Here is a 72,089-nt window from a genome sequence, read left to right as displayed (position 1 = left end):
CTGGAAATGTCCAGCTAGATTCGGGGACCTATGAGTCCTAGTCACAGCCATCTTTTTTTCTTCTCTCCTATGCACAAAAGCAATTTTCAAGGATTTTTATCTGACAATAATACATTAATACCTGAAATGTCAAGATTATTTTTCCCTGCAGGGAAGGATCTGTTTTGTCATTGGCTTGTTGGGCTGCTGGCTATCGCAGAAAAATACACTTTTTGAAAACAAGTCAATATTTTTAAATAAAACTGGTTAAAAATTACGCTGTGCACCCAATGGTAATGAAATTATAAATTAAGTAAAGAAGTAGTATAATATGAAGCAAATGGGAAAGATGTGCACAATATGTAGGAAATTCGTCTTTATTAGCATGAATAATAAATGATTATAAATTACATGATTGACTATAAGGCGTAATTTATAAATGGCCCACAATGAAGCGAAACTAAATATGCATAGAGAAAAAGGCGATATAAAAATAAAAAATTATATATGAATACATAAGAAGCAGTGACTTTTTCTAAAATGGTTTGCTCTATTCGGAAAATTAAGAGCATCAAAATATTTGTCAAAAGCAATACAAAGCACAATCTTTGTTAACATGGGTCATGAAGCTCGAGGTTTTTGAAGCTAATAACCGAATGTCGAGATGTATTGAGATGACTGTCTTTGAACGAAAGTTAGATCTGGACATATAATATGAATTCCTTCTGATGATTTGCGGATTTTTAAGGGATTTTGCTCTCACCATAAAAATGAGTTCAGTAGCTTTCAACCGTCTAGTTATTCAGAACAATCCATATCAAGCAGGAATATATTTTTCCTTCTTCAAAAGTATAAATTAAAGTAGAACTTCTGTCATGTTTTTAGATAACTTGGCACATCTGGAATGAAGAGTTTCATCTCTTTAGCCGTTATTTTGTAAATTAATTTTCTGTTTCTTTTTCACCAGAATTTAATATTCTGTAGAAATCAATTTTTAACGTGCTTTAAAATTTTGATGGTCTTGTGTTTGTTTATAATTAACTTTAAAGATATTTGTATTTACTGTCTGAACTTGTGGAAGTTTGATACATTATTATTGAAGGATATCTACATTTTCTTACTAGGTCATATAAAGAAGTCATGACTACATAAGTTTAATCTAATCCACAATTATTTTCAATGAAGCAGCTGCTACATTTTTTTTTTTTATTGTTTAATGTTAGCTTATATTTAGTTCTTTGTTTATTAATCTTTCATATCTCTGTTTTATTTTCATCATAGAGGAAAGCGTGAAAAAATAATCATGATGCTGTTTTTGCTAGAGATCGGTTGATGGCATGAATGCTTTTACTTCCCTATTGCTGTTTTCAATTGAGCATATTTAAAAATATTTTTGCAGTAAATATTATGATAGGATCCAGCATCTATTATTTTCTTAATAATTCATGACATTTATTTAACATTATCCCAATTTCTTCTTCCAACTTCCCAAGGTTGTGTGCAGAAAGATTTTCTGAATTTCTATTTTTCTATTATTTTTTATCAGTGATTTTTAAATGTATGGTTTTGTTCATCGGAACATTGTTTTGTCAGGATTTTTCGAGGCTTTCTTGCACTCTACTGCAAAAGTGATGTTCCATTCACCTGTAAAAATTATAAACATATTCTCTATTATGAATTCGTATTTGTGTTATTTAGTATTCATTTTGCTTTGACTTGCTGCTTTTCTGCACTCTATTTTCCCAATATAACTCTGATTTTTATTTATATTTTCCGCATCTCTTTTAGGGCGTACATATGTGTTTAGTTATGCTTTAGTTGTTTTCTTGTTTCTTGTTAGAGCTTTAATTTTTTTTTATTTAAAAATAATGTAACATTTTTCTTATAATTTAAAGAAATTCGAAGTATATTTTCTAATTGATAAAATTATCTAAGGCTGTATGGCTTATTTTTAGTTGTTTGGTGGTATTTGCTTTTATCATTTATATTCACATGTAAATTGTTTAGATAAAGTATTTGCCTTTGAAATAATAAATGAGTAAATTTTTGTACTAATCAATCTGAGGGCATCTGTTTTTGATAGATTTAAAACGAATTATTTTAGGTCACATATTATTCAGTCATCTCAGGACCGGGGATGGTAAATAGCTGGTAATGTTAGTTTGCTATAGTTCATAATTCATATGAATCATAGTACCATAGAGGTACTCATTTTATTTTGCTTATTGTCAGAATCTTTTATATTGAGAAGTTTTTCTTCTTTATGTTGTCCCAGAAATTTATGTGAAATGATACTTTGTTATATTATTTTTAAATTTAATTGATAATCTTACAGTAAATAAACGGACAAAAGAAAAATGCTATACCATAATTCAAAATTAATTTTGGATACAAGCTAAGCTAAAAAAGATAAATGGCAAATAAAGTTTTAAGAATTTTGAGCACACAAATTCAAATCAGAGTGTCACTAAAGCTTAAAAGTGCTCACCAGCATGGGCTGGGACAAGGATTTACAGAGCAGATGCACCTGAAGCAAAGGGAAGGAAAATATTTGATTGGCTATAAGAAGCATGTGGTTGCCTTATTTGGGAAGCCTGGATTGGCTATGTTTCCAAGATTTGTTGTTCTTAATTTCAATTTTAACTTAGGAAGTGCATTGCAGTCGGACTCCTGAAGCCACAGTTTCTGTTACATATGTAAGCTTCTAAGACTCTGAGACACCACATTTTAATCGGCTTCATGTCCTAATTAACATTACGAGTCAAAGTGCTAATGTGCCTTATATTTTTAGTCACAGCTCTCATGCAGAGTTTTATAAGCGTGATTTTTCCCCCCAACAACGTGCAAAACACATTGGTTATCCCCCTCCACCTAGTTTTTTCATTTTTATTCAGATATGAATAAACCCAATCTTAACACTTCTGAAGCCTATAATATCTTTAGGTCTTCGAATTCAAACAGTGGTTTGGGAACAAATATATCCTTTCAAGTTTGATTTATTTCCTCAAGCTTAGAAAGTATTATTCCTTTTCTTTTTTTTCACTACTTGCTAGAAGTTCTTTGATAAAAGTCTGGCCTGAATATTAAAGGAGTTGCGTAATAGTATGACATTCTGTTTGCATTGAGTGTAAGGTATTCTATCTCTAGAACCCAGTCTGTTGAATTTTCAAATCTCACTCCTGGGTTTTCTGTGTGTGGCTTTCCAGGGCCAAACCATAATAAGTACGGAAGAATTTGGTGTGATAAGATTGATTAAAATAAGCAAAGAGGTGGAATAATTAGTGAACATTCAACATCCAGGTGATTTAAAAGCTAATTGTCCGATACATAATTGGAATATTCCACAGTGATCCTTGTAAGGAGGCAGCATTAAAAATACATCACTCCTTTATTGTTTTGAGATCGATATAGGAGACCAAAATGAACAGATGAGGGAATTCAATACTGAAACTTAAAGATATATTAATCATTGATAGAAATATTTTCCTCCATTCAAGGAATTTAATTGATTTTAAAATGGCTCCTAATACATATAAAGAAAATTAATATTTAATCAAATAAAAACGAAAATAAAATATCTTTTAAAAATTAAAATAGAAGCATCTCCAAAGCATAGGCATAAAAAGAATAAAAAAACATGTCGTATAAAAATAACAGCCACGCACATATAACTCAAAGATACAGAAGGTATATAAATTTATCGAAACATGAATTAATAACAAAAATATAACCAATTAATAGGAAAAGAAAAGAAATAAATTTTCATCACAAAGAAATGAAAATAATAAAAATAAACCAAAAATAGTCCAAATTAAACCACAGAAAAATAGATTATCAAAAATAATAAATATACTTGACCAAAATGCATTAATTTAAAATATCCGAAAAAATTGACAAGCCAAAAGCAGAAATAATAAAATATCAATTCATTTCAGAAAGTGAAAAATAAACAAATAAGCATTAGAAAACAAAACCAACCAAGTAGTCAGAAGGTCATAAATAATCCATCAATGCTCTTTAATGTCTTATCATATAATAAAACAGCTATAATGAGTATCGTGTAAGGTGAATACTGTGGAAATGAAATAAAATTATCATATATTGCAAATGACTAAATGAATACAGAGTATCTTAGAAAACTAGCTGTTAGTCTTGCTCTCTCTTTCTCCTCATATCATACGGCATGGGAGTATCATGTTAATATAGAAATGTTATTACTAAATGTGATCAAAAAGATATGTGTGCCTTAATGAGTATTGAAAGAATTTTTATTCATGTCAATAAAAATTTAAACTAAGTGCATATAAATATAAAGCAAGGAGCCAGCTGCTAAGTATTTAAAAATACATTAAAAGTACAAAGAAGTTATAAGGACCCATCTTGGCCTCTACCTTTTAATCATTTATTAAATTAGGTAATAACAGCTTAAGAGAAGAATCGAAAAGGTATTTGGGGGCACCTGGGTGATTCAGTCAGTTAGCGTCTGCCTTCAGCTCGGAGTCATGACCTCATGCCCACACTCATGTGGGAAGCCTGATCAGTAGGGGACCCTCTTATACTACCTTCTACTTTCAACATGGCACGTGTTCTTTAGCTATATGTCAAATAAATAAATAAAATCTTTAAAAATTGTTTGTATATAAAGCATTCACTTTAAAATAACTTAAAAGTAGTTGAAGAAAACTCAAGGAAATAAGATAAAAATAGGAGAAAGCAATGCTTATCAAAACCTGTAAACTAAGATTAAAAGCAATAATTAAAAGGGAAGTTTATAGAAATAAATCAGTAATAGAAAAGAAAAAAAGAAAGGTTTAAAATCAGTAAGCTAAGCATCAGCAGCAAAAGCTTCAAAAAATAGAAATGAACCAAACTTGGTAAAAGAATGAAATAATCAGACAGCAGAAATCATCAGAAATAGAAAATGGAGCAAATAATCAAGAAAATCTATTAAATGAAAACTGTTTTTCTATTTCCATTTTATTATATAATAAAACACATAACAATTTTACATTTTAATCTAATTATAAAAATTGTACGTTCGCTGTATTAAGCATATCTGTGCTGTTATGGCGCAAGCATGCACAAGCATATCAGGAACTTTTTCTTCTGGCAAGCCAAACTATATCATTCATAGCAATTCCCCGTCTTCCTCTTCCTGGATTATAATCGCTACCCACTCTACTTTCTGATAAGGTGTTACTAAGTATCTCACATCTAAAAATATGCGTATATATGTTTTAATGATTAAGCCTTATTCATAAGCATAATATCACAAAGGTTTATACATGTTGTAGCATGTGTCGAAATTTCCTTCGCTGGGCAATATTTTACAATTAAATGTATATCCATTTTATATTCATTATTAGTATTTGCTTATCTGTGATCTGATGATGGACACTCAGATTGCTTCCATAAATGCTGCAGCTATGGTTATAAGTGCAAACATGCATTGTTGCCCGTTTTTAAAGTTGTGCAGTATGTGCCAGAATTAAATTGCTATAACGCATGATAATTCTATTTTTTTTTTTTTAGGGAATTCATGGCACTTTGGCAGCTCTTGCCATTGCTTGCATGCCGACAAAGCTGCAAGGTTTAATTCTCACATCCTCAGCACTTGGTATTTTTCATAATTTGGTTTGTTTTTTGTTTTGTTTAATATTATCCTGATGGGTGCAAGGTTAGGTATCTTATTGCAGTTTGATTTGCATTGCTTGTGATTAGAAATGCGATAATCTTTTAATCGACAATGTAAATTCATACATTTTCTGTGGAAAATTACTTTCTCTTCAAAATTCCTTTGCCCTTATTTTTTTGTGTTAGCTGTTTGTTTTTCTTGTTTGCTTAGTCTTAGGAAGGTCTCTATATTCTAAATATCTTATAACTCTAAAGATACTTCTGTTTTGTGGGTTGCCTTTTTGCTGTATTCATAGATGTTCTTGATACAAAGGTGCAAAAATCATGAAATCCGGGTGTGTCATCTGTATTTATGTGCTTATTAGCAGCTAGTAATCATATTCCGAAATCATTGCCCAAATGCGGTGTTGTAAATTTTGCCCTATCTTTTCTTCTCGGAGCTTTATGGTTTGAGGTCTTAAATTTGACTAAATGAATCCATTTGAGATAATTTTTGTGTATATAATTTTGAAGTCTAACTTCGTACCATATTTACATAGTGCACCTGGTTTGTCGGCACTATTAAGAAAATCTCAGCACATTGAATGAATTAATCTAGAACCGTGTCCCAAAAATCATTTGACCATTTATGTCGGAGACTTGTTCTCGTTCTTACTCCACTCTGTTGGTCTATCATGTCTTGTATGTAAGTGCCACTGTTTGATGCTCTTGGCTTTGTGAAGTGCATGTTTTGAAATCAGGAGGATTAGGAGTCCTCGAGATTTTCTTTTCGAATGTTTTATGGCTGTTGGAAGTCATTTGAGTATAATTTTAGTTTTTTTATTCTTTGCAAAAATGTCGAGTGGGAATTATAATCGACAGCACTTTAATCAAAAAAGAGTAGGATGCTTACTAGTTGATGTTGACATAATGTGTATTAAGAAGTTTCTAATCTATGGACATATGTCTTTTTAAGCATTATGTGTTCGTAATTTTTCTCTCCCAAGAGTGTTTTGTTCGGTTTCATTTTTTGTTTGTTTTTGTTTGTTTAAAAGATTTTCAATTTTGCAAAGTAATCTCTGTCCAGCATCAGGTCAAATTACAGCCCAAGATCAGTCATATCTTGTAGGCCTAGGGCCAGCCAGAAATGTTTGTATTTTAAAGTATAAAAGTCTTTTCACCTTTTGGTTAAGCTTTAATTTCTAAAATATTACAATAATAAATTATCATCAGGATTATTTTTAATAATTTTCTTTTCAAGATTGTTCATTTTAATAATATCATGCAACTGAGTTTTGATGTATTGACTTTGTATCATGCTGCTATGAATTAAATAACTAGTCTAGAGATTTTTGCATTTGATGGAATCTTTAAAATTTTCTGCATGAAATATGTATTCCCCACTATGCGAGTAAAGATAATTTTACTTTTTTTTCAAATCGATTTGTTTTCATTGTTTAATTTATATGTCTATGAAGCTTTTGGTACTATATTGAATCATTCGTAGAGCAGGCATCCTTGCACTCAATCCTGGTCTTGAAATAGCTTTTGAGTATTTCACCATTAAGTATTATTTTCTATATTCCTCATATATGGCTTTTATTAATATTGAAGATGGTTTCCTTTTATTTACCGTTATCATGAAAGGATGTTGAATTTTTTTCAAATGACTTTCTGCATCAGTTGAGAGATGGTCGTGTGCTTTTTGTTTTGTTTTGTTTTTCACTTTATTCTTGGTAATGTGGTATATTACTTTGACTGTATTCTTAACCACCCTTAAATTCAGAAATGTTCTTCCCGCTGCATCATCTTTGGCTAACCTTAGTATGCCTGGTCTCATTCAATTTCATTGAATTTTCTTTTCTGCAGAGATCAGTGTGCCATGCATGCTCTATGTATGATAACACCTTTGTATCATCCTTGATACATAAATTACTTTCATATAGCTCTCTTCCTTCAAGACTGAAAGTTGAGGATCTAGAGATGATGTCTCTCATTAAATCTAAGATATAAAGTGCATCATGGTTCATAATAATGCAGTAGTTTTAAAAATAATCATTAACAAAGATACGCAATGGGCGCTCAAAGGTGAAGAAAATGTATAAGAAATAGACAGCAAAAGAGATTGGCAACCTGCTTCGATGTTTTGGAAACTGGATCCAAAAGCTCTGATTTATGATTTTCACCCAAGAATAATATATTTTTATTAGTTTTTCATATTAGACTTAAAAATTGCGAGAATATATAGCATTTTCAGATTTCCTCATGATAGCAGAAATTCACTCACAAGATAAACGCATCAAGGGATTAAAGATGATAAAAATCTTAGAGTCTTAATTCTCATTTTAGCAATATTTTCGATGAAGATTTTCGCATTATATTCATCTAGAATGGACTATAATTCTCTTTTTCTTTATAGTAATCCTTCTCTGGCTTTAGTATCGTAATCAATCTGCAAGCCAAGAATTAATATCATATTAAAATGATCATGCATCATCGATAAGTGATATTTATCCCTGCAATGCGAAAATGGTTTAATTAACGGAAATCAATAAATCATGATATACCACATTAACAAAATAAGATAAAAATCGCATAAGCTGTCTCCAGCTTGGAGTGCGAAAAAGCATTTACAATCAAAAATTAAAAGTAGTCGTGATTAAAACTCGGCAAGATTAGGTATCGAAAGATGTAACTCAGCATAATAAAGGGGCATGTGAAGCGGGCATAAACAGCATCATGCTCGAAATGTAATCAAAACCTAAAGCTTTTCTTCTATGGTCAGATAAAATGCCACTCTACTTCTATTCAGCAAGTAATCAGATGTTAGTCAAAAGCAATTAGGCAAGAAAAATCAAATCATCAGAAAGATAAAACTGCACTCTGTTAGCAAAAATGGCATGGTATACATATAGGAGGCTTTATAAAAAGACCACCAATAAACTATAAGAACTAATAAAAACAAATTCAGAAAAGTGCAGAATACCAAAAGAACATATAACTTTATCAGTTGCATTTCTAAAGCATTAATGAACTATCTGAAAAGAAAAGGGGTGAATAACAGCCATTTATAATGGCATCAAAAAACTGCAAAAATCAGCAAAGAATATGTGGCAAGGGAGGTTAAGATATATGTACTGAAAATTATAAAACACCTGATAAGAAGAAGTTAAAGGACACAAATACATGGAAAGATTTCATAATGTTATTGGATTGAGAGAATTAATATTGTTAAAGAAATGCCCATACTTTACCCAAAGTGATCTACAGATTCATTGCAATCCTTATAGAAAATTATATGAAGGTGTTTTTTCAGAAATGAGAAGAGATACTTCAAAAGAGCTGACGCATGGAACCAAGCCTGTATGGCCAAAAATAATCTAAAGAAAGAGCAAAGCTCGTCACGCTTTCTGATTCTTTTTTAATTTGTTGTTATTTTAGAAGAGGGGACATGGTCGGGGGGAAGTAAAGAGAAAGGAAGAAAAAGAATCCTCCAGCGGACTCTGCTGAGTGTGGAAGTCGGCCTAAGATCATCGGCCTAAGCCAAAATCAAAAAGTCAGATCTTAATCAAATCGAGCCACCGAGACGGCTACCCCACATTCTCGATTTCAGAATTATGTGCAAAACCATAATAATCAAAAAACAATATCAAGTAATGTCATAAAAGCAGACACACAGCAGTGAAACAGAATGAGAGGCTGAAAGAATATGGCATATATATGTATATATTCGAAATAATTCAAAACCCGGGAAGCCTAAAAGAATGGCAGTGGGGAGAAAGAGACCGAGGTCTTCCAAGACATGGTGCTCAGAGATAACTGAATAAGCTGCATGCAAAAAAAAGAAATCGAAACCTCTGGATCCCCATTTATGCCATACACTAAAAATCAGCTCAAAAACAGTCAGATAGACATCGGGACCTGCAGATATAGAAGTCTAGAAGAAATTTACGTGTTAAGCCGTGAATGTAGCACATGATTTTTCGTTGGCGCGAAAATCAATACAAACGAAATAAATCACAAACTAAAAAAGCTGTAAATCTAAAGGAAATCATCCGAAAGAAATGAAAACTAATAACCTATCTGGAATGAAAGTCAAAATGTTCATGAAGCCGCATGTTCATCTGAAGGGTCGTATCCAAAAATATGCAAACAGCTCAAAATAGCTCAAAAGCAAAAAACAACCTGGTAAAAATGGACAGGGGAGCCTGAATAGACATTTTCCCGGGCAATATAAATGTCAGCAGAAGAGGATGTCAGGTTAGCACAGCACTCGGAAACTTTTCTTAGAATCACGAACAGTGTAATTAAGTGCATAAGCGCAGTAGAGTTAAAGAAACTGTGCAAAACTCTTCTATGAAAACTTAAAGCAAAAACTCTTCTATATTTAGAGACTTTGATATTAAATCACATATAATGTAATACACACACACATACATATATATTATATATAATATATAAATGTATACATATACATTACATATATAATACTACGGGCACTCATTGCACCACTAGTACCATGAGCTTTATCCTTTCAAGTGGCGGGGTGGTATGAATATTCGTCATTTGTTATAAGGTAATCTAAACCAAAGAAGATAATGCCAGTTTTATGGTATATTTAGAAATCAGTGACTAAGCTCAAAAGTCATCAAGTGTGTTGTTTCATTAATAAAACTTTAGTTATTTTTTTCTCTGCTATAATTCGAATGGTACCATAAGATAATCAGAAAAAGACATTTTATATTTAAAGAAGTTGGGTTTGTTCCCATGGGAACATTTTGGCAGTTTTTTTGCGAAAGAAAATGACTAAAATTCAGATTCTAATGCTCTTTCTCATTGTTGTGTTTTTCTTTTTCCTAGTGTTCAGAAGTGTGAAGGCAATTTAAATGTTTAAATTTCTACTCTTAGTTAAAAATCTTAACGAAACTGCATTTTTGTAAAAAATCATAAAGAAAAACGCTTTTCTGGAGATTCATGCCACTTCCATTTTGCACAGTTGAAAGAAGAGTTAATTCTACGAATTTATATGTATATGTCTAGGTATGATATCATATACATTTTTCCTTTTTCAGCTAATTGTATTTATGAACATTATCTTTTTAGTATTTTATGATTGCTTTAATTCAGTATATTTTTGTTTTTGCAATTTAAAAGCAGAAAATAAATACTGTAATGATGGCTTGATATCACATAAAATGATTTCTTAAAAATAATTTTCATTAGAAAAATCTCAATTGTGTGTGTTTTCCAACTGAAATCGATGTTACTTTACTAAAAATAAAACAAAAGGGCAAAAACAAAAAGTCACACTTCACAATCTTTTTGATTTGTAATGGTATTAATTAATAATTTGTTGCTCTTTTCATTTAAGATAATTATTTGAAACTTCACTCTGTCTGTTTCTTTCTTTTAGTATGGCTGGTCTTGTCAATTTATTATTCAAAAGTAAGCTTCACTTTGATGATTTTTCTATTTTTCGCATTCTCGAATTTATTAATTTCTGATTTTATCATTATTATTCTCTTCTTTAGCCAATAATGAATTAATAATAATGTTAAATGCTTTTTATCATTCGCTTAATATCTAAAGATTGGGTGATTGTTTACATTTGAGATTGTTGTTGTACAAATGTGGGGAGTGTTGTGTTATGAACTCTTATGCTTTATAAATCTGTGTTTGTCATGTTGTGTTGCATTTTCATTTTAAGCACATCCAAAAATGTTTCTGGTTCGCCTGATTTTTTTGGCTGTTTGAACAACACATGTTATTAATTTTCCATTTTGTTTCTTTTTATTAATGAACACTGATTTCAGTTTCATATCTTCAATGGTTCTGGAAAACGTATTAGAGTATAATTTCATTGTAAAAGTGGTCCCGCTTAAGAATGGATGGCCTAGAAGAAATGAATAAATTCAGAAACATATGAAACACCACCGAAGTTTAGACGTAAGAAGAAATAGAATATTGAACGGGCTAATAATCAAAGTAAAGAATTAGATAAGTAATCAAAAATCTCTAAAAAAAGCGCACTCAGGATCCGAATCAAGCTATATAGTGAATATTGCCAGGCATAGGAGAAGAATTAACGGCAAGTCGCTTTTCAAGTGTGAAATTTTTAAGAAAGAGGAATTCTTCAGCTCGCTATGAGGAGGCCAATATTGCGGAGCAGTAAAACCGAAATAAAGACATCACAAGAAAAGAAAATTATGGAGCCGTATTCATATAGACATCGGTCTGAGAAGTGTCATCAACTTAAAATATGCAAACCAAAATTCGGCAGCCTGATAAAAGGACCATATACCATGAACAGCGCTGAATTTATTTTTTGGGATGCAAGATCGTTCAACTTCTAAGAAGTATCAATAAATGTGATACGGCATATTATCGAAAAAGAAGGATAAAAATAATATGATTATCTCAATTGACGAGAAAAATTTCAGCATCCTTTCATGAATAACTCAGCAAGCTAAGTATAGAAAGAATGTGCCTCAACATAATGTCATATATGACCGAAGTCCCCGCTAACATCATGTTCGGCAGTAAAAACTTTGATATATAAATATATATTTTTTTTTCGAGTCACAAAAGACTAATACCAGAGATCTTCACTCTTGCCACTTTTATTTAACATGCTACTGGAAGTGTAGCCCGAGCAGTGGGCAAGAAAAGAAGTAAACGTAAATTCAAATTAAAGGAAGAAGTAAAATTATCTTTAGTGCCGAATATCAGTCTAATATATATAAAAAGCGATAAACAATCCGCAAGAAACAAGTGGAGACGTAAACCAAATTAAAGTATCGTTTCAGGATATAAAATCAGCAATGACAAATCAGTTGCATATCTATGCCCTAACACTGAACTATCTGAAAGAGCAGAAGTGGGAAAATTCAGTTTACAATAACATTGAAAAAATAAATATAGAGTAAGCTACGGAAGTAAAAACATGTACTAGAAAACTTTACAAGTGTAAATGAAAGAAAATCATTAATATGTATATAAATGGAAAGGCATCTCATGTTCGTGGATGGAAGGCTTAATATTAGTAAATCTTATGTCACCCAAAACAATCTGCAGATTCTAAAATCATCTTATTTAAATATGTGCGAAAAAATCTTAAAAGTAAGTGTGGAAACTTGCAAAGAATCAGAATAGCCAAAAACGATCTTGGAAAGAAAAACTGAAGCCATCATGTGTCATGATTGTAAATCTTGTGCAAAAGTATCTTAGCTTTAATACACGGTATGAAAATAAAGATGGGTGTCTGGAACAAGAATAGATGGCCCGGCGAAAAGTATTGTAATGCCAAGGGATGTTAAATAAACTTCCTCACGAATCTTAAATCTATAATATAAATGGCTATAGTTAAAGGACACGTGTACGCCAAAATTTTGTTAAGGGAAGTAGATTTCGTATTAAGAGTTCTTACACTGCACGCACAAATAAAAAAGAACACCAAATAAACTGTCATGTATAAAGATATGTTAATACTTTATTAATTGATGCTGTCATGGGCGTAATGCCTATGTCCGTCATCGAGATTGTAGCATGGGGCTAAGCGTGTCTGGAAGCTTTTTGTATATCAGTATGCCTCAATAAAAGCTGTTTGTAAGGACTGCCCTCGGTGAAACCGGTGTAAAGAGATGTCTTACGCCTTTGGCTCGAGGTCATGATCCCGGGTCCTGAGATCGGGCCACATCAGGCTCCATGCTCAGGGTGAAACATAAGCCACCACTCCCCCCTCTCTCCCTCTGCCTGCTCCCCTGTTTGTGTTCTCTCTCTCTCTCTGTCAAATAAATAAAAATAAAAGCTTTACCAAAAACTTAGAGAAGAAAATAAAAGCTTAATAGCAAAGAAAGATGTAATTTGTAAGCAGATGTGAGCATTTGCTTATCACTTCTTAAAGGCTTTCCTCAGAAAATTAAATTATAGAACTATAAAGTATATGGAGATGTCTGAAAATTAGGCTCTGCTTAAAAATAGTTGAAGAAATTATGGCTCTCAAAATCCAAAATCACAAGATATACTTGCGTTCCCAGTGTTAAATCTCGAAGATTTTGTCGCATGGGGAATTCATTTTGTTCCTTGTTTCTCTGCTAGCTTAGTGACTCTATAGTTAAATAAAGCCTGGCTCATAATTTATCTTGAAAAAATTTCAGGACTGAGGATATTTTTCACGTAAGGTTTCCCTTTCCGCTTTTCACCCTTCTATCTGTAACGCCCGAAACGTAATAGCGTCACGGACACACACACTTGTGTCACACACAGTACACTCACATACCTTCAAATCATCATCCTTTAAGACTGAAATGTCACTAGATAGAAAGGAGTCACATATTTTTCCTTTATTTTACTTTCTTACACTGCCATAATTGGCGAAACGCGCGATTATGCTGGTCTATAGATGTTCTAACGCTTTCTACTCTCATTTTCGCTATAATGTATTAAAAATGTTCGTAAAGAGTGTAGCCTCAGGTAAATCGAGTTATTAAGTGTCTTCGGCTCGGGTGATTCGTTATCGGGATCCTGGATCCACATAAGGCTCTCTGCTAGAAGAATGTTTTCCTCTCCCACTCCCCTGCTTTGTGTTAAAACAAGCTGGCTGTATCTCTGTCGAATAAAATAAAAATCTTTAATAAAAATAAATAAATAAATAAAAATAAAGTGTTCATGAGAAAAAAATGCTATGAATCCGTCAATTGTTTACAAGGTTAAGAAGAACACAAGCACACCAAAAAAAAAGAAAGAAAGAAGAAAAGAAAGAAAAGAAAGAAAGAAAGAAAGAAAGAAAGAAAGAAAGAAAGAAAGAAAGAAGAAAGAAAAAAAAAGCCTGAGAAAAAGCAGATGCTGGACGAGAAGGAGCATAGCGAGATTCAAAAAGTAAAGAAGGCTAGAAAATCGTGGCTAAAAACCCGCTAGCTATGGTCAGGCCTCGGCAGAAATGGCAGTGCAGATGGCGGGTTAGTCAGTCTCTCACACTGTCTTGTCGAGTGTGCTCATTTCTATTCTTTGCAAAGACAACATTCTGGCCCGCAAATCTACCAAGCCAAACTGTCACAGATGGAAGTTAGTGTGAGCTTTCTGTCAGATCTGTCGCTTTTCCATGTTCAGGGAGGAGCAAGGTTCCTAATAAAGAATAGAAGATTTGATGTCATTTTCTTTTTATGATAACCTCAAAAAGATTCAGATTTTGAAGATGCTCACTTCAATGTATAAACTAAATGAGATCTTATAAGTCTTAATGGGGGGAAATGACCTTTTATAATTTGCCAAAATGTTTAGTGCAGTTGCTAAAACTCAAAAGTGGTAAAAAGGGGTTAGTGTTGTTATTTAATCACCAAAATCACATTCTTAAGGTGGATCATAAGTAGCAGGTAATGTTATAATAAAAAGAAGATGTTATTTGTTATTTTAAGCTCAAGAAGTCACTTCGAACTTGGAAAAGCTGAATAGGACCTCAGAAGCTGTCATCAGTTGTCTGTAATTGCACTGTAATTTTGTCTTATGATTGTCGAGTAATTTTGCTAATATATAAAAAAAAAAGAAGAAGGGGCTAAAATAAAGGAAGTTATTGTTAGAATGGTATAAAGTTTGTTGTAAGATGAATAATTTCTATAGATATGCCATATATTGTATGTAAAGCTTAAAAATAATGCAGTATTGTTCATTCAAGAAGAGACTAATTGGAGAATTTTATTTCATGTTAAGTGCTTTTATAAAAACAAAAAAACAAAAACACACGAAAAACTATATTAGATGTCTCTATCCCTCTACTATAAATCGGAATTACGAATTTTTGTGCCTAAATCCATCAAAAATTATTACATTAAACAAGTGCAGTTCTTTTTATATGGTGCACTTTTTCTCAAGTAAGCTGTTAAAGGTAGAGTTATGTCTAAAAATCATAAGTGCATACAAATGTGCTATGTCGAAATTTGAGTCAGACTAATTGCACAAAAGTTTAGTGTCATTTAAGCATGCATGGGCCATTTAACACCAATAATAAAGTGAAGTAAGGTTTTGAATGTCGAGAGTTCACTGGTTCTGTCTGCAGGAGCGCTTGGTAAAGAGCATAAAACTCTCAAAGCTTTAGTTTTGTTATCTATACAATAATCATGTGATTAATAATACCTTCTTCCTGAAATTAAGATGAAAGAGAAATGGATCTATAGTACTTACAGAACTCCGGGACACTTTCATAGATTTCAGTGAATGTGCGTGCTATTTTATTCTTTAAGCGATGATCTTGAATTGTGCTATAAGGGTGAAATAAAGTAGGTTAGCGTCAGGACTCTTGATTTTTTCATCCGGTCAATAATCTCGGGAGTCATGAGATCGAAGCCTCGAGTCGAGCTCCTCATGCTCTCTTTCTGTCTCTTAAAAGCAAAAACAAAAATCTGAAAACGCACTGATCTGCTATGTGAGTTCTTTGTTCACATAGTTCACAGCACAGCTGGGTCTAGCAAATATTATACTTAGTAACTGTTATGAGCACATCGATATGCATGAAGTTGATTAATCTGTATTTTGTATATATTTCTGGAAAATGAACACAAATAATAATCAGTATCGGCAGAAAAAAAGGAAAACTGTAAAAATAATGTAGCTGTAAGCACACAGAGAATGCCATAATGAAAATAAAAATACTGGGGAAGAAAAACAGCGAATTTAGTAGTGCAATGTGATCTCTTATTTTAATTTTTGGTGCTTTGGAGCATGTTTTTGAAGCCAAGCAACTTCTGAATTTTTTCCACATTATATCATCCTGGTGTTCTGCTTGCTCCATAAATCATCTCTATGGGGTCGTACTGTGTGTCCTTGTTTAATAGCACCAGGAAATTAATGAGGTTAAAAAGGTTCTCTCAGAGTCACTCAACTGACATGTCATTTTGAATTTTTAACATTTGAATGTTGTTTTGAGAATTACAATGGCAATGTGATAGTAATGTAATGATGTTTAGGACTACAATACAGTTTAATTACATGCGTAATGTGATGGAATTGTCTTATATAAAACCCAAAAACCTGGAGATTATTTTAAGCTTACACGTTTGAATTGCAAAATCATATTTTATTCTCACTTTTATTTTTAATATATATTCCGTGAACAGGATTAAAATAGTAAATTACACAGATATATTTTCCGTACAAGAATTAGCTAGTAAATTATAACATTTTTATTCTGTTTCTGCAGTTAACATGATGACAAAAGCACTTTAATGAAAACAATAGAATATTCTTAAGATTTATCGAAAACCGAAGCCATTTCCCGTATTTAAAGGAAATCTTGCAGGAAATATAATAAGTTAAAAATAATAAATACAATAAATTAAGTCACACTCTTAAATATTCAATATCATTACAAACCTTAAACCTGGTGCACTATGCAGCCTAATCTCACTTAGTCACAGGTGCATTTTCATATTAAAATTATGCATAATAGTATAGGTGATATATATTCTTATTTATATGAAAGGTAATCTTCGAGAAATAATAAAACTAATAGTATATTGAAATAAAACAACTTCTTTCTGTTTGAATACATTAATAGTGTAAGTTGAAATATTCGGCATTTTTCTAGAACTTTGTTGTTTTAAAAATATCTCAGGATTATAAAATCATTCGCATATTCATCGGGAGTTTGTTTTGCCATTTTTATTTGTTTTGAATATGGAAGGAAAATTAATAAATATGCAGCTCCTGAGAAATGTATTAAAGGTGAAAGTGGGACAGATCTTGCCGAGACTGTCACTTTGATATACCTGAACTTTCATCTATGGAGCTGTTCTTATAGTCATGTTTATATGCTCTTATCTTTGCCCGCATCAACGAAATGAACTTCAAAGCAAACACACCTTCATTAAGTTAGTTCATCCTGAGTGCTGCATCTATCCATGGGAATAATTAATTTTAAAATTGCTCAGTGCTTTTGTATTTTTCCCGAATTTAACTGCCTAATTTAGATAAGTGGAATTCTCCTGCATCACTCCCATGCTAACTTATGTCACACCACATACATACACACACACTATATGCCTGCACACAAATCGATTAATATATTTTCTGCATGTGGCTAACTTCCTTTTCTGCAGTCATACTAGGATTATAAGTAGTAATAATAATAATTCATAATGATCTGCTTTTCATTGAAAATACCAAATCTATGCTATATCATCCGTCTAAATGGCGTGAGTTTATGTTATCTTTGAAATTTTCATTATGGGAATATAGTAAGCAGAATGCAAATAAACTTGAATTAAATGTGAAATTATTTGGCACATAACACAAACCAAAGGCACAATGTTTAAATGGTTCAGATTGATAATATATGGGTGTCTGTAATTTGTCAAGTGATGGTAGAGTGATCTTTTTATTTCTTAGCGCATGTTCTTGCATTTCTACGTTTGCACTAATTCTTACTCAGTAATCCGAGATTTCATTATTTGCCCATATTTTCGTAGGAAGCTTTCTTCCAGTCCAGAATCGGTGGTGTATTGTTCAGTGGCATGTCTAGCACAATTCTTGAGTACTTTATCTCATTGATTGTGTCTGTTTAAGCTAACTATAGCACAATATATCGAATGCTGCTGAAAAATCGATTAGTGTTGTGCACTTGTCAAATAGAATCCCGAGATCTAAGGCCTGAAATATAATAAAATATCCGAAATTATTTATTAAATAATGTTATTAAATTATTTGATAAATAAAATGTAAGTATTACATGCAATGTACTTTGGGAGGTACGTCTTCACCTCAGTGGATTATCCAGAAGCATTTTATAAAGGAACCTCAAAAATCTGCCTGTTCGCACAGATGCTGTAGCTTTTGCTGTGAATGAGGTTTTTAAATACGCTTACCAGGCCCTCCTGACTCCAGTATTACATATGGATCATAACTATAATTAACTAATAACTGTAATGATCAGGCATGTAATATGCTATTATCACAAGCTAAGAGCTTCAATATCACAGAGTCTTTAGAATGTGTTCATAGGAAGCTTATTTCAGGATTAAGAAATCGGAGCATAGATAATGTTATAAAAATAAAAATTCCCACATCTGTCATTTCCTATGAATTACTTGCTTTATTAAGCTGAATCTGCGCAAGTTGACCTATGTTTATGAATTCTCCTTTCTCACATACTTTTCCTAAAACTCCAGCAAAAAGAAATACCATCACTCTTTAACAATGTGAATTTTGATATGATCATATGGTTATGGATATAAAACACCTCAGAGATCTCAAAAGATGTCGAGTAAATTATTAGTTCTTCAATGGGCCCCTTTTCATGTTATTATAATAAACATTCTTTGGCTTTTTAAATTGCATATTTTTTTTGTTGAAAATTAAATGAGGCTTTAAAAGCTTGAAGTATTTTTAAGCCTGTTGAGATATAAAGAATTAAAATATATTGTGAAAGAGTCGTCAAGAAAATGATTTTTTTCTCTTCTATTTTAAGTTTTTTTGTCAAATGTACGTAAACCGTAGGAAGAAAGTTTAAAGAAACAAATCAAAAAATATCCAAGAAAAGACAAAAGTAATTAAGCAGTGTTTAAAGGAATAAGCAGCATTTTTAACTTACGCTCATCATTAAAGGATGAGTGGTGGCGCAAAGAAGCAATGAAGAAAAAACTAAGAGTATTTGTTTATGATGCCGTCTTTTAAATCTCGGAGCACTTCCCGGAACTGGCCAAAATTTTCAGGGATGCTGAGTAAGCAAAAATGATTCTTTTTAGATATGTTGTTCGTAATCCATCAAGATAAATAATACTGTCCAATAGGCATTTGTTCCCGAAATATCTTTGAAACTGCTCATTTTATTTTTTCTTGAGATTGCGTGTTATACTATTACTAGGCGCTATTTGATTAATTTGTTTTAGCAGTATCTTGTTGTCTTTTTCGTGGAAGTGAGAGGAAATGATGGTAAAAACAAGCAAAATGAATGGTTTATTTTACTTATTTTATTCATATTCTTATTTGCTACTTGGAGTAATAAACCAGACATAATGTGCCATACATAACTAAATAATATCATATTATAATTATGCATCTTAGCCTGCATAAATAGCATAATTGCGAATTTAGATAGCAAGAAACTTATATCGAACATGAGAAAGTTGAGCCATATTTACCTGCAAATGATTCATTTAATTAAAAACACAAACATGAAAAGTTATTTATATTAAATGATGTTAGTCGTATTAAAAATTGTATTTCACGGTATATCTTGAATGTAACGAGATGTTTTGTGAGTTAATGTTAATATGTTATTTAAGATGAAAAATGAAAAAGCATTACTATAGAAATGAATCTCATTGAAACAGTTATTGGTTTGACGTCAGCGGCTGAAACTTCTGTTATCAAAAATAATAAAATAAAATAGATATGAAATTACAGTGACAAGATTTTGGCAAGAACCAGTAAACTATGACGGGTCAAAAACATTCAGTCGGGGCACCTGCGTGGCTCAGTCGATTAAGCATCTGACTCTTGGTTTCGAAAACAATTAAATGGTCTCATCAGGTCATGAGATCGAGCCCTTTAATCGGGCACCGCATATCAAGAATCTGCTTGGAGATTTTACATTCTGCCCTTCCCTGCTTATGTGCTTGTATCTCTCTAAAATATATAAATAAATAATGCACAAAAAAATTTAATAGAAGGCTATAATAACATATCTATAATGCAAGTAACATTCATATTTTACCAAAAGTATTTGTAAGTCTGATAAAAATTAAACCTCTCCTGCACCAAAGGGATAATATATATAAGTATTAGTCGTGTGATATATCTTATCGAAAACATAGAGTAAAAAATTTAAAAATGAGTGCATTATCAAATAAAGACAAACTCTATTTGCATATCATGAGACTGCTTTTCTTTTCACATTATTTGGCAAAAATTGATAAGGGGGTTAGTTATCAGGTGATATATCGTGAATATTTTGTGGTGATAAAAAGAAAAAGAAAAGATAAGACTCATATAAATTTTGGAAACATAACTCGAAAATGAGTTTAAAAATAATTAATGTCGAAGTATGCATATGATAAATTATTTCGAAAATGCCATCTGCTACTTTGAAATGTGGCCCAGAATTTCTAAGATGCAGTATGATGGTATTAATGTAATTCACAAAAGTCTGTAATTGCATAACAATTTACTGGAGCCAGATAATCAATGAGGATGGGAGATAGAAACATTCGTATTTCTAACCAGCCTATGTTACCTGAATTGGTGAACTAGGAGTTCAGAAAAGCAAGTTAAGTGATAATACTTGAGATGATCCAAGAATGAATAGATCGAAGAAAGAATTTAAATATTTACCCAATAAAAAGAAAAACTGGCAAAAGGAAAGTAAGTGTGGTACACAGTGGAATGTGTCGAAAGGGAAGTCAGTGCTAGAAATAAATGTAAAAATCAAGCTAAAAAAATACCTTTAAAAAGCACCCAGAAGATCAAGCATCAGTTCTCTTTTACACTCAGCTGAACTCTCCTGGGGTTAATGTTGTAACGAAGATCCACGTCAGATGCTTGGGCGTGGAGTTGGATATATTGGATTGTCAAAGAAGGGATTGCTATAGTTGATGTGCTTTTATAGTTGCCGGAGTGGACTTGCATGGTGGAAGACTATGGGCAAATGGCACCTTGAACAGTAATTTGTCTATAAATTTGACTCTATTAAATTCAGCTCCATATCTTGCCACTATAACTAATCAAAATTTCCATTTTGACTCTCACTGGAACTGCTGCAAAGACACTTCCATTTAGTTTTTGTCTTCGATCTTTTCCACCTTTCCTTTTCTTCATTCCTCAGCAATACGATTCACATAACGAGCAGATGTTAGTATTTATTTGTTTGTTACTTAAATTAGATGAAATACCAAGTCCGTATTAAAAACTTTCAAAAGGAAATTCTCCAATTGAAAATTAATCGTCTTAATGTTATGTCTTACGAAATCTTTTTGGATATTTTCTTAATGAAAATAGAATGATTGTATGAATTTCGCTGTGTAAAAATTTCACTGATGGTGACCGAGGATTTTTATTGATAGTACCCCAAAGCAGCAGTTATAACGCATAAATTTTAAGGTATACTCTGGAAGTGTAAAGTTAGCACTCTTTTATGAGTAAGCGTGTCGCCTCCACCTGCCAGCCAATCTCATCACATTTAAGTCTCCATTTTTCTGCTCTGGATTGATCTGCGGTAATATACTGTTTGTTCCATATAATCATTTGTATCTCTTCAATAAAAATGGTGTTATAGTAGTGGCTTCCCTTTTTCCTTCACCATCTGCCCAAAGATTTCTCCTCTTGCCCATGCTTCACTGCTGTGTCGTATTTTATTTTTCATATTATTTTTACTTTCTGACTTCACTGTTTTGAATTTATGCTTTCATGCCAATACATTCTACTCTCTAAGAATGGCTGTTAAGAATCTTGGCACAATATGAAGCATTAGTATCTGTTAGTCTTTTTAGAACAATGTCTGGCACATTCAGAACAAAAATTTGTTAAATGAAGCATGAATAATTTAATTAAATGCGGCGTTTTAAAGCATAGAAATAGAATAATAAGATCTCTTGAGATGCTATGAAACGCTTAATTGGTATTTAAGGATCAAAATAAGAAATAATAAATATAAAGGAATATATTAGCGTAAATAAAGGAGGATTTTAGATTACAAACGTATATGGATGGCATATTAGCACAACGTCGGAGTAATATTGACATTTTTAGGCTTAAATGACCGGCTTTGTTTGTTAAACCCATCTAGTATATTGCGGGATTTTAGGATGTCTGTTTGGTCTGCTAAAAACCAGTAGTATTTCTGCTGTCTTTGTGACAATAAGAGATGTGTTCTCACATATTTTACTCCTTAGAAAGGTGATAAAAGTTGAAAACCATTAGGAGTTAAAATAAAATAGAGACATTCGGGTATCGTAGAGTGAAGATAATATAAAGCTGGTAAGTGCAATAGAGGAGAAGTGACAAAATTTTCGTGGGGTTGCGAAATGGTGGGAATGGTTAAGGTTGGGGCCCCCGGGTTGCTCAGTTGTTTGAGCATCTGACATAAGTTCATCAGTAAATGGTCAAATGGGGTTTGATCAGGATCGGGGAAGCAAATGGGGCTCCATAGGATGTCGTCTGCTTGAAAATTCTCTTTCTTCCTTCCCTCCCACTCCCTGACTCGCGTCTAAATAAATTAAAAAAATAAAATCTTAAAAGAATGATTAAAGTTTTATATGCATCTGAAATATGCAAAAGCATTTTTAAAAAATAAATCTCCGCTAAGCTAAATACGAATTTGAATATTGCCTATATAAAGATACATATGTAAACAGATGCCTTCCCAATGAATACAGAAAAAGGGCATTGGGCTGATGCCAAAAATCCAAGGTCACCAAAAACCTAGAAAGCAGGACAGAGAAACTCACATAAAAACTTCAAGAAACAAATTTGAGGAGACATGGGGAATTAATCGCCTAAGAACCGAAATATCTTTTGTCAGTAAAGAAGATTAGCTAATGTGCTTCTGAATAGTTATGAATTAGGAGAAATAATCGACAAGACTTTTCTCTGATCTTTGATCGCTTTTCCTTTATGAATCTTAATGATGGATGTTAATAATAGTGTCATATGTTTAGTTCGTTAAAGAATGAAATAGATAAAAATCGAGTTTGAATAAATTCAGAGTGGCTAATTTCACAAGTGGAAATTCAATATGTAATGTTTAAAGAATACTAAAAATAAGCTAATAAGAATGTGATATATAGTCTTCAAAAATATTGTCATCTAGAAGTGTTCAATGCGGCATGCAATTCATAATTATTTAAAAGTCTATAAATTGCAGATCATTTTTATTCCATAAATTTCTTAAATAATTATTATTATCGATATTACAGTGTCATACTTATTAATATAGCTATGAAATCGATATGATTCGTGATATTAGGTGTGTTATTTTTAAAGATTTATTATATAAAGAAAGACGAAGCATGAGGGGCGGGGAGAGGGGACGGGGCGCATAGTCAAACCAAGATGGTTGAAGCATACATCTGCCCTTCGCTCAGATCATGATCTCTGGGTCGAGGATCGTCCATATCAGGTTTGGATTACTGCAAAGGTCTTCTCTCTTTTCCTCTTTGATATCTCTCTCTGTTTTTCTCTCTACTCAAGTGAATAAATAAATAAAATCTTCACCAAAAAAGAAAGAAAGAAAGAATCTCGGCTTTCCTCTCGAGCCTCGACCTGCCTTGGAGCTCTGTGCAACCCTGAGATTATGAAGCCTGGAGCTGGAAATCGGAAGTCCGATCTTTCGAAGCCAGCCGCGAAATACGCGTGTTATTTTGAACGGCAGCAGCAGCAAGAGCTTTCAGCATGGATGTATTGAAGTATATTCATTTCGGCTCTCAATCATAATAATAGTATAAGATTCCTTAAAGATTTATGTATCGGGCTTCATATTAGCAGGAGTGTTTAATGATCACCTTAATTCTGAATTTTTCAATCCGCAGAAAGCATAAGATCCGAATGATTTTGACATTAAAACCAGAAATCACTAAGAGTCAGAAATCAGTTGAACCCTTATTGTTTTTAGTCTCATTTCCTTTGAGATATTTTAATTATGCACCCATGTATTTATTCATTCAATAAATATTTATTGTTCATGTAATGACTGATATTGATACTCAGAAAGACCTTAGTTGTCACAGTATAAACAAGAAACACACCTCCTCTTTCTCTTTGATGCAGCACACAATCTAAAGGAAGTCTCATTAGAACCTACAGGAAAGTAAATAAGAAAATTTTTAATTTTTAATCTTAGGGCCTGTAAGACAGTATTTTTAAATGTATGAGGGCAGCCGGGTTTATGACAATCATATGCTCATTGCAGGCCAGGACTCTAGAAGGCTTTTCTAATTCCTATCACAAACAACATCTCTGGAGATATGACAGAAGTTTGGAACCACATTTCAGGCACACAAAAGCTAATTAAAATTTCACTGCTGCACGGATTCGTGCATCTGCAATATAAAAGATCGTCGAGAAACCCATGCCATGAGTTTTAATCTGAAAATTAGTTAAACTTACCTGTAATCATAAAGATCATAGAAATAATATAATGTATCACGCTGAATTTCAGCATGTATTATTGATATTATTGATATTATATTCATACTCGGAGTTCCCCATATAAGACAGGAAGGAAAGGCTAGAAATAGCAGAAAGAGATGAAGTAAAGGAAGAAAAAGAAAACAAAATGTGACACCCATATGACTTTCTTGACTGGATTTATAAATTCTAATAGATGGCTGGACAAAGGCAAATTTAAATGTAATGTTAGTAAAAGATATCAAGAAGTACTCACAGAGTCCCCGAGAATCTTCACCAAATATCTATCATAGGGCTAGAGATGTTTTAATGATATGCATGGATGAATATGCTATATATGAATATATGTACATATATTAATGACTTGCCAATGTAGTACCAGAATTTATCATGAAATATTTCCATATTTCTTCCTCCAGAAATCTGCATAAATCTTGGTCTTAATGAGAGGACATTTTTCTTTAGTACGTGTCATTTGGGTATGTTAAGCCAATACGAATATAGATTTTAAAGTCCGAATCCCAGCGTCCATCTCATTCATATTTTATATCATTTATCGATCCAGAAATACATTTGATAAATATTTTAATAGAAGTTAAGTTGTCGTATTTGATAAATTCTATCACGCTCTGCACCTGAATTAAAAAATGAGATAATTAAAAATAATAAAAAAGTACCTTAAAAACAGGACTTGAATTTGGATATTCATGTGATAAAAATCCCCCAAAGAAAATATTGAGAGTTATGCATTTTATATTACAATAAAAATATCGAAAATATTTTGATTTATTAAAAGATGCTTTACCATCTTCTTTTTCCCAAAAATACGAGCCCAAATCATTATAAGAATAGTAACTTTCCAGCTAAAAATACTGCCATTTTTAGATTTTATTTTATTATTACAGAAGAGAGTTAAGAGGCATGGCGAGGAGGACGGCGAGAGAAAGGGGATGTCGGCCGACTCTTATAGGGAGTGGAGGGCCTAAGTGGGGCTCAATCCGCGCCTCGAATTATGACTTCTGGCGAGAAACCATGAGGGGAGGCTTAGCTGAGCTGGAGCCGCGATGCCCCAAAATACCGGTCTTTTAAAAGCATACTAGAAATATAAAATAATGAAAATAAATAAAAATATTACTATTAAAATGACTTCTGCCCGTACGCAACAATTCGCTAATCGTGATAGTATACCATGACCATGTATTCTAAGCAAAGGGTAGCGATGAAATGTTTCCACATATAAGATGAAGGACGAGGAACATGAAATAATTTATAAGAGCAATGTTATAGAATTTGGAATGTCAAGCAAGATCATCGTCTGTTTTTTTTTCGTACCAATCAGAAATCTTGATCAAAGATTTGGAAGAAATAATTAACTAATTTAAGAATCTTTAAATTTAATGGGTGATTACCGGGCTCAGATCATGAGCATCGTGTTTAGAAGGAAACATTTTGAATATTTTGCTGGGTTTTTAGTCCGGCATCCTGGATATATTTTTACTTATATAAGAAATTGTCAGCTTTGTCTTGGGAGTTAAAAGTGATGAGACATAAACTATAATGCAGAATTCCTAAGACCTGGGCTTGTGAGACAAGTCTCTGTGTGTGGAAATTGCTTGCTGATTGAATTTTGCATCCATTCACTTTTTTTTTCTAAGTACCTTAGTATTATTGCATTTTCCCCCAAACTGTCACACGCTGGCATTTTAGTAGTAAAAACTTTCAAGCAAGTATATACATATATTTGATTTCTGGCAGTTAGGACTAGAGGAGAAGAAAAAAATTTGTCTTCCTGCTTTTTAAAGGCTGTTTCTTCATATCAGAGTCAAGCAAAGACTACTCCGCCACGTGTTACTAGCCCCTTTAAGGAAAGAAGTATAACAAAAAATGCATATTCTTCACCTGGATCTCTTGATAAATAATAACGTCAGCACAAAACATAACTACTCTTTTATATCTTGTCGTCAGAACCTTAAATATTTTTCCAAGTTCCTAAGACAAAATTGCATTTCTCATTGCCGAGATAAAATCCAGGAGTAGTGTTATTATAAAAGTCAATATGCATTGGAGGCATTTTCTTATGGCCATTAATACCAGCAGCATGGAAATCAGAAAACCGTCCGGCAGTGGGACTGCTAATTATTTAATAAATTTGGTTCGTCCCGGACCTGACGATGCGCATGATGTGGTGAAATGGCTGTGGTTTATTGCCGGGGGATCAGGGCAGTACTCCGCAATTGCGCTTGCCTCAGGGCACGTGTTGCCAGAAGTCTTAGCAATGAACTGCAGTCTTTCTAATGGAGAGGAAACCATTGTCTCTTTTAAGCAGCTGGATCCAAGCTGCTAACCTAATGACAAAGGAATTCTGGAGTCTCACGTGGTTATGCGGGCAGATGGCAGAAGGCCCATAACGAATCAGAGGAATACGGCACACTATGGAAAATTAGGTACTAGGTATTGAAATCCAGAATTTCAAACCGAGATATTGATTAATCTTTGTAAGGCATGTTTTATTATAAAGAGAATGTCAGGAGACTAAGTTTAGGAATCTCAGTTGGAGGAGTTTTAAGGCGGCTCTTATAAAAAATTCAGGGGTCAAATGCTCTGCAAGAGATTATTTTTAAGGTTGTTAACAAGTGATTTAGATTATTAGATGTTCATTCCTAAATTCTTACAGAAAACTGAGTGGCTCAGCGCATGATTTTTGGCCGAGTAGAGTCAGGTGCCCCTCTCTCCGCCGCTTTCTTCGAGAAATCCGGATTCTGTTGCCGAAGTTCGAAGTCTGCACATCTCTCTCTATAAAAAGCACCAAATCTTAACATGGCATGGGCCGAAATCTAAATGAAGCTAAAAATAAAGCTCATATTTCCCTTGCAGCAAAGTCTAATCCTCGAATATCATTTGTCCTAGATGGCTCTCTGATGGCTCTTCTCCAAATAAGCAAATTCGAGATTAAATGCTTTTTCATGTGTATGTCTCTAATAGCATAAGCATCTTTAATTAACAGTTAATGTCAGAAGCCAGGACAGAAAAGAAATCGAGGACAAATCCACGATAAAATGTATCTTCTGTCAATAAGAAGAGAAAATTAAGTCGCTAATGAACGGCACGCGCATTGTATTCACGTTATCAGAGTGGATTGAAGCGCGTTGAGTAGTCGGTTCTCTAGAAAAGATGAGGTAAACGGCCCTGCAGGCATTTAATATAAATCTTTCTAGAAACGGAAGTGTTCACCAAATTCAGGAAATACTATTTTCAAATAATATAAACACCAGACACAGAGAGCTAAAGTAATTGTGTCCCATCATCACACGGCCTGATTCAGCAGAGCCGAATTTTTAAAGCTATAGATTTTGTCTCCAGTGTTCACCTTCTTAAAGGTTCAACAAGTCGTGGCAAACGCGCGATGGAAACAAAGGACGTGATCTGGGCGTTATAGGATCGAAAGGCCCGCATCGGAAGCTCTTCGAAATCGGCCTCTTCTTCCTTTCACTTTCCCTTGCTTAATGTTCTCTCTCGCTAAGCTGTCTCTATCTCTGTCAAATAAATAAAAAAATTTAAAAGTGATATTCGCAACTAACCAAGCAATATTCTTAGTAGTGCTCCATTGGCCTTTTGTTATAAGAGCATTAAGATTTTTCTTTGGTGTTAATTTGCACTTATGTATTTATAATTATATTTTAACCAAAATCTTCATGTCTTAAAAAAATAAAAGGAGGAAGGATGGCTTCTCATTTCAACCTAGTCTGCCGGAAGTCTGAAATCGAGAAAGGAGTAAATAATTTTTAAATGCTAGAGAAGTGAAGCAAAATATCAAAGAAAAATTACGCAGCAATAAATTTAAATTTAAAAATCTTGGCGAAATGGCATGGCAATTTTAAATAGATAAATTATGCATTAAAGAATCAGCATAAATGAAATATGCTGTACCTATATGTATTAACCATGGGGATTTTAATAAAATCTATGTTTTTGAAACTTTATAAATAACAAAAATTTTTATGGAAGTATCTATAAAAGAGAAATATGTGGCAAAACAATTGATTAGTTTGGCATCAATTTATAGCCACTAGGATTTTGAACATTATGCAATGAAATATGTGCAAAATGTCAGGAAAAGAATATTAACGTGTTAGTCGATATAAATTGTTGCAGTATTCAGGACACAGAAAATTATTCCATACATTTAAATCACAAGTAAATTAGGCTGATCTTTATTAACTGTTAGAGTTTCCTCCCAAACTATTTATAAAAATCATCAGAAGCTTGCATTTTTGATATTTGAGATTAAGGTGAGCATGGGATCTGTTAGTTAAGATGCATTTAATGCGGCACTGATTGCAACTAAAATATTCAAAGAATAAGAAGCATTCGAAGGCATTCATTTGCTTAGCAATTACATTGATTATAAAAGTAATCGGCATCAGATTCTGGTGTGAAATTATGTGGGAAGCTTCCTGATTCGAGATGCCGGGCAAATTAAGAAGCACCGGTTATGTTCCTGATGTTAATGAAATCTTATTTATAGAGACGAACTAAGCGTTCAGCCTCTCATGATCCTCCTGGAAGAGTTAGCGAAGATACATTTATGTGCATGTGCATGTACACACCGCCCACACACACTTCCTTCACAAATTACGTATATGAAAACTGGCAAGAGGATTTGTTATGTGTAATTAAGAAGACTGGGAGCAGTATAGTAATTGAAGTAATAAACATTTAAGGAATGGTATCTATATCTATCCGTATAAAGGTTTCACTATATTAGTTTCACGAGGCACAGTCGAGGATCTGGTTCACGAGGCGAGGCATAGTAAGCCATGGCATTAAGTGTTGTCCGGTGGATAAGCAATATAGCAATCGGCTTCTGTGGTTACGATGAATAAAATGCCTATTGAAGCAATAAGAAAAATGGGCTAAATAAGGTTGGGGATCATAAAAGGAATATGAATTATTGGCTATCTTGTTTCTTATGTTAAATGGAAAGAATGAGTTTATGTTTTTAGATTTTCATCTTAAGGCATGAGGCAAAAAAAAAAAAAAAAAAAAAAAAAGAAAAAAGAAAGAAAAAAACAATTTCTATCATTATGAAAAATATATCAAAAGCAAAAACCTGGGGACTGTTGCGAAAGCTCAAATTAGCGAGCCGTAGCACAATCTTTGTGAGTTGGAGAATTGCAACACGAATCTGATGTATAACTTTGCAAGTTTGCATTTGTTTGTTCAAGAATGGAAGATATGATTAGGAAGAATGAGAGCAGATCTTACTAACAGGTGACCATTGAGAAGAATCAGAGATCTTTGTTAGTAAACGTATTCTTGACGCATATTAAAGGAACCAATAGAACTTGAACTTGTTAAGACTATATGCCACGATGGGGTTTTGCAGTATGGGAGAGAATTGAGTTCACTCACAAATACAATAAGGAAAAAGAAATCTAGGGAATTTATATGGCAGAAAATGGGAATAAGGGGTTAAAATGGATGTTTTTGATTAAGTGCATTATCGGCGCTGTAATTCGCCAATTGCCAGAAACAAATAAGTTTGGAACAAAAATCTCGGATTCTCTCTTGACTCTAAAAATTCCTTTTTAGATTAAATTCGCCCGCATGATGGACTCGCTTGTGAGCTTGCTCTCTGGTTTACATTAAGAGTTTTGCATCGTGTGCTTCACAGCAGAGTGAATGGTTTTAGTATCTGCAAATGGAGATGCAGAGTGAAACAAAGGGAAATGGAGTAAAGACCTGTGGGCGTGTTTCTCTCCGCGACATGTGTCCACTTCCTACGAGACCGAGGTGGCTTTCTTCTAAATCAGAGATCATTCGGCCATTCGGGTATAGAGGCGTGGATTGTGGTATTGTTTGAATTGCCTGGATGGGTCAGGGCCTGAAATTAACATCGAAGTTCTTTTTAAAATTTATTGTTATTTGACAGAATAAAGAGACAGCCAAAGCGAGAAGAGGAGCACAACGGGAGATGGGAGGAAGAAGCTTGAGCTCATAAGCGGAGCCTGATGTGGGGCTCGATCGAATGCCGAGATCCGCCTGAGCCGAAGGCAGCGAAACGCTTTAACATGTGCCTTGGCGCCCTCAGGATTCTTTTTAAAAAGTGTTTGAAATGTTGTGATGTGGTTTCAGAATAAATAATTGTGTATGAAGATGCTTCACTGCCAGATGTTATTTTATAGGAGTAAAAACTCTTCTTGCAATGATGGTTTGTAATCTCAGGAAAGATAATCTGCTTATCGGAGTCTAATGAACCTCTTCCCCCGGAGTCGAGCACTCAATAGTTCTCGAAATGTTCAGGATCAAGGGATGTCTGGAATTAGCGAGTGTAAGTTGTGTCAGGTTTTTAAATTGGTAGTGAAGGCTGGTCGAGCTATATCCGAATTTAATAATTAAGTCAGCTGATAGAAACCGAATCTTAATCTTTCCACTTTAATGTATCATCAGAGATGCCAGTCAGTCACTGGACCATTCGGCATCTTAAAAGTAGAATGTTTTCTTCTAGGCATAACGGCTCAAGATCTCGGGGAAAGTTACAGGTGAGGCTAAAGAGTAAAGGAGAAATGAAAGGATGGGAGATAATCGGAAATCTGTTAAAATATTTGAAGTAATGATTTTAGTTTTAAAAATAAAGAAATAACTTTAAGGCCGAAAAATAAAGAGTATGGTATTGTATGGTCTATCTTTGCTAATTTTTGTTAAATCATTTTGCTATTTTTAAAGAAGGAGATCAGAAGAATCGATAACGGCACTTAATATTACCAGATTATAGAAAATGGGTTGAGAATTTCTTCGGTACTTTTCGGAAGTGTGATAATAGTGGCACTTTGTGTTATGTAGTCTCCCCCACCCCCACCATTAGTTTCTTTCTGCTTGCATTCAGACAGGGGGTTACTACCTCCCTTCTGAGGGTCCCCACTCAGGTGGGCCATGCTAGCACCACAAAAGAAAAGAAAGGCTGGGCACTGGCCTTGAGAAGTTTAACGTCCAGCCTGGGAGACAAGACAATGGAAGAAACAAGAGAATGACACCTATCTTCCAACCCTCACCTTTATTTTTTAAAGTTCAGTTATTTAAGTAAGCTCTATACCCAACTGAGGGCTGGAACTCACGACCTCATGAGATCAAGAGCTGCAGGCTCTTCTGACTGAGCCAGCCAGGCACCCACAATCCTCACCTTTAAAGTGGTGTTAGAAGGGCATTCAAAAGGACATGTGACCACATTAAGGATCATGGAATGATCAGTCCTCTGTGATGGGCATATGGGAGTGGTCATTATGCAAATCGCTCTAGTTTTTAGTAGGCCTATAAAAAGACCCATAAAAAGGTAAATTAAAATAGCAAACAGGTGAGTTTGCCATAGATAGAAATTGAGCTACTGGTTCAAATGAAAAATCATGTTTTCTTTTAAAGATTTGTTTATTTTTATTTGAGAGAGAGTTCCGGAGGGGCAGAGGGAGAGAGAGAATCTCAAGCAGACTCCTTGCTGAATCGAGGAGCTGGTTGAAGGCTCCATCCCAGGACCCTGACATCATGACCTGAGCCGAAATCAAGAGTTGGATACTTAACCGACTGAGCCATCCAGGCGCCCCGGAAGTTATGTTTTATTTTAAGTTATGTTCATACTAATCAATAATCAATTTGCACTTAGAGGATCCTCACAACCCTGTGAGGCGAGCAGGACAAATACATTTGTCCCCATTTTACAGAAGAGGAAACTGAGGCTCAACATGATGCAATTGTTAAGCGGAGGGGTCAGGATGAGAACTCAGACCATGGGACTCCTTGTCCAGCGTTTTCTGCCTATGGCTCATTTGTAAGACATGTTGTAAAGTGGGATGTTTTTGAAAAGAATAAAAGCACATCTTAGCCCGCAGTCCATCCTTAATCCTTCCCGGAGACTGGACGCCGCATCTAAGAGGCTGAGATAATAGCAGCTTAGCTTCCTTGAGAAGTGAAGTCAGAGCCTGTAGACAGCGGCCTTTGGGGTGCTGGTGTCCGAGGATACTGAACAAATCCTTTGGAGTTTCCCACTACAGTCCAGGCAAAGCCTGTCGCTGGGGCCCTCGGGCTTTCTAGGCTGTCAAAGGCACTATCCCTGCAAAGGGTCTCGCGGCATCCCCACGATGTCCCAAATGGCAGTTACATAGACCTTTGGGTGAGGTGCTAATGCCTCTGGCTGCCCGAGTGTCTGGTTGGCGTTTGCTGTTTCCCCTACAACCAAAAATGCTTTTTATGTAAACTTCCCCAATATTAAATTGATCTCTATAATCACTGCTCCACAAAGATTGGCAGTGTTTTCTTAAGCTTCTGCCCACACGCTAAGGGGCTTAGAGCCTTGTTTTCCAAAGTTAATTCCCTCTGGGACTGCCCAGCTCTCCCTAATAGGTCCAGGTGAGGTTAGCTTTTATTTACTGTTTATTTCAGAGTCTTGAGAGAAAAGCAGAAAAGACTTCAACAGCCACTGGTGAGGGACTTCGGGGGAAACAGGGCAAAGCAGGACAAGAGGAGGCTGGGGCTTCCTTTGTGCACGACATAAAGAGCTAGTCAATGCCATTGTGGGCACGGTGGAGGGCACTCCAAGCAATCAGCCGGGGGTCATTGTTAGGGGCTAATCTACATGTGTATTTCCCAAGAACTCCATTAGGGAAGATGAATGGACTCGGCCATGTCCCTAATTCTAGCACGAAGCTGCATTTTTCCAGCAGTTACACCCGCTCATCATCAGCCCAACTGCAGCAAAAGTAAGGAGACTGCCTTCTGAACTCCACCTCTGTTTAATTCATTAATTCATTAGGTGGATCAAAGAAAAATCCCTCCTCCCAGCCCCCACATGCGTGCTGAACCTAGACATAGCTGAAGTCCCTTTAAATTTGGCCCGGCTCAGAGAAACATTTCCAGAAGTTTGGCGAGTGGGGGTGGTCGGGGCTTGGGAGGGTCTTCAGACTGGGAGGTTCCCTGTGATGTGGGAAGGACAATATGGAACAGTAATTGAAAGTGGGGTGGGTGGGAGGAGGAGATTTTGAGGAGAAAGGGAATAGGGACAGGCTAGCATGAAGAAAATGAAATCTAAATGTAGCCAGCAATTATGGGAAGTTGTAGCATAAAGTGGCTCTTTTGTCTTGGATGGATGCGAGAGGTCCCATTTCTGGAAGCATTCTAGGTGGACTGCTTCCCCCAGAACAGTCTTGTGGGAAATGGGCATTCGTAGAGTGAGTTCCCTGTGCGCTGGGTGAGCCGGTGATACGTTCACTAAGTGAGTTAATGGCGTTTGACCACAGCCTCTAGTCATTTCGACTTGAAACTGTGTTTGAGGTTTTGGCAAAAAACGCCTATTGAAGGGTCTATGTGATATCACTTCACAAAGTGTGTAAAACCAACTCTATCAGCTGCATGTTGATTCTTCGCTCAGTTGATGTATTTTTATCCTGGAATAACTCCTCTGGTCCCACACTCCTCCTACGAGCTCATACATGTTCTTTCAGGGCAGGCAACTTAACTTTAGTTGTAGCCAAACCTCATAAACATGAAACACACACACACAGTGAAGTTCAACAAATTCAATTTCAAGGGTTAAATATATATATATATATATATATATATATATATATATATACACACACACACACACACACACACACACACATAATTTATCGAATACTGATGCTATGCCAGTGGGCATTCTTGTGAGCACTTTATGTGAATTACCTAATTAGTCCTCACAATAACCCTATGAGATAGTCAATATTGTCTCTATTTTATAAACAAGGAATCTGAAACACAGATTAAATCACTTGCCAAGATTTCAGGGTTTGGGGTGAAATCAGAACCTAGGTGTTTTTTCGGTACTGTGTCCGTCTAACCACCATGTACACGACCTCCCAATACGGTGTGTTCACACGACAGGCACCGTGAACCTTCCCGTGGCTCTAACAGAACTACAGGTAAAATAAGAACATTTGGGAGTCAAAGGGTATAGGAATACTGTGGTTCAGAGTCTGGCTGATATGGGAGTGACAAAAGTGTGATGGGCAGTTTACAATTTATTTGGTCAATTATAATGATGACAGAGATGTTAAAAAAAAAATAAAGTATACCATTCAACTTCCCAAGGCTGTCCCATAAAGTTTAGGGAATCCTCTCTCTGTTCCCAGAGTTCCAATTCGCTCACAGTGGTTTGTGAACAATATATATATGTATTTTTTAAATATATATTTTTAAGATTTTATTTATTTATTTGACAGAGATAGAGACAGCCAGCGAGAGAGGGAACACAAGCAGGGGGAGTGGGAGAGGAAGAAGCAGGCTCATAGTGGAGGAGCCTGATGTGGGGCTGTATCCCAGAACGCCAGGATCACGCCCTGAGCCGAAGGCAGATGCTTAACCACTGTGCCACCCAGGCGCCCCTTAAATATTTTTAAAAATTCATTTGAGAGAGAGAGAGAGAGAGCATGAACAAGAGCAGAAAGAGGAGCAGAGGGAGAGGGAGAAGCAGACTCTTTGCTGAGCGCAGATCCCGATGCGGGGCTAAATCCTGGGACCCTGAGATCAAGACCTGAGTCAAAATCAAGAGTCGGAGGCTTAACTGACTGAGCCACCGTGTATTTTTAAGCATCAGCCCTGTGTTATTTATTTTGTCTGCCTTCGATGCTCTGAATTCTCCCCAAACTATACTGTACATAGCACGTCACATCGTGGGCACAACATACAGCCGCTGACCATTGTAAAATGTCCTCCTTTGGCATTCCTGCTGTTTCCCAATTACGATATTTTTAGGAACACCATCACTTAAAACTAGCCTCTGACTTAGTTTTCAGGTCTTTCAGAGGATCATATGTTCAAGACTTAGAAGGAAAAGCTTGGCGATGATCTTGTCTGCGCTCCCACTACTAGCCCCCACCTTATCTTCAGAGATCTGGGAAGCTGGGAAATCAGGGGCCCAGAAAGATGAAGTGGTTTGCCCACGATGAGACAGAACAGTTGTGGCAGGGTTTGGACTAAGGGCCGGTCTCTAGACTCCCTGACTCTTCCGCAGGCCCCCGTGGCTTTACCACTGCCATGCTGAGCTCTCTGGGGTCTACACTTGGAAGTCCCGTGCTTGTAGCTGGAGTAAGTGGGCACATGAATCCTGGAGGAATACGTTTATTGAACAAACACAATGACGTTACTCTTTGTACTACTCTCCGATCATTTACCAACCCAATTACCTTGGCCTTGGTCCTGAATCTGCTTTTGCAGCTGATGCCAATCCAAGTAGCCTCCATGTAAGAGGAAAAATTGCCTTGGCAATAGATTTGTAGGGCATTTGGGCAAAAAACCAGTGTCCCGGAATCAGCTCTCAGCCGCTTGTGAGAGCCGAGTTAGTATCCCTTCCCAGCTCTGAGTTCACCGATGTCACATTAGTTGAAACAAGTCATAGTCACAGATACTGGCAAACACCGAAAATCAGAGCATTCTCCCTCTTCTCTTCCGCCACCCCCATTAGTGGTCTAAAAATATTCACTAGCATACCAATGTTCTTACTTCATTAAAGAGTGAAGAAATCAGAAAATATTATTATTATTATTATTATTATTAAAGCTAAAATATGATCTATTGGGTAAGAGATGTCCACTAAAATGGAACATTTGCATCATTATCTCAGAATATATAAATAAAAGAGGGAATCTTGGATTCCTGCCAAAGAAATGGGCTTTTTTTTTTTTTGAGTTGTTAGAAGCAAAGCTATATTAAGATAATTCCTCTTTACTTGTTTTCTAATTAAACTAATTGAATTCAGAGTGTCTAAGGGAAGCACAGGAGGCATTTATCTCAAGGGGATGATGGTCTTGAAGCCCATCAATCCTCTTTAGAGTGCTAAGAAGGTAAATCCGAGGATGCCCATTCTGCAGCAGCCTTGACCCACCCCCCACTCAGAGTTTGGCCGTCTCCAGCAGTCTCCTCCCCTCTTCTTTTTGAAAGGACAGTTATCAGGGAGTCAATTCTCATTTCGTTTTCACAGCACCCTGTGAGGTCAAGACTTACCCCTTCCCCACTTACGAAGCCTCATTGAACACTTCTGGGCACCCTCCGATCTGCTCCAACTTGCTCACAGAGCTACAGCCACACTGGTCTTTTTCTCCTCTTGAAATCCTCTAAGCCCCTTCCTGTCTCAGGACCCTTGCACTGACTAGTCTCACTGCCTGAAATGCTCCCCCCGCAAACGTTCACATAATCCTTGTCATTTTATTTTTCTCATAGCACTTTCCACTCTCCAAAACTATCTTATTGATTGTGTGTGTAATTGTTTGTGACCTGTCTCCCTCATTAGAATCTAAGTAACGTGAGAACAGGGACCTTGTCTATTGGGTCTCTAGCCTCCAGAACATGTGCTGCACATATCTGAAGACGAACAGCAAGGAACCGTAGTTTACAGATGAGGACACAGGTGAAGAAACTCGTCTGATTTCACGTAGCTATTAACTAGCACAAGTACGTATTTTCTCACCTCCTTACCATCAGTCATCTGAAGTTCTTCTAATTATTAGCTAGCTATTTCCCAGGTGTTTGGAAAATGTCGAGCTGCTTTGCTTTCCTTCCTACATAGTCGACAGAAACCATTTGATCGCTTTCAAAAGTCAGTTCGGGCCACTCCAGTCTTGTTAGCATCAGCGCTGTCTGGGGTTTCCTCTCTGGTCTTTGATGTGAGTTTCATTGAATGAGGAGCCAGACCTCGTGCAATGCCACCACGCTCAGAGCCCACCCCAGCCGGCTTCTCTGTTAGCGGGGTGCACCGTCTGAGGGAATGCCATTCTCTCCCCAGAGCGGCTCCTGAGACTCTCCCGCGGACGATTCGCAGTAGCTTCCTTTTATAGCTGACTGCAATTTCATAGACGTTTGTTTGTCAATGTTTATGGTACTTTCTCCTTTGACCCCTTAAGCCCTAAAAATGCTGATCTCCTATATCCTGACCAATCTAATTAGCCCCTTGTAACCACCAGATGCTTTCAATAGGGTTTTCGAGATGCTCCCCAGAAGTGTCTTCATTCAGACGTCAGGAGCTTAGGGCACTTACTGAGGGTGTGTGCTTGGTAAGTCAAAGGAAGAAGCTTTAAAGAAATACAACTTGGAAATCTTTCAAGTTTTCTGAAATGACTTGAGGAAACAAGCAAGCATCACTGTGCGTTTATGCTCTTTCTATAGCTTGAGGAATTAGACCCCGTCTAAGAACGATGTCTTCAGTTTATAGAGTCGACAACACAGAGTTTTCCCAGGAGAGCAGCACGTTAGAGGAAAGTGAGGCTGAATTTGGATACGTGTGCATTTGCTATACTTGCAAGGCTACTTTTGGTTAGGTTTGCAAATTTTTCCATAATAAAAGTTTTTTTAAAGGAAAAAAAGAGAAAATCCCAGATTTCTGAATCTGAATTTAATTTGTATGATCCCAAATTTGATTGCATTCTCCAAGCACCATTTTTGTAGTTCTGCAAAGTGCTATTTCTAACGTAGACAGAAATCTAAGGATGATCTAGAAATTCCACTTCTAGGTGGAATTGCACCCAATTTCATTGATCGTAGTTCAACACGAATGTACTTCATGTCACAGAACTTGTATACCTAAAAATGGTGAAAGTGGGGGGCACCTGGGGGGCTCAGTCAGTTGAGCTTCCGGTCCTTGGTTTCTGCTCAGGTCGTGATCTCATGGGTTTTGGGATTGAGTCCCGCATCAGGCTTTGAGCTTGGTGGGAAGTCAGTCTGCTTGAGGATTCTCTCCCTCTCCCTCTGCCCCTCCCCCCACTTGAGTGCTCTCTCTCTCTCTCTCAAATAAACAAATCCTTTAAAAAATGGAGAAAGTGGTAAATTTTATGTTATGTTATTTTATGGCCCTTCAGAATTCTGTGGTAACACATTGAGCATATTTATTTCATTTTAACCTTTATATTCTTATTTGCATGAAGAAATATGTAATTATTGTCAAAATGTTTAGTTTTTGTGGGAGTAGGATTTATATACGGTACAGTGTTTTGAATTCTTAAATGGAAGTCCTACACATGAACACAAGAATATGAACCAAGAACCTGTCTGTTATTTGGACAACTGAGCGGAGAAGAAACTGAGAGCCTAAAGCGTGTGCAGGAAATAGGCGAAGGGGATCAAGAGGACCCTTATCTTGATGAACACCGAGTAACATACAGAACTGTTGAATCACTATATGGTACACCTGAAACTAATATAACACTGTGTGGTAACTACGCTGGAATTCGAATTTTAAAAATTATATTATTGGGGCACCTGGGTGGCTCAGTTGGTTAAGTGTCTGACTCTTGGTTTTGGCTCAGGTCGTGATCTCGTGGTGGTGAGATCAAGCCCCGCGTGGGGCTCTGCACAGAGAGTGGAGTCTGCTCCAGGTTCTCCTCCTCCTTCTCCCTCTGCTCTGCGTGCTCTCTCTCTCTAAAATAAATAAATAAAATCTTTTTTAAAAAAACTACATTATTAAAAAAATAAATAAAACAAAATGCACGGGGAACTCCAAACTTCATTGCATCATCTGTTTCCACCTTTCTTCCGATCATACTTTTTCACTAAAGCTGGTAACAACTGGAAGAGTTTGTGCCTCCTGTCCCCAATATTTATTAATTTTTTTATTTTTAAAGATTTTATTTATTCATTAGAGAGTGTGCGCACAATAGAGACAGCACAAGCTGGGTGGAGGCGCAGAGGGAGAGGGAGAAGCAGACTTCCCGCTGAGCAGGGAGCCCAATGTGGGGCTGGATCCCAGGACCCTGGGGTCATGACCTGAGCCGAATGCAGACGCTCAACCAACTGAGCCACCCAGGTGCCCCTGCCCCCAATATTTAATGACAAAATATAAAACATGTGTTAAGAACTCTTAAAAATATATAATAAAGTTGAAGGGATTATAAGCACCAGGTATCTGCCCCTGGATTTTAAAATCAGTATTTTGCTATATTGTTGTAATATATCTATTTATTCATCTGTCTTTCTATCCATCCATCTCTTGTATTTTTTTGTTCTTTTTTAAGTCGGTAGCAGATTTCAGTGCCTTTCACCCCCAAGCACACCAACACATGCATATCATTAGCTAGAGTTCAATAATTTTTAAGGATTCTCTTTCTCTTTTTCAGTGCCATAGACACATGGTAAGATACATACATCTTAGTGTACCATATAATGAGTTTGACAAAAGCATATATGCTTTAATATGTTGTTTTATAGCAAATCCCTATCAAGGCATGGTGCATCACTGGGCGCCTGGGTGGCCTCAGTCCTTAAGCTTCTGCTTTTGGCTCAAGTCATGATCCCAGGGTCCTGGGATTGAGCCCCGCACCGGCCTCCCTGCTTTATAGGGAGTCTGCTTCTCCCTCTCCCTCGGCGCCTCCACCCAGCTTGTGCTGTCTCTCACTCTCTCTCTCTCCGTCTCTCAAATAAATAAATAAAATCTGAAATTAAAAAAAAAGAAAAAGAAAAGACATTCTTGAACGGGTAAAACAGTCTATGGTGAAAAAATACCAGAACAGCGTTTGCCTCGAGGGGAATGGGGGCGAGCACTGGCCAGGAAGGGGCATGCGAGAATTTTCTGAGATGAGAGTAAAGCACCATGTCTTTTTTTTTTTTTTTTAAGATTTTTATTTGTTTATTTCAGAGAGAGAGAGAGAGAAAGAGAGAGAGAGAGAGACAGTGAGAGAGGGCATGAGCAGGGGGGAAAGGCAGAGGAAGAGGAGAAGCAAACTCCCGGTGGAGCAGGGAGCCCAATGCGGGCTCGATCCTAAGTCCTCAGGATCATGACCTGAGCCAAAGGCAGACACTTAACCGACTGAACCACCCAGGCACCACTCACCTGTTCAAGAATTTCTTATGAATGGAATTCGTACTCTTTTGTGTAAGATTCCTTTCACTCAGCTTGATGCTTCTGAGATTCACGCATGTTGCTCTGTGTATCATTCATTTTTATTTCTTAGTATTCCGTTGTATGAATGTTCCATTGTTGATATCCATTCCCCCGTTGATGGCCCTCCGGACTGCGTCCCCTCCCTGGGTATTATGAGTAAAGCTGCTGTGAACATTCTTGGACTCATCTTTTTGAGGACGTGTGCTTTCAAATCCTAAGCGTGCAGTGCTAGGTCAGAGGATAGTGTGGTTTAGTCCATGACTTGCATATGAAAGTGCCAGAACGTTTTCCAAAATTGGTCGTACTCTTTCACACTTCCTCCAGCAGCAGCACAGGAGAGCTCCAACCGCTCCACACCCTCCCCGCCTTGTTATCAGTTTTCACAGTGTTAAACAGTCTGGTGGGTCTGTGGTAGGAGCTCATGTTGTGATTGTTTTTAACGTTCATTTCCCTGACAATCCCACTGAGCGCCTTTTCCTATGCTTGCCTGTCTCTGTGTTCCCCTTTATGTTAAGTGTCTGCTCTCACGTTTCCCTTTCTTTTTGTATTTGTTTTAAAAATTTTTTTATTATTGAGTTGTAAGAGTTTTAAGTATAAATTTATGTAAATTATAGATATATTTAGGGGTGTCTGGGTGCCTCAGTCGTTAAGTGTCTGTCTGCCTTTGGCTCAGGTCATGATCCCAGCGTCCTGGGATCGAGCCCCGCATCAGGCTCCCTGCTCTGCTGGGAGCCTGCTTCTTCCTCTCCCACTCCCCCTGCTTGTGTTCCCTCTCTCACTGGCTGTCTCTCAGTCAAATAAATAAATAAATCTTAAAAAAAAAAAAAGAATTGGTCAAGTTCAAATTGAGACAGCTAAGTTGTCAAATGTATTGGCATAAAGTTCTCTGTAATGTTCCCTTACTAAAATGTTAACCTCTGTAGGATCTGCGGGGAATACTGGCTTTTGTTTTTGATGTTGCTAATTCACGTTCTTGTTCTTTCCCTTTCTGGACTGATCGATCCAGCACGTATCAATTTTGTTGATCCTCTTAAAGAACTAACTGCTGGGCTTTTAAAAAAACATTTGTTTGCTTTCTATTTCATTGATTCGTGCTCCTGTACATATTGTTTCCTCCCTTCTCGTACTTTGCTGTCATGTTTTTATGAAGAGTATTTTGGTTTGCTCGTTTAGCAGTGCGCAAACTTGGCTAGATGTAAACTCCCAGTTCTCTCCCCTGGGTGGGCAGCAGCAGAATTCTTAGTTCAGTTGTTGACCTTACTGGGCTGCGCGAGCGTCTGCCCGATGGGCGCACAGGTCCTGTATTAGCCAGTATCTTGAATAGATTTTATACACAGAATTAGGACCACCCTCCTATGGCTCTGTCCCTTCTGGAAATTGCTCTTTCACTTTATGGCTACGGGGTCACCCCAGACTCTCCTGGGTCTTGGAGCCAATAAGGCTGCCGGTTTTCTACCCGAGTTTTAGCTGACTTACTGGCTTGACTGGGGTCTGCCCTCAGATGAAGCCGGTGAACAAAGGAAAACTCACTGGTGCCACTTCCGTGTTCCAAGTGTAGATTCGATCCCCTCCAGCGTGGACCTGCTTTTGGCTGCTCTCTGGTGCCTTCGGGCTGTGGTTTCTTTGTATTTGGTCAAGAGTTTAAAGTTGTTTTTAAAGTTGTTATCTGCAGTCAGGTTAATCCACTAGGAGCTAATCCTCCGTTATCAGAAGCAGTAAACCCTCCGTGTGTTGGTTTATAATCTCACTCCTCTCCCTGTCTCTGACTGTTCTGTTTGTAGGAGGCGATTTGGCCCGATTTCTAGCGCCAGGAGCGAAACTGAAGTGGATTACTCGGCGTCTGAAAAACTGAGCTTGCTATGTTGAGACGCTTTCAAAAGACGAACTCCCGTCTCCCTCCGTTGTAAGAGCACCAGCTAACTGGGCCGGAGAAATTCTAGGCAAAATCGGAAAGTCCATTTTTTAAAAAAATTTTATTTACTTATTTGAAAAAACGAGAGCAAACGAAAGGTGGGGGAGTGTGACAGAGGTGGAGGGAGAAGACTCCCGACTGAATGGGATGCTCGACACGGAGCTCGATCCCAGGACCCTGAGAGCATGACCTGGACCCTGAGAGCATGACCTGAACCAAAGGCAGACGCTTAACCGACTGAGCCACCCAACCGTCCCGATTTATGGGAGTTTAGAATAGGTTCCCTCCTCGTGCTCTACGATTGTTGGATTCTCTGTTGTGGTGAAAGGAGACCTTTTTGGGTCCTTCACGTGGCACAGACACCAACGTACTTCTAGAAGGAAAAAGGCCTTCTGGATGCCCTAACAGAGGCCCTCCCTGGCCCGACGCCCTACGTGTGTGGTACGTGGCATCAGTTGGTGTGCTGTGGGGGGGTTGCTATGCTGTACTATGGACCAGGCTTGTGTGGTGTAACATGGGGTGATGTGTTGTGGTACGAGAAGAGTCTGATGACTCTGGCAGAGTCTTCTAGTAGTTACGCTGCTCCACTGGGATGCAGACCCAAGGACATTAGAGCAATGTCGTTTGCCAAGATGAAGTGCCAGTGTGGTGGCTTCCTTATCTGCATTGGCTGCATCTCGTGAGAAAGTCGGGCTTCTGTGTCAGCCTGCAGCTAGTCTGTGGGCTAACCTGGCAACCACGGTTTTATGTCACAACAAAGTATATAAACCCAGGGCCACAGGCATCACCCATCCATCCCACTCTTTCCATCCATTATGGGGCAGAGTCAGGCACTGGACTGAAAATAAATTTTATCTGTTATTTTGCAGCTTTAAAATTTTGGAATATTTTACATTTCTGCTGTAAAACCAATCACAACTTGCATGCCAGTTCTGATAAAAGACAAGCATGGTTTTAACATATGCTCACGGGGCTTGGTGGTTGGGCATCTGCCTTCAGCCCAGGTCATGATCCCAGCGTCCTGGGATGGAACCCCACGTTAGGCTCCCTGCTCAGCGGGGAGCCTGCTTCTCCCTCTCCAGATCCCCCTGCTTGTGTTCCCTCTCTTGCTGTCTCTGTCAAATAAATAAGTAAAATCTTTAAAAAAAATACAATACAATACAATATGTCCATGGTGTCTGGGGTTTGTGGGTGCCGTGGCCTCAATTTGTGTCCCCTCAAGGTTCATTTCACCTCCAAGGTGATGTTGTTGGGGGGGTTTTGGGAGGGGATTAGGTCATGAGAGTGGAGCCCCATGAGTGGGATGAGTGGGGTCTGTTGGGTCTTTCACAGAGCTCCCTTGCTCCTTCCATGGTATGAGGATAAAATGAGAATTTACGCTCAAAAGAGGGTCCTTACCCAGCTGGCACCCTGGTCTCAGCCTTCCAGCCTCTGGAACTACGAGGAATAAACATTTTTATTTATAAGTCACCCAGTCCTTAGTACCTGATTATAGCAGCCAGGATGGACTAGGACAGTGGACTTCAAGACTAATTAGCCACCAGCATTGCTCCAGTATTCTCCCAGGGACTTCCAAGAGGGGCTAAACTTTTCCAAGGATCGTAGGTCCTGGACCCCTAATGATTTGTTTTATTTGCATATTTTCATAACATGAAACTTTCTCTTCTGGAGCACATTCAGGAACTCTGGTTAGAGAACGGCTTAGCCCCTAGCCTTTTGGTCTTAGTTCTCCTTTCCTCTGAGAGAGCAGTTCTTTTTTTTTTTTTTTTTTTTAAGATTTTGTTTATTTATGTGACATAGAGACAGCCAGCGAGAGAGGGAACACAGCAGGCAAGTGAGAGAGGAAGAAGCAGGCTCCCAGCGGAGGAGCCCGATGTGGGGCTCGATCCCGGCACGCCGGTATCACGCCCTGAGCCGAAGGCAGACGCTTTAACGACTGCGCTACCCAGGCGCCCCTGAGAGAGCAGTTCTTCTTGATAAAACCTATTTTGGGGGGCGCCTGGGTGGCTCAGTCCGTTAGGCATCCAACTCTTTGATTTCCGCTCAGGTCATGAATGGGCTCCACGCTCAGCGGGGAATCTGCTTGAGATTCCTTCTCTCCTTCTCCCTCTGCCCCTCCCACCCTGCTCTTTCAAGCGCACTCTCTCTCTCAAATAATTTTTTTTTAAAGCTGTCTCTGAGCATTATTTATTCAATGAACAGGTTCGTTGAAAGGCTAGTATTTTGTTTTGGTTTGGTTGGCTTTAGTTAAACAGCTCTAGATGTTTCCAAGGTAAATATTCTAAGTCTTTTGAGCAATTCCCCTGAGAGCAAGTGTTAAGAGAAGGAAATCCGTTACCCCTGGAAGACTGGGGCACAGAATGACAGCATGGTTTATTGGAAGCTAGTCTGCAGCAGAGGGATGGGGAGGGACAGGAGAGGAAAACCAAGAAGAGATAGGGGAGGTGAGATGGAGAGAAGAGGACGAGAGAGGAAGGTGGGGGAGACACACACACACACACACACACACACACAGCGAGATTGATTTAACTTTCCAATGCTCTTTATTTGTCCACCTGCTCTGTTCCCATTGCAATCACCAACAGACAACAGGTGATGATGCCGAACGTGGAAGGAGCCATAGCCTTCCTAGTTGCCCCCTGCCTCTACTTGTCAGCCCCTCAATCCTTTCTTCGCATGGCCTCTAGAATGATGCAAAGGGCTGGTGAAGTCTATTCTCCACCTTAATTTCTCATCCTCACTTCTCATCTTCATTTCTCATCATATCCCCGCCACTGCCCCTTCACCTTGAACTGTCCAAGTGCCAAACTTGATGGGAAGTATGAACAGCGTAAGGTGCCTGGGAGTGAGAGGCGGTGTGAGAGGTGAGAGGTGCACCTGGGTTCCCAGTGGGCTCCATGACCTCCCACATCTCTTCCCAAGGGACCTGGAGTCATGCTAATGGTTGGAGGGGGTGAGACCTTGCCCTCTAAAAAAGGAAGTCAGAGAGGAAATGTCATTTGCTTTCATTTCTTCCTGGTTGCCCTGAAGATCTTTAAGCAGATCCGTGTTCTGTGTCACTCACAGACGAAATTTCACACTGAGCCACATTTGTAACTAGAAGGAAAGTGTGTTTCCTACTGCAAGGTTCTCACTAAGCGCTCTACCAGGAACATTTAGAACATCCAGTTGGTGTCTACAAGTTTGTGGAGCTTTCTCATCATGGCTTTTCTGTGTTCGCTATGTTGAAATGCACACTGCTGGAAACGCTCCTGAGGGGAGTGGTCACCTCCGCCTTGACCGCGGTCCCTCCTCCAGCCGCCCTGCCCCTCACATCACAGAACACTTCTGCTCTGCCGTCTGCTTCATTTCCGTGAAGGTGGCCTGGGCTTTTTCTTTTATGGTATCCAAGTCCATGTTCTGCAGATTCTGTAAATGCCCAAGAATAGAATCCTTGTCTTCTTCCTCTTCTTGATCCTCATCTACCATTTTCCGGAGATCTTCGGGCAAGTCCACATCGTCTCCAGCCATCTGGATTTGGTTCTCGTCCATTTCACTCTATGCAAAACACAAATACAGAAGACATCAACCACTCTCAAACAACCAAGCCACCAAACAGATAGTCAAAGCTGCCGCAAAATCCTCCGTCGGGGATGAAGGGGGTGGATGGCGTGCTCGGCTGTCTCTCTCTGTGCAGAGCCTGGGCCTGGTGGCCATCGTGGAGGCTGGAGGTCCTGGTTGATGTGCCCCTCTTTCACTGTGCCTTGGGAGGGTCAGAACTTTCCACAACAGTGCTTCTCAGAGTGTGGTCCCTGGGCCCCGCAGCATTAGACATCTAGGAACACAGTAGAAAGACAAATCCTTGGGCCCCACACCAGACCAACCGAATCAGAAGCTCCTGGGCGGAGCTCAGCAATGTGGGTTTTAAGATCTGTCCCCATCCTGCCTGCCAGCAAAGCTGGAGAATCACACTGTGGACTCTGCTCAGGGCTGCTTTGCAAGCTGCGCAGTCTATGCGCCCCAGGCTGTGACTCAGTGGCCCTGGCCGATCCCACCCTGGAGGGTGTGGTCTGGACTCACAGCCACGGAGGGTGCTCGGTCACCATGGCAACTTCTGCTTAACCTTTGCCCCTTACCTCCCTTCTACTAGACAGGGGGCCCCATGAGGGCATAGAATCTTGGCAAATTCAACCGTACACACTCCGCCGCACCTGGAAGTGAGTCTGGCACATGGTGCTTGTTTATTAGGTGACTAGTCCGGGGCCTGGCTGCTACCCATCATCCTTCAGTGCTGCTGCTACCCATCATCCTTCAGTGCTGCCGCTACCGCCACAGTCTGCCCCCAACGTACTTCATTTTGCGGTCCCAAGAGTGACTGTTCCAGAATTTCGTGGTGCGTGCTGCCTGGTCTTAGACATTCCTTTACCCCTTTGGCTGCAGGGCCTTTGTTTCTTTTTCTTTTCTTTCTTTCTTTTTTTTTAAATTTTATTTATTTATTTGACAGAGAGAGATAGCCAGCGAGAGAGGGAACACAAGCAGGGGGAGTGGGAGAGGAAGAAGCAGGCTCCCAGCTGAGGAGCCTGATGTGGGGCTCGATCCCAGAACGCGGGATCACTCCCTGAGCCGAAGGCAGCCGCTTAACGACTGAGCCCCCCAGATGCCCCTGGGGCCTTTGTTTCTTAATAAGAGAGAAGAATCTAAAGAAGTTTCTCTGGGAGGGGCGCCTGAGTGGCTCAGTTGGTTAAGTATCCAGCTCTTGATTTTGGCTCAGGTCATGACCTGATGATCTCAGGGTTGTGTGATCGAGCCCCACATCAGGCTCCACACCCAGCTTAAGATCCTCTGTCTCCCGCTCCCTCTGCTCCTCCCTCCCCACTTCCTTTCTAAAAAAAAAAGGTTCACTGGGAAAGGTATGGGTAGTTTATATTCCCAGATGGCTATATCAGATGATTTCTGAGATCAGGTTGTAACAGGAGGCAAAAAGGGCTCCAGGGGCCCAGAAGATTACAGAGCATCAGAAAAGCAAAGGGTAGGAAAGATCTCAGCAGACCTTGGGGCTCACCCCCCTCAATGTGCTGTGACCAAAGTGCGTGAAAAGTCACAGAAAGATAAAGCGATCACTTAGTCTTAATCAGACCTTCATCGATTTGTTTTTAGAAAGATTTTGACACCTGCTGACTGCCGGGGAGGAGTTTAAGTCAACACCTACAGGAAAATACGAATTCCCCTTGCCTAGGTGCTGAGCAGAAATGGCTATAAGCAAACATCGGTCGTCTCTGGGACCAAAGAGCGAGTCAGGGTAAGGTGGACACTCCAGTCTCCACCTGTAAACCGTATCCCCCAATCCTTCTCCAGCTCTAGGGCCCTGTGGCTCCCCCCAGAGCTCCTTTTTTCTGTTGGTTCTCTGGGCAGAATAACAGCAAGCCTGGCTGCCGAGACGTGTGAGAGGTAGGATTCCATGAGGGGGAGACGTACCCCTTTGGGGGGGTACGATCCTCACACACGGCCTCCCTGAAGGCCCCTGGGAAGGGCCACAGTCCACCGCAGACCCCCGAGGGAGGGAAACCTCTCCCGCACTTGGCCAGGACTTGGCCCCTCAAAGTGCTTAATGGATTAATTAGTTCCTCCTCAAACTGTTGTGGGGATTAATTAGTTAGTTAATCCGCAGGGGCTCCCAGCCAATCCTCCATCTCTATTTATTTTTTATTTACCTACCCTAGAGGTTGCCTTTTTGCTGATCATCGTCTGGGCAATTTTGCAGGGAGGAGAGGAAAAGCAGGACGTCAGCCTGGCAATTCTCAGTTCCTGTCGACGCAGGACATCTCCTCTCTCTTACACATCCCAGAATAAATAATGATTTGAAAAGGTGTTCCTGGGAATTCTGGCACTCCCTCGCCGCCCCTCTGGTTGGTGATAAGAGCTCTGTGGATGTCCCCTGAGTCAAAACCAGAAGGAGTAGCCTGGAGGGACAGGCAGCTGGTGCTCAGAGTTGGGCCACTGCTGAGGACAGTGCTCCCCTGCCTCCCCTTCTCCTGGTGGGTCGGCGCCCTGCCTCTGGGGAAGCTTTGCAACGGGTTCTTCCTTCAAGGAGGAGTTTCAGGCTTATTTTCATCTCATTCCATTTGCCTGGGGAAGGGAGAGCGGTGGGGTTCCACTTTGCCTTACAACTCACCAAGGGGCTCTTGATTGGCACTTTTACCGAAGTGTGTCTCACAGTGGGGTCCCCAGGCCAGCAGCATCGGTGTCTCCTGGGACCTTGTTGGAAATGCACGTTCTCAGACCTCACCCCGACTTGCTGACTCAGAAGCTGGGAGGGTGGGCCCAGCCACCTTTGACTTTGCAAACCCTCCTGGGGTTTCTGGTGCGTGCTACAGTTTAAGAACCCCTGCTCCCCTTTTCCTGAAGACGGGACTGTAGCTGACTCACCTACAAGGCTCTGAACCCGGCAGTGTCTGGCAGGCAGACACGGACAGTAACCGTTCACTGAATGATTCGATGAGCCTGTCGTCAGGGACGGCAACAGCCTTAACAATCCTTAGATGTGCAGGTCTGCTTTGCTGGGAAGAGCTCTGTTGTCGTAGCTACGACTTACTCGCCACTCCCGCTGGGCCCGTGCACTGCGAGGTCGAGTGCAGGCTTCAGAATCATTGCCTGAGCGTGAAGGTGACCACCACCACTTGCACGCTGTGTGACGTTGGACATCTTACCTCTCTGAGCTTGATTTCCTTATCTATAAATTGGGATTCTATTATTTGCCTTAGAGTCACAGAGGATTAATCAGTGACACCTGCGTTGTTTGGGGTGCACTAAGAGTCAACTTCCAGACTAACCCTCCGTGGTGGGCCGGGCATTTGCGCTGGGCAATCGTGACTCCTGCGCGCGGTGGTCAGCCTGGTCAGAGGCCTTGCCCTCTCTGTCCCTTTACCTCTGGCCTAGAAATGGCCCCCACTTTCACTCCCCAGTCACGTTCCTGGCAGACTGGGCCTGTTTCCCTTTCGGCACTAGGGCCTCAGTTCTGGGAGACAGCCGAGCTACCAGGCTTCCCTGAGCTTTGTCAGACCCACGTGCATGTTTGTGGGACCCAGAGGACGAGAACTGCCAGAGGGCCCAGGCTCACGACCAGCCCTCCTTTGCCCCCCGCCTCTGGGTCTGTCCTTCCCTAGGAGCCTGAAGTGTAGAGACCCCTCCTGAGGCTTAGCAGGACTCGGGCCAGCAGCTCCCTGAGCTCTCAGGGGCACCGGCCTGGTGAAGAGGCCTGAACAGCCTCCCAAAACATTAGGCAGGGAATCCCGGGTCCTGGGCAGCCGGAGTGTGGTCTAAAAGGGGGTCGTGGGCACTGGACAGGCCTGTTCCTTTGGCCCTGTAGACTTTTCACCCCACATGAAGGGATGTAGCCCAAGGGACAGGGGAAATCCTCTAAAGCACAGGACCCAAGCCAGGGGGGCCATTGCTTCAGGTGATGACCCTGGAATCCACTGCCCTGGGCTGCAGCCTGTGCTGTGGGCACCTTACGACTAAGGGTAGGCCAACCAGGCAGGGCCCGCGAGCAGCTAGCGGACAGAATGCAGCCCTTCGGAGGGGCGCCTGGGTGGCACAGCAGTTAAGCATCTGCCTTCGGCTCAGGGTGTGATCCCGGCGTTATGGGATCAACCGCTATGAGCCTGCTTCTTCCTCTCCCACTCCCCCTGCTTGTGTTCCCTCTTTCGCTGGCTGTCTCTATCTCTGTCGAATAAATAAATAAAATCTTTAAAAAAAAAAAAAGAATGCAGCCCTTCAGGACCGAACCTGGGCCCGGCCTCTGTACCACTGGATCCTAACCCTGCGAGCCGGCCCCAGGTCCAGGACAGGCCAAGGGCGAGGGTCCTGTTTGTAAAAAGGGGTCTGGGCTTTTTACAGCCTTCTGCAGCTGACTCAGACCGTTCCCCTGCAGAGGTGGCGGGCGGCAAAGACCTGGGTTTGAGTCCCAGCTTTGTCATTCGTCCTCTGCATGACCTTTGGCAAGTCACCTTACACTTCCGATGCCCGGTGGAAGGGCCCTCGAAAGATTCCCGAGCAGATGGGAGGAGGTGTGCTGTGAGATGGTCTTGTAAGCTTCTAAGCCCTGGACAAGCGTGGCTGTGGTTATCCATATTTTTGAGAAAAAAGGGCAGCTCGCTGTCACCATCCCTGCTGAAAGGGTCCCTGAGATTAAGAAGACACAGTGACACAGAGTCACTGTGGGAGAGTATTGGCCCTTGAGAGAAAGATCCAAGACAGAGCAAGCCACGAAGAAGAATCAATGAAGTGTAGACGGTGGCCGGTGGCCCATGCGCAGCCTCGTCCGTTGGCCTCAGCAACCTCCCTGCCCACGGGACCTTGTTTGCAATCCACGCAGTGAGCGTCTCGTGCGCACTTTCTGCTGCCCATTGACAAGTCAGGCGGGGGAGGCCAGACATGTGAACCACGTCCACACATCAAGGAAAGGCGGTAATGCCTCAGCATACCCCCAGATTCAAGTGGAGTTACAGACGACCTGAATCAGCTCCGGGGAGGCGGGGAGGCTCAGCCCTGGGGAGCATGGGGTGAAAGAAGGGAGGCGAGAATGAGGGAGGGAGGGAGGTGAGCAGCATACAGTTAGGAGCCCAACAGCTGGCCTTTTTTCCTAGAGGCTCGGTCTGAGAGGTCTTCTCGTTTCCAGAAATCTTATCAATTTGGGATATTGTTTAATGCAGTTAAGAGCTAATTATTTTTATGCCGACTGACCAGAATCAGTTTTAATCTCTTGGTTTTTAACCAGATTTATAATCTTCATTACTAGCGCTGAATGCCCCGTTATTTAAATAGCCCCGCGCCCTGCTCTGCTCATTCCCTGTGACTGATTTCTGACCTTTCGCTGAAGGGTAAGCACGGCCCTGGATTCCCACGGTCTGAGCCCTAGATTTTGATAAAGGGGTCTTCATCTTTTTTTTTTTTAAGATTTTATTCGACAGGATAGAGACAGCCAGCGAGAGAGGGAACACAAGCAGGGGGAGTGGGAGAGGAAGAAGCAGGCTTATAGCGGAGGAACCTGATGTGGGGCTCGATCCCATAACGCCGGGATCACGCCCTGAGCCGAAGGCAGACGCTTAACCGCTGTGCCACCCAGGCGCCCCAAAGGGGCCTTCACCTTGTACCCAAGTGAGACAGGTTGAACAACGATCCTATCTCAGACGGCTGTTTTGTCAAAAAGCTGAGCGTTCACCCCTTGTTAGAGTCCTAGTCAGTCAAACTTGGTGTGTCGCCAATACCGGCTTGTTGGATTGTAGGCAGATTTTATTTGGGTTTTGGTTTGTTTATTTTGTTTGGGTCTACACGCTACCAAACAGCTAGATTAATGGATTTCTTTGACTTTGACGAGTTGATGTAACATCGGATGTTTCCATGTTTGTGAGGACCAGTGGTCTTCACGGACCACCTCTCACTGTCCTAGGTGTGAGTAGGGGGCTGCGCTGGCTTCTAGGGAGAGTGACAGCCACCCCTGGTTCCTGTCCTGCGGGAACCTATGAGACGCGGGGACAGAGGGAGAGAGAAAAGAACACAGCCAGTCAACAAACCCCTTCACCGCAGGTAAAAGTGAGCCTGGCCTGCTTTGCCAAAGGTGAAGGGGTCTTCAGGCCAGAGCAGGAGCGAGGTAGGCTCCAATGGTCTGTGGCAGAGGCCCAGGCAATATAATTTTTTAAAAGCTTTCCAGGTGATTCTAGTGCCGAGCAGCACAGAGACCCTTGTCCGGGGCGTGCTCCCTGCGATGTCTGCTACACCACACTGTTCTCCCCCCACAGCTACTTGGACAGAGGGTGTGGATCTGACTTCTCTGGTTGAGAGCAGGCACACGTGTGAGGACCCAGAAGGAATGAGGGTTTCTAGATCCCAGCTGTGTACATCTCCCGCTTCTTTCCTTTGCAAAGGCGTTGCAGAAGGGCTCGAGAAGCTCGCGGAGGTCACTGTCCAAGCCTCTCATTTTACAGAGGTGGAAGCCGAGGTCCTGAGACTTGCATAAACGTCATTCAGCTTGTTCAGGAGGGAGCTGCCAGCACCGCTGCTGGGGCTAGCAGGAAAATATGGCCCGTGGGGTCAGATAGGCTTGGGGTCTTATCTTGCTTTGTTATTTACAGGGGGCGTGACCTTGGGAAGCCCCTCTTCGTCTCCCCCTCCCAGCCCGTGTTTTTATCTGTGAAGGGGAAATAATATCTCCTACCTTACGGGGCATTCGTGAGGATTCAGTGAGATTGCCCACGTGGCCGAGGACCACCACATCCGTGTCCCGGGGCTCTCTCTCCCCTTCCCGGGGTCCCCTCAGGACATTCAGTCCATGGCTCTTTGAGGGGTGGGAGTAGAAGGAGCAAACTGAACTGGGACAGGATGGGGAGGAGAAGGAAGGGAAGGCCCCTGACGCGGCCCCCGATGGCCTCCAGCCCTGCCACCAGAAACAGCTGCTCTGAGGTAGGGGGTTTCAGTGGCTGGGACCCCACTGGGCAGCCCCGGAGCTCCGAATCTGAAGGAGCCTGGCAAAGAAACAGCCACAGAATCAGATCTTTTTTTAAGAGACAACTTCTAAATTCTGTTCTAAGGGAGCTTTCGATGTGACACGTTTAAACACAACCCCACTGGTAGATTTTCTTCTACTTCGTCTTTATTCGAAATGAATGCTGCCCTTAATACAGCAGACAAACACCAGGTGTAACTAAATCATATAGCTCGGCAGGGGGCACAACATTATTTTTCAATGACTAACCTAGATTGACAATTCTGTTAATAGGATTAGGGCTCATTGTGGAACTGTTTTCTCTTATTAATTTGGCTTGACTTACATATACATTCTGAATTGGCTGGGAAGAGGAGCACATTTGTTTTTAGAAAGAATCTTGTGGCTTGACTTAAAACGTATTACTTCCTCTATTTGAAGAAATACGACATTTTAATGATAATATAAAGTCACCTTTGGACTTTGTATACACAGTTATAATCCAGACTTGTTCTCTTCGTGAACATTTATTTTAATGTGACTCTTAGAGCAGATAAATTCTTTCTGCTGTTTTCGATACTTTGCTTTGGGTGTATTTTTTTTTTTTCCTTTTTCCCAGTGACATCCAACACTCAGCAAACACTTCGTGTGTGTGTGGACACACTTTCTACATGTCAGGCACTGTGCAAGTCACTGAAGACAAAGATGAACAACTCAGCCCCTTTGTTAAAGAGCACAGGTCCAGCCGGCGAGAATATTCACGGTGGTAAGATAACAGGAGACATGCACTCCAGGATTATGGGAGCATGAGGGGTGGTGGGGAGAAGAGGATCACAGAAGGTTCTATGGGAAGTGGGACTAGACCGAGGTCTTCCAGGAAGAAAAGGGGCCATGGAGAGCGGAATGTAGGGAACAGAGCAGGAGAAAGTCCAGTCTGAGCAGGGGGTAGCAAGAGCTGAGCCTGGAAAGATAGGAGCCACATCATGGCCTACAAGCCACGGGATTGGGACTTTATTCTCAGATGTTATCATAAACCTTTTTTTTTTTTTTTTAAACAGGGGATAAATAGGATCAGATTTGCATTTTGGAAACCTCACTCTGCAATTTCGAGGGGAGCAAGACTCAAAGTGGAAAAGCCGCTGCTGAGCTGTTGTGGTGAGAGGTGAGGCAAGATGAGCCCTGCCCTTGGAGATGAGCTGAGAATTATGTAGGAGGTGACATGAGGGTGATGATTTAGTGGATATGAGGCTGGAGGAGGAGGGAAGAGTCAAGGGTGACTTCTGGCTGCCCCGCCGGCCTTGGGAGGGGGGAGGGGACAGGTTGGGGTGGGGGTGGACATCCCTAGAAATGGGACCTGCAGGAGGGGCAGGTTTGGGGGAAAACGAGCCAGTCTGTTCTGGAGAAGAGCTATGAGGTGCCCAGGCGGAGGCCGACGCAGCAGGAACCGTAGGGAGAAGAGGGGGGCTGTGGGTGTAGGTCTGAGAATCATCCACACGTGGGTGGCCACTGAGAGTGATAGCGAGATGCACCACCACCCCCCGGGGGTGGGGAGAGTGTGCAGATTAAGTGGGAAAAGAGCAGACCTGCAATATTCCAAAATCTGGAGGCAGCACACCTGGGGAGGATAGGTCATTAGAAGACACGGTGGGGGGGGCAGTTTGGGGTGAATGAGACCCGGAAGCTGAGGAGAGAGGGGGCTTCGGGAGGGGGTCACTGGTCTTGGCGTTGAGCAGGACTACCCAGCATCGGAAGGAGGAAGGCGTCAGGGGGCAGTGGGAGCAGGTCACTTCGGGAAAGTACCTAGAGAGCAGGTCTACTCCGAAAGTGCTATCTGCTTGTTTTCCTGGGGAGAGATCTGACCTTCTTTATAAAGGAGACACGGCGGAGACGGAACAGTGGAATCACAGGACAGGGGCTGATCCGTGGAACGAGACCCAATCCTAACTCGAGCATCTTGGATTCCTTTAGGCGCCTGAAGCCCTCTGAGCACCTGCGGTTCCAAAGCCGGAGGAAACCCACACTGCGTGGACATGCTTGGTTCCTAGATCCCTCGGATTATTGCATTTGCTCCCCGCCCTTAGTGGACTCCTTATGTGATTACTGCAATTAAAAGGGGTCATCCAAAGACACGGGCACAATAAACAGTGTTGTCATGAACAGTGAAGAATGAACTGGGAGAGGAGGCTTTTACTGTTCCCTAGAGGGCCGGGCCCAAATTGCTCCTTTCCCGAGTCCAAATTCCCTTCCCCCGGTCAGCAATCAGTGAAACTCTTTCACGGGGAACACCAGCCAAATAATTTCTTTAGAAAATACAGTTCTAATTCCAAAATGTGACGTAGTTATCCTCATTAGACCTGACAGCTCCCGGGAAGACATTTTCCTCAAATCTGCTCTCCGTTGGGCCTCGGTAAGGGGAAGGGCCCAGAACGGCCTCCTGCTGGTTGTCTGGTTGCCGCACCGGTGACCCCAGGGAATTGTGAATGAGGCACCCAGGGGGTCATCCCTCGTTAGCTGGAGGACACGGTGAATGTGTCCAGCTCCCCGTGGACTGCTAATACTATTAGTACGGCTGCTTACCCAATAGGCACTTTATAAGACAACAGAGGGCTTAGCAGTCTGCAAACCTCGAGGGGAGGGAAAGGTGGTTATGAGGAGCCCAGGAAGGGCCTGGTGACCCTTTGCTTTCTGCCCAGCACTGTTTTCTTGGTGGACGGTTGTGTTCATTCTTGAGTCTACCATCCTGGATGGAGATACAGTTGAGAGAGGGTGTAGGGACAATGGGGCATAGAAAGTACTGGATGAAGAATCAGGAGCCTGGAGGTCCCATTGGCCCAGTAAGCTTCGTGACCTTGGGCAAGTCTTTTGATTTCAATGAGTTTTATGATTATGCACTGACATGCTTTTTTATATATATAAAAATAAGTTTAATAAAAGTAGAAAGACCATTCAGACTCTGGGAGCCGAATTCTCCGGGCAGCCCAGGAGCCCACCCCTGCCCCAGGAGGAGACCTCAGACAGGCGGGATGAGGGGCAGTGGGCGTGCTCTTCAGATGACCCCGCCCATCCGAAGGTTATCGCTAATGGTTCATGACAATACGATTTGTCCTACCAATGTCTTTCGATGACCTTTTTTAATAGTCACCAACCCTTACATTATGTTCCCAGGACTTATTTATCTTATACCTGGAAGTTTGTCCCCCTTGACCCCCTTCACCCATTTCACACATCCCCCCCCACCTCTGGCAACCACCAGTCTTTTCTCTGTATCTGACTTCTTCTTCCTCTTTTTAAGATTCCACATACAAGTGAGATCATACAGCATCGTCTTTCTCTGTCTGACTTATTTCACTTACGATGAAGTGAAATACAGGTCCATCTCAAGGTCCATCTATGTTGTTGCAAATGGCAAGATTTCCTTTCTTTATGGCTGAATAATGCACACACACACCAGAATGGCCATTTTCAAAGGCGGTAATCAAATTAGTAATCAAATAAGTGAAGTAATCGAGATGTCAAGCCCCATGAAGAGGATAGGTAATGATTTGGGGATCTGTTGCCCCGTCTCCCGCCTAGCAGTTCCTGGCTGGCCTGGGCCTCCGTCACACCCCTCCCCCACTCCAGGGGTGTAGCACTGGCTGCTGGCCCCTCATTCCTTTCCCTGGGGTCTTTGGACATATGGCCATGGCCTTGAGCTTTCCCAATCACAGCGAGGGCCCTGGGCACGGCCTGACCTTCAGGGCCTCCTTGCTCCTTGGGGGAACATGGAGGAGATGAAGACCTACAAGTTCAAGTCCATTGTGGGTTTCGGATGGCATTCTAGGGAGTCCACTGCGAGCATCCTTCTGCATAATCAAAGAAACACCTGAGAGTTACATACAGGTCCGTGTAGCCAGCAGCACGGGCCCCTCCAGGTAAGTTAGGTTGGTACAATATGACCATCAAAGCATGGCTTTCAAGGCCCAGGGAATGACAGTCCTCATAGTGGTCATTTCCCCAAAGTCCTCCCCTCTCAGGGCCAAATATTCCACTGCCTTCACCTCGTCCTTAGTTACTGGCGTTTCAAAATCCCCCTCCATCCTGCTTGCTGTGGAGACAGCCAACCCCGTTTGCTTTCTAGCTCTGTCCCGCACAGCATGGGAGGGTCCTGCTGCTCCAACACTCCCCTCCCTGCCTGTCCCCACCCGGCCTCTCACGGGCACGGCCACCTCCTGTTCTGTGACAGCTGCTTCTAGGAGGGCCCACCAGGCCCTTCCAGGCTCGCCAGCATGGCAACTGCTTTACAATACAATGCACAATCTGGCCCTTAGTGGCAAACAAATAGACTTCCAAAAAAAAAAAAAAAAAAGATCACGACCAGACATTTATATCTGTTCCCACCATCACTGTCCCTGCTACAACCCCGGTCCCCACAGAACTGAGAACAGCAGCCGGACCATTACTGCCCTGCCGTGCGCTCTGCGTCTAGGGAACACCAGGGGGCGCGAGGGACCCGATCCTGTCCCTGCCCTGCGGTGGCTGCTGGGCGCGCTGCACACAGAAGCCAGGACAGGAGTGGCCACTCTGCACGGACACGAAGCTGCCGGCCAGGGGCTGACCTTGGCCTGGGAAATGCTTCTGTCTCCCAGCGCCGCCTTCTAGGCCTGGGGGCTTTTGAAGACCCGCTGTGTCCAGAACTTAGACGAGGCAGGCGGGAGGGGAGGAGGCCACCTGTAACAGCCATGGGAGGCAGGGGGGTGCCCAGAGTACCCAAGGGTGGGGCTGGACTTCACGGGCAAGGTGCTGCGGTGAGGCTGGGCCGTTAGCCACGTTTGCTGGTAAGGGACAAAGTGGAATGGGAGCCCGTTGATTTTTTATGATATACTTTCTATTAATTACCATTTTGTGGATTGTGTAATTGGGTTAGAATTTCCCCGTTTCGTACGTGCTATATGAAAAGCGGGTAATTGTACTGTTAGTATTTTTACTATTCACACCACAGGCCAATCCTGGAAGCACCGTGTAGAATCAGTCCATTTTTATGACATGCAGCCATAATATAGAAGAACGCCAGGGAGGCCTCTGCCTGAAAGCCAAGTGCACCGAGGGATCAAGGGCAGCATGCTTTCAAGCGATATTCGCATCTATTTCTCTGGCTTGTGTTTGGAAGTTCGCAGTGGCTTCCGGGGCTGGGCCGAAGCTGGCAGACGACCCAGGAGCGGGAGAAGCCGTGGGTCTGCTGGGTTTCGGGCTGGGAGTCTGCACCAGGTCACTGAAACCCTGAGCAGTACAGGTTGTCCCGAAAGTCTTCCTGCAGGTTGAAGCCACAGAGAGCTCAAAACTGCACTCAAACTTTTGGGACACCTCAAACACGGAGTAGAAACTGCAGAGACCTCGGGGCCAGAGGGAGCAGCGTTCAATCCTTTTATGAGGAAGTCATGCTTTTTCATGGTTGAGAAGCTTACGCTCCCATCCTGGGTCTATCAGTCGGTGGCTGTGGGTTTTTGCAAAGCTCCCTAACCCTTCAGGCTGCTGTTTCCTCGCATCTAAAAAGAGTCAATGGCATTAGGTTCTTAGATGAACTCAAAGTTCTTTTTCAGGGTCCAGGAAAAAATCAGGTGAGGCCCTCACATGCATTAGACATTTGAAGCCGCTATGGGGAGAAGGGCTGGTGAGCCTTGGGAACTCATGCGATGAGAGATACGGGCTCCACTGTTAACAATCTGTTGGTTTTTCCACGGTCCCTCCACTGCACCCCCAGCTGGTTTTAGGGAGCCTTATCCTACACAGACATACTCCCTGTCCCTCCCCTGGTCCTCTCCCGGCAGCGCCTGAATGTGCACATTTCGTGGCTATAATTCTTTCCTCTTTTTATAGCTTCTGTTGGAAAGGCTCTAGTCCCAAAGGATAGCTTGACTCTGAGATTTGGGGATTCTTTTTACTCTGAAGACCATCAAAGCCCTACTGTTGAGCCTTGAGGGGTTCACCCCGGGGGCTCTGGAAAGGAGCAGGACCATGGGGCCCTCATTAAAGAGAAAACAATCAAAACCTCAGGTTCTTGACCTCGAGTTGCTGCCTTGTTGACCCAGATTGGTGTGTTAACTCAAGGTCTTCGAGATCCCTGGTGGTTATTATGAAGAAAGAAGACTTCTGGGCATAGAGAGAACCATGGGGAAACTGAGGCTCAGACATATTAAAGAGCCACCTGAGGTTGCACCAGGATTGAAACCCAGTTCTCCTAAAGACAGCTGGTACCATCCCAGGGAGCTTCAGGGAATCTGCCAGACGATGGGAGTGGAGGGGACCGTGTCCCAAGAGCCCAGTGGGAAAAGGCATTAAACCAGATTAAGGGAGGCAAAAAGCAAAGCCCTTCTTTTCAAAATTCATGGGTTGCAATGAAAATGTTTACATTTGGCTGTGAGTTTTCCTCTCCTCTCTGAGAGCAGAACCCAGTTCCTGGGGCATCTTAGCGGGGAGTCTCTCCCACAAGTTGGGGCTATTGAACTCTTCGGTGACTTCAGCACTGACTTTGCAGGGACAGTGGGTCTGGCTCCCTTTGTTTAATGCTTGTAGCTTCTGAAGTCCGCAGGGGACCCACAGGAGCAGAGCTTCGGAGCCCCAGCATCACACGTCAACACCTCCTCTTCCCATCAGTAAACCAACTGCCTGGCCAGAGCCTATGGGTGTTGGCTCTCTCCGCCAGCACTGAGATGGGTTGATGGATGATGCTGGGGCTTGGCCATCACAACAGCGTCCCCACCAAGAAGGAACGGATCGCTCCTTTGAAATACAGGCAGAGTAGGTGGGAGTGAAGACCTCGGGCTCTGCCCTTCCTGGCCTTTGGCAGGAGGGACTTACTTTCTCTACTCCTCAGCTTCCTCTATCATCTAGCGGAGGTGATGACAGAATACCGGAGAGGACTGTTGGGAAGGATTCAATGCATTGCTATGACCGAAGCCCTTCGAACAGTGCCTGGTGCGTGATACTAAATGCCAGCTATGATTACTTCCTCCTTGTGCAGTTACACATAGAAGTTCTATGGGCTTTACAGAAATGTACATTAAAATGTCACTTACAAGTATTAACTCCATTTTGTTGAGAGAAAATGGAAGTTCATAGAGGTTAAATGACTGGAATCTAGTTTTTATGAACTAGCCCAATGTTCTTTTCACTACATCAAATGCTTCAATTAAGATTAAGACAAATACATGTGTGTCTATGTGTGTGCACGTGTGCATGCATGTATGCATGTGGGGGTGTGTACGCATGTATGCATGTATGTGTATGTGTGAGTGTGTGTGGGGTGTGTACGTGTGTGCATGTGGTGTGTGTACGTGTGTGCATGTGGGTGTGTGTGCATGTGGTGTGTGTACGTGTGTGCATGTGGGGCACGTGTATGTGTGAGTGCATGTGTATGTGTGAGTGCATGTGGGGTATGTGTGTATGCATGTGTGCATGTATGTGTGTGCATGTGGTGTGTGTGCATGCACGCATGTGGTGTATGTGTGCATGTATGTGTATGTGTGTGTGCATGTGGTGTGTGTGTGTGTGTGTTTTCATGAGTGTGACCCTTTGCTGATAATCAAACATTCCCCGTTTTCTATGACGTAAGAAATCGAACAGGCTGTTACTGTGTTAAGAGCGCCTCACCTTCGGGAGTCTGTACTTTTCCCGGAGGTGAACTCGGAGGCACGCCCTCTCTGCCTTCTTTTGTGTAAATGCAGCATCTCTTTCCATCCTAAAAGCAAAAGAAGAGAATAAAGGATCGAAGGACTTAGAGAGCTAAGGACATTCCAACCCCTGCACAGAGGAGCCAGACGCTGGGATACACTGTCCTAGGTCCCCAAACACCTGCCTCTCTGTCATTCTCCTGTCGTAACTCAAGGCAGACCCCTGAAGTCCAGGACAGCTGGGTTCTGGGAATCTCCTTAGGGTGCAGCGCGGAGAGGGGCAGCGTGGCTGTTCCCAGTATAGAGTTGACCTCACGGGGTCGCTCTACTTGGGACCTGGGACCACAAACATCAGAATCACCTGGGTGCTGGGTAAGAAGCTGCCTGGGTATGATCTCAGAATGACTCATCAGAATCCCTGGGGGCAGCTGAGCGGAAGCTATGTTTTTAACAAGTTTCCTGAATGACTCTTAATCCAGTGAAAACAGGGTCATAGCGTCCAGGGCTGGGGGGCCCTTAGAGGCACATGGTATTTAGGGATGTATCTAGAAAACTGTTTCCCTTCATTGTCACCCCTCCAGGCCCTAATTTTGGTACAGTGTTCCGTTCCCTGTTTGGAAGGAGGTATCCCCAACAAGGTAGGGTGGCTTTCCATGATGTTCTGGGGATGAGCTAATTGGACTCCGGACTAGGCAGGGTTGAAATGGACTCCCTTGCTCACGGTGACCGAGGTGGGAGCAGACACCCTTGGGGATGTCTGCAAAGCTCCCAGGAACTGCCTCCGCTCCCAGCTGCCCACAGAGGTGCGTTACGAAGGGCTACACTTATACACGTGGCCCTGCCCTCTGGCTATATTGGACTGGCCCCAGCTGGGCAAATGAAATCCTTTCTCTGGGAGTTTGGGACTGGGACCGAGAAAGACAGACATTCACTGGAACAAGTGAATTTAGAGGCCATGGGCTCCATGTCCCCAGGGACCTCGTGGTCTGGGTGTCATGGCGAGGAAAGGTGACAGCGGAGAGGCAGGGACAAAGCAGCCATACTGGGGACAGGAGCCATGGCAAGAGCCAAGATGGTGCTCACGGCTGGCTTCCCACATTACTCTGGTTCCTAGGTTAGGCCCATGTGAGGCCTGCTGGGGTTTCTTTCTTTCTTTTTTTTTTTATACTTAAATTATTTATTTATTGAGAGAGAGAGTGAGCTGGTGTAGGGGAGGGGCAAAGGGAGAGAAATAATCTCAAGCAAACTCTGAGCTCAGCATGGATCCTGATGCAGGACTGGATCTCACGACCTGAGATCAGGACCTGAACCAAAATCCAGAGCCGGGCCCTTACCCAACTGAGCCAGCCCCAGGCGTCCGGCCTGGTAGGGTTTCTGCTGAGGGGTTTGGCGAAGCATCTTTGCATGAAACATTATTCGCATTAAAAGAAATTCCATTTTCATTTTCAGGCGGCTAAGCTTGTTTCTGTTTCTTAACTTCACGTTTTGAAATCCTCTCCACCACCACACAGAAGGCTGCCTGAAGGAGGGGCTGATGTGAAGTGATCAGATGAAACCACTGCCCACGGGGCCCTGAGCACAGGCCTTCCCTGAGCCACCGCGCCCCAGCCTCCCAGAGGTCAGGCCCAGAGCAGGCCCCAGACAACACCTTCCGGCTTTCGGGAGCGAGACAGAGTAAGTGACTTGCGGAAGACATCAGTGACCCAGGGCTTGGGCAGAAGCAGAGCTTTTTCCCCCAATAGTTTGCTATGAACAATGTTAAACATACAGAGAAGTTGTAAGAATTTTATAGTGAAACCCACATACTCACCATCTGGCTTCTACAATTAGCGTCTTACTATGCACGTTTTATCACATACCTATCTTCCTCTCTATCCATGCATTCGTCCATCTCCTCCTTGGAAGCATTTCAAAGTTGTAGACACCCAGACTCTTTCCCCCAAACACATCAGCACGTACGCCATTCACTACAGTGACGTACTTGTTGGCGGTTCCTTTCTTTTCTTTTGCAGTAAAATCTGTGCACAGTTATGTGCACAGAGCTTCCGTGTACTGGGCGGGTTAATTTTATGTGGCGACTTGACTGGGACGCAGGGTGCCCAGATTAAACATGATTTCTGGGTGTGTCTGCGAGGGTGTTTCCAAATGAGATTAGCTCTTGAACTGATGGACTGAGTAGAGCAGATTGCCCTCCTCGGTGTGGGTGGACAGCATCCAATCCACTGAGGGCTTGACTGAAAAGAAAAGGCAGAGGGGAAGGGGGAATTCTCTCTCTCTTTGCCTGTCTGCTGGAGCTGAGATCTCAATCTTCTCCTGCCCTTAACTAGGACTTGCCCCCATCAGCCTTCAGTTGAGAACGACACCAGAGACTTTCCTGGGCCTCCAGCTTGCAGACAACAGATGGGGAAACTTCTCAGACTCCATAATCACATGAGCCAATCCTTACAATCAATCTCCCATACCCATATATACCTATACACATATGCCCATACGCATGTCTGTTTCTCCCACTGGTTCCGTTTCTGTGTATAACCCAAACCCCCATGAAGATATGAAAAACATTACTATCACCTGAGAAACTTCTCTCATCTCCATGCCCCGTTAATACCTGCTTCCCAGTCATTGTCCTTTATCCACCATAGAGTGGTTGTGCCTGTTCTAGAACGTTCTAAAAATGGAACCCTATACTACACATTCTTCTGTATAAGGCCTCTTTTATTCAGCATAGAAGAACTTTTGAGATTTATCGAGGTGGTGTTATTTATCAGTGGTTTGTTCCTTTTTATTACTGAGTGCATTGTCCTGTATGAATATGTCCTGCTTGTTTATTCATTCTCCCGTGGATGGACTTGGACTATTTCCCATTCAGGGCCACCGTCAATGAAGTGGCTATGAACATTTTCGTCCAAGTCTTTCTGTGGGCATACGTGTTCGGTTCTCTGAGGTAGATATCGAGGCACGGCACTACTGAGTTGCAGGGTAATTTGGTTGAGTCAGTTTACTTTTATTAGAAACTGCCTGACTTTTTCCCAAGTGGCCGTACCATCTCATGCCTCATCAAATGGAATAAAAGTTCTAAATTGTTCCACATTTTGGCCAACATTTGGTATTGTGTCCTTTTAATTTTAGCCATTCTGGTGTGTGTAGCGGTACCTTAGCCTGATTTTAATTTTCATTTCCATCATGACTAATGATATCAGATGGGTTTTTTTCATGTACTAATTGGCCGTTTGTTATCTTTATGAAGTATTTGTTCAACGCTTTTTGCCCTTTTTTTTTTGCTTTTATTATTGAGTTGTAGAAATTCTTTATGTATTCTAGAACCCAGTCCTTTGTCAGGTATATTTTGCAAATATTTTCTCTCAGTCTGTGACTTTCTTATAAATATTCTCTTAATGGTATCTTTTGATGTACAAGAATTTTCGACTTTGATAAAGTCTACATTATTTTAAAATTTTATGGTTATTGCTTTCACAGTCATGTTTAAGAAATCTTTGCTTACAAAAAAAAATTTTTAAATTAAATTAAAAAAAATCTTTGCTTGCAAAGATATTGTTTTTTTTCCTAAATGCTTTGTAATTTTAGCTTTTATGTTCAGTTCTGTGATGCATATCAAAGTTGAAGTAACAAATGATTCTTAGCAATTATCATACCATAATTAAGGTAAAGGGACATTTTACTATTATTGAGAGAAATGGAGGGATAAACGGACTTTGTTGCCTTCTAGGTGATGAAGGTATTGAAAACTCAAGCAACAAACTGAAAGTCATGCCTCTTCCCAGAGGGAAGCAGGCTGACCCCATTGCTCTGCTGCTATTTCTTACATTGGGTGACCAAGTTGGTAACACACACACACACACACACACACACACGCACACACACAGAGCCAGGTAGCTGGCAAATAACCCAACCCACTGATTGACAGCACCATTTGGGCATTCGGACCTTTGATCTGTCCGGATATAAACTTAGGGGAAACTAGGACATGAGTTCATCAAACAGATGCCATATCCATGGCCAGATTTATAGCTTGGACCTCTTATGTGATATTTTACGCAATCAGATGCATAGTCTAAATTTCTGGCCAGCTTCTTTTTACTCACTCACTTGAGCTGAGAACATTTGGTGCTATTGTTCTGCTTCTGTTTCTTCATTATACTTGTTTTTTGTTTGTTTGCTCGTTTACGAGCCAGAGGCCAGACTAGCCGATATGCGAGGGATGCTCTTTCTTTTGCCTGAGTTTTATCTTAGCACCAACATCATGTTTGGAGTTGTATTTATTTTTTTTAACTGACTTTAATTGACCGCAGAGCCAAGACTACCACATTCTAGGTAGTTTATAAGCTACAACTTCTTTCAGAAAAAATACAATAAAGTTTCCATTAAATGTAAGCCTTTGTACTTTCTTAGTTTCCTCCAGGTCATTAACCTTTCACCTATAATCATCTTAGCAATAGGACTTAGGCCACTCTTATGTAATTGATCATTAGCAAAAGAGCCATGATGGCAAAAAAAAAATACTCTCAAATGAGAAATACTTAATTTTTTTAAAGTAGGCGCCATGCCCAAAGTGGGGCTTGAACTCAAAACCCCGAGATCAAGAGTCACATGCTCTACCAACAGAGCCAGCCAGGTGCCCCGAGAAATACTTAAAAAAAAAAAGATGAACATTTAACCTCAAGATTGAGGCTTCAATTCTTCATTGTTATGAAAAGACTCTTAAATTATGCGACCTTAAAATCTAAAAAATTACATAGAGATTATACTTAAAGGTCAGCGTGCACAGCAGTGGAAAATTGTGAGTGCTTTTCACATTCCATAATGCCCAACTAAAATGTTACTAATGTTTTATTTTTATTTTACATAGTCAGGAGAATGTCCTTATGTAGCTAGGAGAATGTCCTTATTTTTTGGAGGTACATGGCTCAAGTATTTGGGGTGGAGTATCATGATGTCTTTACTTTCACTTTACAATTTACTTCAAAAATGCTTCCATCCATCTATCTATCTATCATCTATCTATCTATCATCTATCTATCTATCTGTCTGTCTATCTGGCCATCCATCCGTCCAACTAATCATCTATAAGCAAATACAACAAAATGTTAACTGTGACTTTATTCATAGGTTTATATGGGTGTTCATTATACTGTTCTACTTTTCTGTACCTTTAAAATTTCCGTGAGAAACAGCCTACAAATTTATTCACAGTTTTTATGAAGCCGAGTCTTATGACCTAATCCTCTTGTTGTGCTTTCTAGGGTTTTCTTTCACACACGTAAGAGAAAAAAGATTGCACCATGCGCGCTTCGAGGCCCTCTTCCAGGTACAAAATCTGAATTCTTCCATTTGGAGGCTTTCTATGTGCTAGAAGGGTGAGCTTGGGGAAGACCGTAGAGAAAGGCACACCCTCGTTCATCTGAACATTTCAATTGAGGTTAAGTGCAATGAACCCAGACCAGAAAAAGTGTTAAGCCGCTTTCAGAACGACAGATAGATTCAGTCATTCTGTCCCACCGCCATCCCGACGAGCAGGACATGGGACCTGCCGCGGCACAACACACGTTCCCAAGGTCAGAGGCAAATGGCACGAGAACACGCATCTAAAGAGCAAAGCGCACGAGGCCGGGCAGCCGAGGAAGGTGCGGCCAGAATTCGCCTCTCGTGGCTCTGAGAGGGGGAGGGGGCCGCGGGTACTCACTTCTCCTCAATCACTTGCTTCTGGTACTCCTCATACTCCTCTCTGGTCATCCCTTGGGCTGCTGCTGGATCCGATGTTCCCCCTTCCTCCTTCTTTTCTTCAGACCCGCCGCCGAATCCGAAATTCTTTACCTGGTTACTTATCATAGTTTTCATAAAGAAAGCCATGGTTTCTGCCCCCAGGAGAAATAAAACCCAAACTCAGACAAAACGTGAAGAAGAGAGAGGAAAAAAAGACGAAATCTCCAAACAGCCTCAACGACAGTGACGTGCTTAAGAGCAAAGGACTTTGCACGGCCTCGTCTGCTCAAGGGCACGATGGTAGAGAAGAGGGGTTTGCCGGCTGTAAGCCGGATTAGAGAGATAAACTCCTGCATGTGGGGAGGCAGATGGTTCCGATTACCAAGGCAAACAATCAGAGACAACCTCCTGCTTTCTGAATTAATACACTAAGCTAATTTCAGAGGCAAAAAGCCCTCACATTATCTACTCCTCTCCCTACCCATTTCTGAATTTGAAATTATAAGCACAGCAGGGCTCCATCAAGAGTCCCGTTTTGATTAATCAGAGCGGACTACCTGCCTGCCATGGAATGTGCAAATTCCAGCCCCTGAGCACAAAAGCCCACTGAAAACGGAGCCCGGGGAGACTCAAAACCCAAAATGCTTCGGTAAGCAAAAATAATCCTTTGATCCAACATTTTATCTCATCGGACTCTTAAGTACTACGCAAGGATTTGCCTTTTGGTGTGTGTTGAGTTCTGCACTGCTTCCGTGGCTCCCGTGGCCCATACACCAATCCTCACCCGAGGCAAGTCTGAACGGCAAGCCCGCGGGCCCTTCACTTAGATCTGGAAGGCTGCCTTAGTCTTCTCCTGCACGGACGTGTTACATCTCTGCTTGGAAATGGCGCACCACTTTCCATGCTCGCACCCAGAAGGTAAGCCCATTGTGAGCTAAATCATGCACCTGCAACAGGGTCACCTTCCCCCCACATTCGGTCCACTTCCTGGGGGCTCTGTTCGCGCTCACTGGTGTACTCCCATCAAACTTTTGACAATGTTGTCGAACACGCAGCAGATTTTCAGTGGCCCTGGTTTTCTTCAGGTCAGGGGAGGAATTGAGTATGGCTAAGACTTTAATCTGTTAGTATCTTTCTAATTAAAGCACTCCAGGAGGGGGTGGGGCGGAGACAGAGATGTAGGCTCATTGGAACCTGTGCTTGTGATTTTGTCTGTCGTCGGGAGCCCTCTCGGGAAATGCGTCCCTCAAGTCATACACAACTGTGTAATGGTTAATAATTCCCTTTTACTAACCTATTGAAAGATGTTGCTAAAATGATCTCAACGGGAAAGACTGCAGAGGTTGAGGATGAGATAGGAACTGCACCCAGGGCTCCCACTGAGAACGCGCATTCACACGGGCTCCACTTTCACTTTTAATGGCACGGCTGGGAACCTAATGTGTTCGGACCATTGGCTCTACACTTCCATTTCTTTCTCTTTCTTTCTTTTTCTTTTCCTTTCTTTTCGTTTTAAAAGGTTTTATTTATTAGAGAGAGAGGCAGCGAGAGAGGGAACACAAGCAGGGGGAGTGGGAGAGGGAGAAGCAGGCTTCCCGCTGAGCAGGGAGCCCGATGCTGGCTCGATCCCAGGACCCTGGGATCATGACCTGAGCCAAAAGCAGACACTTAACGACTAAGCCACCCAGGCGCCCCTCTCCACTTGCATTTCTAACCCACTATGTCTCCTCTCCTCATCGCACTGAGGGGTGTCACAGAGCCCTTCAGCTGACGGGATAAAAGCCACAGCCTGGGATTCTGTGTTTTATTGGCTCAGATCAGCCTGACTCTTCATCAGAAAACACTGCAGTGTTTCATGAGACTAAAAACCACTTTTATTTCCCCAAGAAAAAGACGATCTGCTGAAGATGGGTCCTATGTCATAGTGTTGGTCCGAAAGTGAAATCCCTAGAGTTAGACTTTTCGGTATGGATGTGGGCGAGAGGGGGTAATCTAGCATCACAGAGACCCTAAGGTAGTAGCCACTCGGTGTGGCAGCTGGATACCCCCTGGTTTTGCCGTTTCATGAAATCGAATCTCTCACGGTCTCCCCAGTAGAGGATTCCATTGAAAGTGGGATCATGTCTTTAAAGTCTCTATTCCTCCATTTATTACAGTGGCCTCTCCACTTGGACATCCAATAAACTATTTGCTATGTGTAGAATCTTTTATTCCTCCAGAAAAGGAAAATAAATATTCCAAGATTTGTGACACGGGTCACCCAGGTGTAACCCCTCCAAAGGCTGCTCATCATACTTGAATAAAGTCCCAAACCTTTACTACGGCGAGGCAGGCAAGGCATATGCGCGACGCCCCAAGGGAACTGCATCACCTCCCACCAGTGTCTGGGGTTTGTCTACGCATAGTCTAGTCTCCACCACCCCTTGCCCTCCCAGCAGGCTCGCGGAGCGGGCATTATGTCATTTCCTCTGATTTCTTTCAAACCCATCTGATTTATTTAAATCTTTTATTTTCTTCTATGCAGTAGTCCTGTGTGTTGCAGCAGGAGAGAGTCCACTACCATTTTCTGAAGACTCGTTTACAGCTACCAGCCCTTGAGAGCAATACTGGAAGGGAACTGAAGGTCACGTTTAGTAAGGGGCAGATCCAAGATGTAAACCCAGTTTTGTCTGACGCCAAAGCCCCCTTTCCTTTCCCTACTGCACGGGCTCTCAACGTTGGAATTACTCGATTAAATAAATGGTGCGAGCCGAGAAGACTGAAGTACTTTTTAAAACTGCCATTAGTTACGATTCAGAGTTCCAGCTTACCTACACTTTCACCAGTATCTGGTTCATTGAAGGTGAGAACATCAAATACACTGTTTTAATGAGTTGGTGTCTGTCATTACCAGCAAGGGTAAGCTATACTCACTGTCACTCCTACTTCTCTTTCTCTGCTTCCACGTGTTGATGCTGCACGTGGTAGGCCGCCTGGGGCACAGCGTGTAGCAAATGGTAAATGAGACAGAAGCACAATCCGAGCCTACTTGGAAAATAAATGACTACTTATTACCCGAGATCAATGAAGGAAAAAGTAAATTTACTAAAATATTTTTTTATTTGAATAAGGTCAATGTCATTTCTTGAATTCCAGCTAGCATCAAATAACAATCAGAAAAAAACACTTGACAAAATGTTATCCAATTGAAATTAACAGTGGATAGAAAACCCTTTAAACTTTAAAAGAAATATATTAAACAGGCAACGTACAGATCTAAAAAGTTGCAAGTGGTGCTTTTACATTAGATCTTATAAATAAAAAAATCCCCCATATAATCGTTTGTTCACTATCTCCCTGAAATAAGCACATGGACAGGAAAAGATAATCACATCTTAATATTCACAACTATTATTTAAGTTCTTTACAAAGATTGTATCTCTGCAATGCATCGGGTCAGGCAATCCCTTATTCAAGTAATTTGTTTTCCCTAAGTTATCAAAAAGTACAGTTGTCTGAGATAAAATGTCACAAAAATCGCCATCAGGAAAGCAAAAGGCTTTAGCAGGCAGACTTTGAGATGGGAGTGTCCATGGCTTGACCATGATCTGATGATTTTGTAAGTTTAAAAGCCATCAACTAAAGTACCAAGAGCGACAGGCAACAGTCTGGGTTTAGTTTGTGGCTATTCATAAACCAAGAAGAACATGAATTGTAAGAATGAAAGAATCAGTGCACATCTGCTAGTATCATCGACAATGAAAACGGTGTATTATGCTCTCAGCTCAGCTTTAAACCAACAAAACAAAATACTTCTTTTCCACTCCCCATCTTAGTGGTTCTCAGACACTAGTGTGCTCAGAATCACCTGAGGTGCTTGTTGAAAAGCGATATTCTGAAGCCCCGCCCCTGAATTTTGACTCGGGTGGTTTAGAAGGGAGCCCTGGAATCCGTATGCTTCACAAGCACACCATGACCCACGTGGTCCACGGACCACACTTTGAGAAACACTGATGTCCCTTTAGCACATAACAAAACACTGTTTACTGTTTGTGGCTTCTTAGTAAAGTTTCAAGCTGAATAAAACATTCAGACAATTAGAACACAAACAGGTACATTTAAAAAAATAAAGTATTAGCCGTTATGTCACTGGATTTCTTTTTAAAAGTAGCATCACAGGCACGATGACTTACAATAAAATTTTAAAACCAAAAATTTTGTTTTAATCCAAGGCACCGTAAAATACTTGCTGGTGTGAGAGAAGGTAACAAATTTAATTAGACACAATAGTGCAGAAATGAAAGAATCCTGGCAGTGATTGATTTTTCCACAGAGCAAACATTTTTCCGCAGAAATGAGCTACTTAAAGTCGATGATTTTGAGGAAAATAACTGGATTTCAAATAATATGATGAACAGCCTGTGCGAACTGCTTTACTGATTTTCAAGTAAATTAAATGACTAAAAAAAAGATTCATGCATTTTCGTAAGAGCTCTCTCCACTTGAATTAGTAACGATCAGCACGATTCCTCTCAAACTGTAGCCTGAGCGACGTCACCGCACACAATGTCTGGTGTCCCCTTAGTCTGTTCAGGCACATGTGACCACGGATTTTGTAACACTGGAAATTTTGCAGCCTTTTATCTCAAGAGGATTTCCCAACTTTCACAGCCCGTAACTTAAATATTCTTCTGAAGGTCCCCCCGCCCCCAGAGATTAAGAGCAAATTCTGTGATGATGTCTCTGGAACATGAATTTCAAAATGTGAATACCACAAAGGAGAAACACCAGAGAAGCATTTTCTCTGTTAAAGTGACCGTCATTAGAATATTCTTATTCGGCACTCCAGGGTAAATGCTAACAGAACAAGCAACGCTAGGACTGCTTGCGTACACAGTACGAAGCAGGTACTGCTCTAATGCAGAGTTCCTCAGTATAGAGTTTAGGCAGGTGGCCCAATCTGTAAATGACATCTGAGAACAAATTTATGAAGGTTTGGAAGAATGAAATGGTACTGTTTTATAAAACAGTATAATTTCTTATTTTGGATTCTATGACAAATGCAAGATTAACTACTTAGCTAAAAGAGGTAAAAGAGTATTTTGAAGTCAGCAAAAACATAGGTCTACATCATCTGTGAAAACAACATGAAGTCTGCATTTTAAAATGTCCTTTACAGACTGCTTCTAGAACACCTAGGACAACCACGTACAAAGACTACAACCCCTCCCCCCCAGTCTGACATTTCAAGGTTAAGCTTCCTAACAAGTGCTTCACAATATCCTTAGTTCTGGCATTAAAAAAAAACAACAACAAACAGAAGTATTCATTCTATTTTTCAAATTTTGCCTTCAAACGTCTGAACGCTGCTTCTACTCCAGCCTCCTTGATTTGAACAACAGACTACGGGTGATGTAAACCAAAACGCAGTGGTAGGTTTTTTGGTGACCTTAAAACCTCCCCAGGACGTGCGATCTGAGCTGAATTTACATAGTATACAAAATGGGAGAAATAAGTTCCTTCAATTACAAACATAAATCCAAAAATGATTTTCATCCTATTGAACTGATACCGTTGGCGTGGAGACAGTCACGAGCACGCACGGTCATGAACTGAGCACATCACCAGGCAGAACCAGAAAACCATTATCAGAGGAACATTTTCACCTAAATGGTTTTCCAGGCAAAGAGCAGCTATTAATTTTCCCCCAAGATTTCCTTTAAAAGTGAAACGTATCACTGATAATCAGAAGGAAAGATATTTCAACATTCTGAAGCC

General features: G+C 41.1%; 1 protein-coding gene across 1 annotated transcript; it reads right to left on the bottom strand.

Moving 5' to 3' along the window:
- Positions 1-45,510: 45,510 nt before the first annotated feature.
- Positions 45,511-66,479, bottom strand: CPLX4 (complexin 4). Its single transcript, XM_008705165.2, has 3 exons — positions 66,313-66,479; positions 60,592-60,679; positions 45,511-46,043 (listed from the first exon to the last, which is right to left on the bottom strand). Exons 1-3 carry the CDS (start codon positions 66,477-66,479, stop codon positions 45,816-45,818), a joined length of 483 nt encoding a protein of 160 aa, XP_008703387.1. The 3' UTR covers positions 45,511-45,815.
- Positions 66,480-72,089: the final 5,610 nt, after the last annotated feature.

The sequence above is a fragment of the Ursus maritimus genome, unplaced genomic scaffold (genome assembly GCF_017311325.1).
Source record: "Ursus maritimus isolate PB19 unplaced genomic scaffold, ASM1731132v1 scaffold_18, whole genome shotgun sequence".
NCBI lineage: Eukaryota > Metazoa > Chordata > Mammalia > Carnivora > Ursidae > Ursus > Ursus maritimus.
This window is presented reverse-complemented; position numbering and strand designations above follow the sequence as displayed.

Bases quoted from the DNA above. Each gene is read 5' to 3' on its own strand.
- CPLX4 (XM_008705165.2), bottom strand. From the start codon at position 66,479: ATGGCTTTCTTTATGAAAACTATGATAAGTAACCAGGTAAAGAATTTC. The intron at 60,680-66,312 runs GTGAGTACCCGC...TTTTGCTTTTAG, and splicing joins AAGCAAGTGATTGAGGAGAA to GATGGAAAGAGATGCTGCAT. The intron at 46,044-60,591 runs GTGAGGCGCTCT...TGTTTTGCATAG, and splicing joins AAAAGTACAGACTCCCGAAG to AGTGAAATGGACGAGAACCA.